The sequence below is a fragment of the Monodelphis domestica genome, chromosome 2, assembly GCF_027887165.1.
Source record: "Monodelphis domestica isolate mMonDom1 chromosome 2, mMonDom1.pri, whole genome shotgun sequence".
NCBI classification, from domain to species: Eukaryota; Metazoa; Chordata; class Mammalia; order Didelphimorphia; family Didelphidae; genus Monodelphis; species Monodelphis domestica.
In genome coordinates this window covers 416,425,767-416,497,855 of record NC_077228.1, presented here as the reverse complement: position 1 = coordinate 416,497,855, position 72,089 = coordinate 416,425,767, and positions in this window count along the sequence as shown.

The window sequence follows — 72,089 nt, the reverse complement described above, 5'->3', positions numbered from 1 at the left end:
CCTAGTGGACCTTGATATCTTTTTTTTTAATATCTCCTCAATACCATATGGTATCTCCATGTTTTGAGCACAAACTTGGGTTACTCATATCCTTTAAGGTGTAAAGACAAGAGAAGCTATTAATTTTATTGCCTTAAATGTTTTAAAATAAATCATACCTTGTGAGCAGTAATATTTAGGAGGAAGGACATAGAAGTACTCCCTTTCAGAGGGGAAGAGAGGGCTATCCTCATGGGCCCTTCTCCTAGCTGTCTTCCAGGTAGGCATCAAATTCTCCTTTTGGGAAATGTACTCAAGATTCCAGATATATCTTTCCATGTTTCAATTAGCTAAATTTAGACAACTCATATTGAAAAAGACATCTTCTCTCTCTCTCTCTCTCTCTCTCTCTCTCTCTCTCTCTCTCTCTCTCTCTCTCTCTCTCTCTCTCTCTCTCTCTCTCTCTCTCTCTCTTTCACACACACACACACACCCACACATTATACATGTTATCTGTAATATTTATTGTGAGAGATGGGGAGGATATGAAAAAATGGGGGATAAATGGGAGGTTTGTAATAGGGTATAGAGGAGTTTAAGGGAGAGAGGGAGTATTGCTCAGTGAGGCAAAGGAGAGAGATACCCCCTGCCGAGAGGAAGCAGTAGGGGTCCGATAAGGACTGTTTGTCCTTGAATGACTGAACTGATGTTCAGCTCCCTCTATGCCCCAGAAAAGATAGTCCACTTATTTGACTGCAAATTCAAATAATATAAAGTTTAGTAACCAGTTGGGATTGGAGTTTTTCCTCAGCTACAGAGCTGAGGCCAGGCCTCATAGGCTGGTGGCAGGTTTCTCCCACTCCTGTCTACTCTATATCAGTCCTTGCTTTTGTCTAATTCAAAATCTTAGCAGTAGACAGAAAGCAAACAAAAACAGTTCTAACCTTCAGAAGCCTGTGTCTTCTGGCTGAACAGAGTAGAGGTACTCCATTCCAGACTGGGCTGAATGAGCTCCTCCCTCCTCCAACACCAGGAAGGAAGTAAAGCCTGGCAGGAAGGAAGTGCTAGTCACAAGACCCAACTGCCACTCCCGGCAGGAAGGAAGTGCTTGTCACAAGACCCAGCTGCCACTCCCAGTTGCCCCTTCCCCCACCAACTGTCAGTCTTGTTTCCTTTCCACATATCACACATAAATAACTCAATTTAAGATAAAAAAAAAACTTGACATCATGTTCCAGAAAGCAAATCAATTTTGGAAGGTATAAGTACCATATATGATTTGCTCTGTAAATCTTAATACATCATTTTAATATGAGGTATTTTCATTATTATTATTTTATATTTTTGGAGATCTCTAAACCAATATAAATTACATGTCAAGTAAGATTCACTAGCGCATACTCTCTCCCTTGTCCTTTTGATCATTGCAAAATTTGAACAAAATCAGATATTTTTTTATTCAAATACATGTTTTCAGGATCAAATCTTTATTTGCTAATTCTTGAAGCTTCAGGTTTCATAATACCTGCTGAGTAATGAATTACAATGGCTAGTTTTTCCCTTAGGAGTGTATTGATAGCACAGGATTAAAACACATTGCTTTAACACTGATTGATTTTAATTAAACCTTACCACAAAACAAATGTCATTTGTGTTGTATAATTGCTTAAAAGGGAGTTAGAATGAATCCTTTTGTAATTTTTGGTAGTGGTGATAATGAGTTAACTCTCAAGGTACTATACAATATAAAAAATACTTGATAAAAGGTAATGTGGTTTAAGGGATATAATACTAGACCATGAGACAATAAGACCTAGGTTCAGATCGGTCATCTGAACTTTGATATTACCATGGATAAATAACTTAAGTTCAATGAGTCTCTCATGACACCCTAGGACATAATTTATTGCCATAAATGAGTAGTCATATTTATTGGTGTAGGGAGTTTCCTCACCAGGAGTGACATACTTACTATGTCACATTCATATATACTAAACCAGTTTCTATGATAATAATAATCTTTTTAAGAGCTACACTAATTATTTCCAATAATTATATATATATATATATATATATATATACATATATATATATGGTGACCAAAGATATTATTAAACCCTTTAGTATCTGTAATTTCTTTCAGTGTTTTATGAAAAATGAAAGGAAAGGAAAAAGAGGAAAGGAAGGGAAATGCTTAAAATACCACCAGACTTTGCCATCTGCCTTTCCACTGTGCCTTCCAGACTGAGTAAATTCCCATAACTGTGTTCCATTGAATAAAGTTTTTAGAAAAATCAAGGTACTGGGGGCAGCTAGGTAACACAGTAGATAGAGCACCAGGATTGGATTTGGGGAGTATCTGGCTCAAATTTAACCTCAGATACTTCTTACTTGTAAGACCCTGGGCAAGTCACTTAGCCTTGATTACTCAGCCCTTGTCATTCTTCTGTCTTAAAATTGATACTAAGATAGAAGGTGAGAGTTGTGTGTTTGTTTTTAAATTAAGGTACTTATCTATTTTCCATTTCCTTTTTTTTCTCCAAAAATCTTCAAGGATCTGTATTTTATTAGCAAATTCAGATCACAATTTTTTATAACAATAGATGGTCATACTTGTAATCAAATACAATTAGAATTGAGTAATAGGCCAAAAAGAAAAACAAAAACAAAGCATTGCCTGGCAGGCTATCATTCAAAGCTCAACCTTTCTGAATTGGACTAGACCAGTCTTTCAATGGCCATCACAACTCTATCACTGGGCTTTTGTTCTAAGCCTTGAAAGCTTAGTTGACTGCCATGTACTATCTCCTGAGTAACCAAATACCTCTACCTATTAATCAGACATTATAGTTGAATGTTTATGAAATATCTCACTCTGTTTTAAACACAAATTAATTAGTATCTTGTTGCCAGTTGGATAAGTGTCCAATAACCAAGCAATAGTTTTCTATATATTGGTTTATTTGTTTTCTAAATTCTTGTTTGACATAGTTCTATTCTAAATTGTTTCAACAGAAAAGATTGTTAGATTGCCACATACCAGAAGTTATCTATCTAAAGCCACAATATTAAATATGTTAGTATCTGAATGTATATTTATTCTTTATTGTGGAAGTTAGTAATTTGGGTCCAGACTATAATTATTCTTTTTTTTTCTATTCAAAGTGACCTTCATAAAATGACATCTTATGATGGCATATTATTTTAGCTGGAATTATTTCTGTTGACCTTAACTTGATGAAAAATAAAAAAATCAATTTTTCATCTTGTTAAAATACTATGTATCTGTCAAAAGATAGAGCAACCCTAAATAACTTGTCTATATTACTAGATCATTATTTTATAGCATAAAAGTGAAGTTTTCACTTACACATGCATACCATTTCTTAGATTCTTTGTGAGTAACAGATTTAAAACCAGAGGGTTCATAAGTCATAAACCCAATTTCATTTTATAGACAAAGATCCATAGAGGTTGAGTAACGAGTAAGAACCCACAGATACTAAGTGATCACACCAGGATTTTTACCCAGATTCCTTGATTCCTAATCCAGAATCTTTCCACCACCATTGTGCCTCCCTTATCAAGTTCTTTATGTAATTTCTCTAATTCTTCATTTTCAGCCAAAGATTTTGGTATATAAATTACAAATATTTTCATCTGGGTCATTTTGGTTTTGTTTATCACATGTACTGCAAGGTGAAATTATTATGCATGGCATAAAAGAATGCTTCTTTTTGCCCTTGGATGTATGACAAAACCAAATTCATTAACTCCTTTATTTGCTCCTCCAGAGTGGAATTTTGAGCCCACCTTCTATTTGAGCTACAACTTTACTCTGCCTTCAGATTACCATCATGGAAAGAATGTCAAAATGAATGCCACCTATTTTCTACAACTAATACATTCATTGTTCACTGGATAAAGTTCATATATTTTGTGTTAATTTCACATATTTGTGTAATTTATTAAGTGTTTACTGTGGGATTCTTAACAAACTTTTCCCCTGTATCCCATCATTATAACTGCAAACAAAAGATGTGAGGGTAAAAAAATGATTGCCATGACTAGAGATTTCAGCAATCCACTATGCTTCATACTGATGATGAACTTATGGATATTTAATTCTTAAACCCTGAGATTTAGAGCTGGAAGAGACTTCAGATGCCACTTAGTTGAGGTAAATTGTTTTATAGATGTGAAATATATTCCAGAGAAGTTGTGCTAAGAAGATACGGAGTACCCAAGGAGAGTAAGGTCGTAAACAGTAGAGCTGAGATTCAAACCCAGAATTTCTAAATTTAATCCTTTCTCTAATGTCCTTTCTACATTACCACACTGGTTAGTTGATCTTCGGAAAACAGATAAAATATGTCATCAAGAAGGTGTTTGAAGTCTTTCTAGTTTGATACAATCTGAAATAACCTACATTTCATGGACAAAACCCTTGGCAATTGAGGGTTGCCTCCATCTCACAATGACTTACTGAAATAGAAATTCTGTGGAATAGTAATAACTCATAATCTTGTAATGCTTTAATGTTTACAATTTATATTTTGTGCTCTGTAAGGCAGATTATGCTACTGTTGTTATTCCTGTTTTATGGATGAGGAAACTGAGAGTCAGAGATGTTTAATAACCTGCACGTGATCACCAAGCTATGTGGAAGGGATATGAATCAGATCTGTTAGAAAAGCAGCATGCTCTTATAGAGATGTATTTGGAGTAGGGAAGATTCGGGTAGACCAGGATTCAAGTCTCACTTCTGACTCTTATTAGCTTTGTTGCCATTAGTAAGTCATTTAACCTCCATGAGACTCATTTAAAAAATAAATATCATCCAAGATGATCTTTATCATTCTTCTTGCCTCTAAATACATGATTCTATGACTCTTTAAATATTTGGCCAACTCTTTTTCCACTCGAAAATTTATTATTTTAATTATATGAGTGTATACATCCCACAAGACATTAAGGGTAGCATTCATGTTTGATTTCATCTTTGTCCTTACATTAGCACCTATTATATGACGAGCATCATAGGTTCTTCATAAATGACCATGAAATTTTCATTTGAGCCTGTTTCACATGTAATAAACTGCTGATGTTCATTTTTGCCAAGAACTCTATTTCTGGTAAAGGGATTAGTTCATTATTTTAACAGTCCCACTGATATTTCTCTACCTCCCATCTATCTATGTACTATTATCAGGTTTCTTTGATGTCTCAGTGTTCTGTTGAAATAATAGCAGAACATTGTGATCTGTCTGGCATCATGGGGTGCATCGGAGATGTATTGGGCTTGATGTGCCTGGAATGCTAAGAAATACTAAAGCAATTCAAATGATTCACTTTTTGTTATCTTTACATTTCCAGTTCTGGTTCATCAGCCAATTTTTATATCCCAATTTGGGAAGTTAGGGGGAGTTGTCTTGCAGAGCTGAGGGTTATGTTTATCATCTGATTGTCTTGCCACATCAGAAAACAATGTCGTGCATGCAAGCCTGTGAGAGAAATCTTTATTAAAATAATCATGTTGAGCTGCAGCCAACAATCTATTTATGTACTGTGCTAGAAACTGGGCCTGAGGATGACTCACTTCCAGTTATTCCATGAAATGCATTTAGAACAAAGGTCTGTATTCACTGACAGTCTGAGATATAATCACTAATTCAAACTCATAATATGCCAAGAACAGTCACAGGCCCAAGAACAATGATTCTGTGAATAATAACAATATTTTAAAATGACCAATCATGTACTGTAGGTTCATTGAAAAATATGTAATATTATCTGGACTAGTTTTCTTCTAGATATATCTAAAATGTGATTTATTCCCCTCATCTGCTAGTATAAAGAGGGGTAATTTGATCTGATGTGGCCCAATGCCATGCAAAGAAGAAATGTGCCAATAATCTAAGTTCATTCCATCTATTTGACAGATACATAGTATTTAAACCAGATGAAAAATCAACATGTTTATTTTTCATCAAGTTAAGGTCAGCAGAAATATTTCCATGTAAAGTAATATGCTGTCTTCAGATACCATCTTGTGAAGTTCAATTTGAATAGAAAAAAAAAAATCATAGTCTGATCCCAAATCACCCTCAACTGCCTAATTCTTGCATTCAGGTATCAACACAAATTTAATTTTGTGGTTTTAAATAAACATTTATTGGGATTTAGTCAATCTTACATTAATGTACCAAAATATTTAATAACATGACTACATAGATAAATGGTAGGATGGGAAATATTTTCTGTTGAATTAATTTTGGATATAAATATGTTTCCAAATAGACAGGAATTTAGAAGACAAACAAATCAATATATAAAAAACAAATGTTTGGTTATTTGACATTTGTAAAATGGACAATAAAATAATCTTTAATTTGTTTTAGGAGAGAGTAAGGGAATCCCTATAAGGTGAAAAATTTATTTATTCATTAAATGTGAGCAAGGGGTGGGGTTTGTAAATAATGGACTAGAAAATGTTTCAGATTTAAGAAAAGGAAGAAGACAGGATACTTACTGCATAGTCAGCTGATTTAGAAATTACTTTGTATCTGATAGGATGACTAAGATAATGCTGATGCTGATGCTGAAGCTGGCTCACATTCATATCATATTTAATGTTCCATAAAGTATTTTTATGTAGAGGAGTAGGTTTGGACATGAACACATTATAACATGAATATGAATTTAACTATGGATCAGCAATTTACATCATATGATATAGTTTATAATACTTGATTATTGAGAGTTTGGAGCAAAATTCACAATGCTATAATAGAATAGAAAAGAAAGATGAGGTTAGAGGTAAGAAAATAGACAAAGTTAAGAAACTTATCTTAATGATCATTATTCTTTTAAAAAAGTTTATCAGTTCTAAAGTAAGTGTGATGATCCTTGAGAGAAGAGAGATAACCCTGGTAGCCAAGGGCAAAAATAATTTGGAATACAAATTTATTTGTAAAATATTGTGTGAGAATATGTCATAATATAATGAAAGGACTTCTACAAAACTGTATAATAAATAGTTAAGAGACTATGAATCCCTAGAAAGCTCAGAATTAGCATGAATTAAACCAGCTAAACCAGTGGCAGATGATGGCATGAATATAGCACTGGACCTGGACTCAGGATGATCTGTATTCAAATCAGGTCTTAGAAACTTATTATCTCTGTGATGCTGGAAAAATAAATTACCTTCTATTTGGATGTTTTTTTTTTTAAATTGTGGATAAATGGGCACCCATGAGGTCCACTGAGGAAAGAAGTCACGTGTGCCTGAGATTGCTGATAAGGTCCCCAGTCTCTCACACAAAGGAAAAGAAAGAAAGAGAAAAATTTTAATGATTACTTTTCTTCTTTTTCCTTTTTTCTTTTTTGTGAGGCAATAATATTACTAGCTTCCCTCTTTCCTCATTTCTTCCCCCAAATAATTTTGAAACATATTGAAAAATTAATATTAGTAAAAGCAATATGAGAAATATACATTGCTGAATAAAACAAATTTTCCAGTCTGACCATGTGCAAAAACTATATATTATTTAAGACCCTGAATGTATCATCTTTGTTAGAATATGCATAGCATGCATCACCACCATAATTTCTCTGAACTAGTGATAACATTTCACTGATAAAGAGCTACTAAATTATAAAAACATGCTCTTATTATTCTCTATTATTATTTTACAAATTATTTTCCTGGTTTTGACAACTTCCCTTTGCATCAAGTTCAAAAAATCTTCATCAATTTTTCTGGTATCATTCTTTTCATTTTTGTGATTAGACATTAATATTCCATTATATTTATGTCCCTTAATTTGTTCATTTATACCTTAATTGGTGAATATTCTATTTCTTTGCAATAACCAAAAATCTGATATAAATATTTGGGAAACTTTGTCCCTCTGATTTTTCAAGACTTTGCAGTTTTAACTTCCGGTTAAGATGGCGGCTTAGAGAAAGCTGAAGTTCAGATCTCCGGAAAACCCTTCCCGACCGATCTCAAACTAGAAGCTCCTAAGGCGCCCGAAATTCAAAACGATCAACAGCACAGACCCTGGGAACCCTCCTCCTGGACCTGGACCCGGTTCAAAAGGTACGGCTCCCCTTAAAAGCCAGAACCCGAGATACCTCGGACCTCAGGGGTAGGAGCGCAGAGTCCAAGGCTCCCGGAAGCGGCAGCCGCGCCGGGCTCAGAGAGCAGGGTCTGAGGAACAACAACCCTCAGGGTCTTCTACCCAAGTCCCAGTCCGGGTGAAAGTTACTGCATGGGGCCTCTGCTGCAAAGAGCCGGTAGGTCCGGGTGAAAGTTACTGCCTGGGGCCTCCCCTGCAGAGAGCTGGTCAAAACAACAGCAACCCTCAGGGCGGGCAAGACAGCCTCACGGGCTGGATCCTGCTATCCAAGTCTCAGTAAAAGTCTGTGCTCTCGGAGCTTGGGGAAGAGGCAGCCCATCCCCCCGCAGGCCGACGAAACAGCCTCACGGCCAGGGATTCTGAAGGCAACTTCCGGAAATCGAGCCAGGGGGAGAGTGTGGCCTCGTGGTCTGACCCTTCCATTCCAGTTCCAGTGAGGCATATTCAGTTTAACCCAGGGAACGCTCATAGAACCAACATCTGCCCAGGACTAAAGCCTCTGATCACCAGACAAAGACAAGAAAAGCCAATCCTCCACGTTCAGAGATGACAAACTCCACAGAAGCACAGAAGCCCCAAAATACCAAGAAAAATAAGAAGAAAGGGGCGACTCTGGACACATTCTATGGAGCCAAAATACAAAATACAGAGCAGATAGAAGAAGATATACAAGAAAATTCTCCAAAATCTTCCAAAGGAAATAGAAACTCTCCACAAACCCATGAAGAATTTGAATCAGAAAGGACCAAAAAGATGGAAGCCCTCTGGGAGGAAAAGTGGGAAATGATGCAAAAGAAATTCACGCATCTACAAAACCAGTTTGACCAAACTGTAAAAGAAAACCAGGCTTTAAAGCAAGAACTAATAAAGCAAAGCCAAAACACCAAGAAATTAGAAGAGAACATAAAATATCTCACCGACAAGGTGATAGATCTGGAAAACAGGGGGAGAAGAGAAAATTTAAGAATAATTGGACTCCCAGAAAAGCCAGAAATAAACACCAAACTGGACATGGTGATACAAGATATAATCAAAGAAAATTGCCCAGAGATTCTAGAACAAGGGGGCAATACATCCACTGACAGAGCTCACAGAACACCTTCTACACTAAACCCCCAAAAGACAACTCCCAGGAATGTAATTGCCAAATTCCAAAGCTATCAAACAAAAGAAAAAATCCTACAGGAAGCCAGAAAAAGACAATTTAGATATAAAGGAATGCCAATCAGGGTCACACAAGACCTTGCAAGTTCTACGCTGAATGATCGTAAGGCATGGAACATGATCTTCAGAAAGGCAAGAGAGCTGGGTCTCCAACCAAGAATCAGCTACCCAGCAAAACTGACTATACACTTCCAAGGGAAAGTATGGGCATTCAACAAAATAGAAGACTTCCAACTTTTTGCAAAGAAAAGACCAGAGCTCTGTGGAAAGTTTGATACCGAAAATCAAAGAGCAAGGAATACCTGAAAAGGTAAATATTAAGGAAAGGGGAAAAATGTTATCTTCTTTTACTCAAACTCTCTTCTATAAGGACTACATTTATATCAACCTATGTATACTAATATGTGGGGAAAATGTAATGTATAAATAGGGGGTAAAGAAAGACCAAATAGAATAATGGTTCTCACACAAAGATTCACAGGGGAAGGGGAGGGGAAGAAAACTCCTATAAGAAGGAGAGGAAGAGAGGGGGGGGGTTACTTAAACCTCAATCTCAGGGAAATCAACTCTGAGAGGGAAAAACATCCAGATCCATTGGGATCTTGAATTCTATCTTACCCAACAAGGGTAAGGAGAAGGGAAAACCAAGGGGGGGAGGGGGAGAGGGAGAACAAAAAGGGAGGGAAAGAGAGGGGGGGAGGGGGAGGGAACAAAAAGGGAGGGACTAAAAAGGGAAACATCAAGGGAGGGGACAAGGGGGACTGATTCAAAGTAAATCACTGGACTAAAAGGTAGAGCCGAAGAAGAAAAGGTTAGAATTAGGGAAGGCAATCAAAATGCCAGGGAGTCCACAAATGACAATCATAACTTTGAACGTGAATGGGATGAACTCACCCATAAAACGTAGACGAATAGCTGAATGGATTAGAATCCAAAACCCTACCATATGTTGTCTTCAAGAAACACACATGAGGCGGGTTGACACCCACAAGGTCAGAATTAAAGGATGGAGTAAGACCTTCTGGGCCTCAACTGATAGAAAGAAGGCAGGAGTGGTAATCATGATATCTGATAAAGCCAATGCAACATGATGGTCTACTTAAAGAATCCTAGAGATTCAACCAAAAAGCTAATTGAAATAATCAACAACTTTAGCAAAGTTGCAGGATACAAAATAAACCCACATAAATCATCAGCTTTTCTATATATCTCCAACACAGCTCAGCAGCAAGAACTAGAAAGAGAAATTCCATTCAAAATCACCTTAGACAAAATAAAATACCTAGGAATCTATCTCCCAAGACAAACACAGGAACTATATGAACACAACTACAAAACACTCGCCACACAACTAAAACTAGACTTGAACAATTGGAAAAACATTAACTGCTCATGGATAGGACGAGCCAATATAATAAAAATGACCATCCTACCCAAACTTATTTATCTATTTAGTGCCATACCCATTGAACTACCAAAATACTTCTTCACTGATTTAGAAAAAACCATAACAAAGTTCATTTGGAAGAACAAAAGATCAAGGATATCCAGGGAAATAATGAAAAAAAACACATATGATGGGGGCCTTGCAATCCCAGACCTCAAACTATATTACAAAGCAGCAGTCATCAAAACAATTTGGTACTGGCTAAGAAACAGAAAGGAAGATCAGTGGAATAGACTGGGGGAAAACGACCTCAGCAAGACAGTATACGATAAACCCAAAGATCCCAGCTTTTGGGACAAAAATCCACTATTCGATAAAAACTGCTGCGAAAATTGGAAGACAGTGTGGGAGAGACTAGGAATAGATCAACACCTCACACCCTACACCAAGATAAATTCAAAATGGGTGAGTGACTTAAACATAAAGAAGGAAACCATAAGTAAATTGGGTAAACACAGAATAGTATACATGTCAGACCTTTGGGAGGGGAAAGGCTTTAAAACCAAGCAAGATATAGAAAGAATCACAAAATGTAAAATAAATAATTTTGACTACATCAAACTAAAAAGCTTTTGTACAAACAAAACCAATATAACTAAAATCAGAAGGGAAACAACAAATTGGGAAAAAATCTTCATAGAAACCTCTGACAAAGGTTTAATTACTCATATTTATAATGAGCTAAATCAATTGTACAAAAAATCAAGCCATTCTCCAATTGATAAATGGGCAAGGGAAATGGATAGGCAGTTTTCAGATAAAGAAATCAAAACTATTAACAAGCACATGAAGAAGTGTTCTACATCTCTTATAATCAGAGAGATGCAAATCAAAACAACTCTGAGGTATCACCTCACACCTAGCAGATTGGCTAACATAACAGCAAAGGAAAGTAATGAATGCTGGAGGGGATGTGGCAAAGTAGGGACATTAATTCATTGCTGGTGGAGTTGTGAACTGATCCAACCATTCTGGAGGGCAATTTGAAACTATGCCCAAAGGGCGACAAAAGAATATCTACCCTTTGACCCAGCCATAGCACTGCTGGGTCTGTACCCCAAAGAGATAATGGACACAAAGACTTGTACAAAAATATTCATAGCTGCGCTCTTTGTGGTGGCCCAAAACTGGAAAACGAGGGGATGCCCATCAATTGGGGAATGGCTGAACAAACTGTGGTATATGTTGGTGATGGAATACTATTGTGCTCAAAGGAATAATAAAGTGGAGAAGTTCCATGGAGACTGGAACAACCTCCAGGAAGTGATGCAGAGCGAGAGGAGCAGAACCAGGAGAACATTGTACACAGAGACTAATACACTGTGGTATAATCGAACGTAATGGACTTCTACATTAGGGGCGGTGTAATGTCCCTGAACAACTTTCAGGGATCCAGGAGAAAAAAAAACACCATTCATAAGCAAAGGATAAACTATGGGAGTGGAAACACCGAGAAAAAGCAACTGCCTGAATACAGAGGTTGAGGGGACATGACAGAGGATAGACTTTAAATGAACACTCTAATGCAAATACTATCAACAAAGCAATGGGTTCAAATCAAGAAAACATCTAATGCCCAGTGGACTTACGCGTCGGCTATGGGGGGTGGGGGGGAGGAAAAGAAAATGATCTATGTCTTTAACGAATAATGCTTGGAAATGATCAAATAAAATATATTAAAAAAAAAAGACTTTGCAGTTTTAGTTTGGGAATTATACTGTTAGATATACACACACTTTTTAATGAGTTTGGAGATATAGTTCTAAATTTTTTTCAGAAATGCTGAATTAAATCACAGTTTCACCAACAGTGAATTAGTCTTCTTATTTTCCTAAAACCACTCCAATATTTACCATTTTCTTTTTTTGTTATTTTTTACCAGTCTGATGATTTTCTGGTGGAATATTAGGGTTTTTTAATTTGAAGTTTTCTTGTTTTATTTGAAGCAATTCTAAACGATTATTCATAGATAAGAATTCATTTGAGAACAGTGATGCTTTGACCATTTATCTACTGAGTAATGATTAATTTTCTCATATATTTGAATTGATTCCTTATTTATTCTTACATATTACACATACCTTTATTAGATAAACCTTCTGTACAGATTTCCAACTAACTTATTCTTATTTTAACTACATTAGTTTTGCGCAAACTATTTCTGCAAACTATTTTTAGTTTTATGTAATCAAAACTGTGAACTTTATCTTCTATGATCATTACTCTTTTTTATCCCGAACTTTTCTCCTATTCATAGTTGCAAAAGAGGTCTTTCCTTTATCTTTTAATTAGTTAATTAATTAGTCTAAGGCATGAACTTTCAGATTTAAGTTAAAAATCCATTTGAAGTTGATTATGATATAGTGTGTGAAACTTCGGATTCAAACACAATTTTGAAAGACTTTTATACTTTTTCTAGCATTTTTACATTAGTAGATGAGTTATTTTGTTTTATCCAATAGTAAGCCACTTTATTGATTTGCTTTTATATACTGTTTATTGTTCCACTGATCAATTTATTTTTTAACTGGTAACAATTTCTCTTTTATCTCTTCCTGCTAGGATATGATGTAACTGATCACATGTATGCATATTTTATATCATTTACCTTTGCTAATGTTATTATTTCAATAATTTTAGTTGTTTCTATAGGATTCTCTAGATAAGCTGCTATATCAATTGCCTAAAAGTTATAGTTATGTTTCATCTTTGCCAATGCTTATTCCCTCAATTATTTTTTCTTTGTTCTATAGATAACATATATAGAAATATATAGGAAAAAAACCTGTTTTTTGTTTTGCTTTATCACTATATTACTGCAATGGCCCCTAGCCTTACTCTCTTATATCCACATTATTGCTTGTTGATTTTTGAGAGACACTATTTGCTATACTACCTTGGAAAGGTATGTTTAATCCTGTATGTTCAATATCTTTAACAGAGAGAAATTTTGGATTTTGGAGTGTGGTATAATGAATAAGCAAATTCTGCTATAGTCAAGAGGATCTTGGTTCAAGTTTCACCTATGACACAGATTGACTACATGACTCTGAGCAGTCACCATATTTTAGTACTCTGCGCAATTCTCTGAAACTGTAATGCACAGAGAAAATGCCAATCCAAATAAGAAGGGAGAGTTTTCTCACAAAGTATCTTCCAATAGCAATGAAAATTACTGATTTGGTCTCTACCCATTTTTCATGAAATGATAGATAGATGATATAAATGGATTTATTAGTAAAATCTATCATTTTTTTAGATTTATTCATACATATAACTACCCTGGATGGCTAAAACTATGAATAAAAGCAAATGCCTGTTGACTCCATGTTGTTTGTCTTTCATTTTTGAAGATTGAATAGTGATATCAAGAATGATACTTTGACTTGTGCATAAACTAGATTTAAATTAGGTAAAATTTCACAATTTGTCAGCTTCACTATCCCTTCCAGAGTGACTGAAGTCCAGTGGCAAAAAATCTGTATTTTATTGGATTTGTTTGTAGAAAACTTTTTGCAAAATTTTAAATAATATGCTTTTTTTTCTTCAGCAATACTCAGTAGTCAGTAACTTTTCCCCTAACAATAATTCTAATAGGTAGTTTTTCCTCTTGCTTTTATCATTAGTTTGTTATGTGAACTTTGATTTCCAGGTCATATGCCCATTTGGGTCTTTTTTTATTATGAGGTTTGAAATATTGGTTTAAATATAATTTCTTATGAATTGCCCCGAATTTTCTAGCAACTTTTGCTTTTAAATAATGAGTCTGTATTTCAGTAGCTGGAATCTTGTATATAAAATATGAGGATACCAATCACATTTCCTTCTGTATATTGAATAGCTAATTTCTTATTTGATCAATCACTATTTTTAATGAGTTCAAATTATTTTGAGAATTACTGCATCATTGTACAGTTTGAAATCTGATGTTGCTATGTTCTCTTTGTTCCTATTTCTTTTAATTATTTCCCTTGTTAACTCCAAAGAAATTTCTATTTTATATTTTAGTTTTATAAAGTAATCACTCAGTAGTTTGATTGGTATGAAATTGAATTAGTTAATAAATTAATTTAGGTAAAATTGTCATTTTTATTACACTGAGTCATACTAACAATGAACAATTTCCCCAATTATTTAGAACTGTATTTCTATGAACAGTGATTTATAATTCTATTTATATAGTTATTGTGTGTATAATGGAAGGTCAAGTCCCAAATATTTTATATATTCCCTAATAATTTTAAATAAAACTTTTTTTCTTTTTAAGTATTCTTTTTTTCTTTTATTTCTATTATATATAAGTGCTGATGATTTTATGGATTTATTGTTTCCATATCCTGAAGTTATACTGAAGTTATCATTTCATATTATTTTTACTTGGCTCTTTGAGGTACTTTAAGAAAACCATTAAATAAATTTAATGATAGTTCTGGGTTTCAGATATGCACTATTTACCATTTTCATAAGAGGAAATTTATTATAGCTGTGTTTCCTTATGCTTTTTATACAAATTATTTATTTTATTTTAAAAAAAGATTTTTCTTTATCTGTTGATATAATTTTGTTTTTAAATTTTTGTTATAAATATGATTTTTCAGTTTATCATTTACATAAAATTATACTAAGCATCCATTCTTGGTATAAATCCAATCTGTTTTTAGTATTTAAATTTTATATGTTTTTTAAGCTGTTTAGATAATTTTCATTAAATTATAAAATTATTTTAAATTTTAACAGATTTAATTTAATGATATGATTTATATTTTTCTTTTATTGGTTTTATTCTGTATCAAGACTATTTTGACCTAGATGGAATAAGTTTGAACTCTCCATTTGCTATTTATTGCAATTTGCATAGTATTGTAATTAATCATTCTTTTAAGATTTGATAGAATTTACTTGTAAAAGCATTTGGTCTTAGATTTTTCCTTTTTTAGAAGTTAACTTATTTTAATGCACTAAAAATGGATTGTTCAAATGTTCCATTTTTTATTTCTGTTAATTCAGGTTTTATATATTTTATATGTACATTTGTTTCACTTTTTATATTTATATATGATTGGGCAAAATAGGCTAATAAAACATTTTATTTTTCTAAACTTGTGAATTTGTGTCTATCCTATTTGATAAGAATAATTTGTCCTCTTTATTATTTTTAATGAAATTCATTAAAAGATTATATTGGATTTAAGAAAACAATATATTTTTGTTATTTTGATGTATTATTGCTGTTATCAGTTTTGAAAATATTTTCCTTGATTTCCAGGGGTTTTTTTGTTTGTTTGTTTGCTTGTATGTTTATTTAAGAGTTTAAAATGTGTTGGCTGTTTCAAACCTGCATTTGAAAATCATTGATACAGCCTTCTCTTCTTCGTTAATAGAATTTTTTACAGATATACATTTCCCCCAAAAGGACTCTTTTAATCACAAACCCAAAAGTTTGGTATGTTGTCTTGTCATTGGAATTATCTTTAATTAAATTATCTTTTATTTTATGATTTGTTCTTTGACTCATAAATTCTTTAGGATTAATTTATCAATTCTACCTATGACTATTAATACATTTTAATGGCCTTTTTCTTAATATATATTTATTGCACTGTGATTAGAAAAGAATGCTTAAATTATTTATGCTTTTCTGCTTTTTTATGTTCTAATTAGTACTTTTATGTTCTATTACATGATTAATTTTTTCAAAGGTGATATAAATTCTCTGTAAAAAGGCAATGTAGTCATAATATAAAATTTCTTCATATATAATTGCATTTTGAGCACATGTAATTTGATATTTTCCTTAAAATGCATCTCTAATATTCATCAGTAGTTTTATTTCTCTACTTAATCTATGGGGAACAAATATAATATTTGTACAAGGGAATAATTTCCTTGTATTTCCTTTTTCTTATATATAAAATAGTTTACATGGTATAAATATCTATTTTTTGAGCTTTTGATTACATCTACATTGTAGATGTATTAGAACCTGGGATATTAGTTTGCCTTTGAAAGCTCATTTACTTATTGTTCAATATCATTTTTAGATGCTTTTTAAAAATCTATTTCTGGTCCTTTGATTTAGTATTTTGTAATATCCATTCATTTCACTTGAGCTATTTTCTTGTCATATAATAAGATAAAATAATTTCTTATATTAAACCTTCAGTTGTAAATTATCTTTTTCATTTTTAGATATTGATCTTTTAGTTTTCTTGTTATAATCAAGCTAGCTACCCATTTTTGCCAGTTATTATTTTTTATAAAAATTCAGTTTTACATATGAATTCCTTTTTTTCTTTAAAATTTATAATTTTTTTGTTTTGTTTTTCAGAATTTCTTACTGGATATTATGTTGGCTTCTGAGTTTTCTCCCAGGCTTATTCCAAGGTGCTTTATAGGATACATACACATTTATGTGTGTATTTGTTTAGGTGTGTGTAAACATAATATTTATCTATGGTATTATGATCAATAGAGTATATGATTAATATTTCTTCTTTTTGGAATTTTGTCTTTATGCTTTAACACATAATAACTTTATGAAGATATGTGTAGCTAAGATAGCTATAAATACCTATGTGTTCCAATTTGGTGATTTCTGAAGATCTAATAAATTTAATTTTTCTGATATAACTGACTATTACTATTAGTTTATTATTATTTTCTTCCTCCTCCTCTTCCTCCACTTCTTTTGTTTAAATTTGTTTAAGTCTTTGAGGAGTATATTGAGGTCTCCCAGTATTTTATTTTTAGTATCCATTTGTTCCAATAAGTAGTTTGAATTTTTTCTTAAATTACTTATATTTTATGCCACTTGGTGCACGTATATCAAGTAATGGCTTTGATACATTATATTTACTTTCTTTAAATAGAGTGAGTTTCACTAGTTATATTTTAAATTATGTCGCTATTTATTCATGCCTTTCTGAGATCATAATTACTATCCCTGCTTTTCTGAATACATTTGAAGCACAATAAACTCAATCAAACCTCAACTTCTAATTTTAAGTCGATGTTAATCTTTCTATTTCAACTTTATTTCTTATGAACAGTATTTTAATGTATTCTGCTACTTCTTCCATTTTATACATAAATCCATCCCATTCACATTCACCCTCTCATAAGATCACACACACACAAAAAAAGACCACCCCAAAGCTTATTTTCAAACCTTAAAATCTTTAAGGTACTGAGATACTTATATATCTTCTCCATTTATAATGTGAGGACTTAGTCATCATATAGCCAGAACTGCCTGGTTGCTGGTCTGACCCTTTCTCTATCTAGCTCAAGGGTATTTATTTGCCTTCATAGTTTCCTCCTAACTCTCAGTTTGCTTTTTGAAATTTCTACTCAATTCTGGTCTTTTCTTCAGAAATGTCTTGAGGGGCAATTGGGTTTCTCAGTGGAGTGAGAGCCAGGCCTAGAGATGGGAGGTCCTAGATTCAAATCTGGTCTCAGACATTTCCCAGATGTGTGACCTTGGGCAAGTCACTTAACCCCCATTGCCTAGCCCTTACCACTCTTCAGCCTTGGAACCAATATATACAGTATTGACTCCAAGACTGAAAGTAAGGGATTAAAAAAAAAGAAATTTCCTAATTTTTTTTTTATTTTCCCCTATAGGATTATGTTGTTTATGGAGTAAGTTGTCCTTATTCATAAGCATTTACCATTTAAAATATTTTTAAAATATTTTACAAGGTCTTTTTTTTATTTTGTAGATATCAAGTCCTATTTGCTGCTCTTCTTTGAAAACTGGTGTTTCAAGAACTTTACCTTTGACTTAGAAATCCTAGCTTTTGGCTATGATGCTTATCAGAGTTGTCATTTTGTTTTTATTTTAGGAAGTAATAATTTAATTCTTTTACTTTTTTGTGAAATATGTTAATCTGAATTTCTTTTGGGGTTAATAATTTTCAATTAATATGATTATCCTTAGGCTATTTTTTCCTAGTCATTTTTCTACATTACTTGTTTTTGCTAATATATGTATACATATATATATATATATATACATATATATATATGTCATAGTTTCTTAATTTTTCCATTATCTAACTACTTCTTGAGTCATGGAGCCACTGATTTCTTTTTATCCTATTATAAATTTGAAAGTTTAATCCTTGAATATTACCATCATCCATTCCAAAGTACTAATTCTCCTATTCATTATGTGCTTGCTTCCTAACTTATCCCATACTTCCTTATATCTTTATTTCATTCCTTCTAGGTATTTATGTAATCCTTTTGAATACATTATTTTTTCTAGTAAATATTTATATGTGAATGGACTTTTCACTTGTTCTGGGTTTATTTCTTGGTTTTGTCTCAGGAAATCATATCACTTCATTGTATTTAGCATTTTTCCTGTTTATTCACACTATATGTTTGTGTCAAACTTGCTTCCTCATATACTTTTCGATGTTGTGGAAATATGCTCTGTTGACTTTTTGCATAGTCCCCAATCTAAAGTTTGAGTATTATCTAATCAGAAGTTTTTAAAATATTCTGATGGCAGGCTTTCTTCAAGATTCAAAGTCCTTTATTTCCAAGGTACTGCTCTGACCTTTTCTTCTTTTTTGTCTCCTGATATGGCTCAACCAAGAATATTCTGTACACTAGATATATATGTATGCATATATGTATGTATATGTATATGTTGTCTCCCCTCATAGAATATAAACTACTTGAGAAGGATGACTAAATTTTAGCCTCTCTATCCTCTTTGCCTAGCACATTATGAGTGATTAATATGTCTATCTAGTTATATATTAAATGTATGATATATGTGTAAATATAGATTAACCCATAAACATGTTTTCTCCTATATGCATGTATCTTGGGAAAGCACTGAAAAGTAAAAATGAGCTGAATCCAGAATAATACAAAGGAAAAACTGGGCTAGAATGCATTTTGAATATTTTTTCATTGGCTTCAATAATTCAAAATTGAATTCTTATGATGCAAAAATGTATATTTTACACATAAATATTCTTCTAGTTTTGTAGCTACACATTACAGATTACCAGGATCTCCTAAAAATAAAAATTGTCATTGACAAAAAAGACAATGAAAAAAAAGGGTGCCTGGCAGGATCAGGCTTCTGCATATTACAAAGATTTCCTGTGCACGAAGTGGCTTAAAGGAAGATATATCACTCAGGAAACATATAATTAGAAAAGAAGGTAGGCAAGTAATGTAGCCCAAGTTAGTATTAACATATGTAAAGTCAGAGTACTGACCAGTACTCACCCAATACAGTGAAGATGAAGGATAAGAAGGTAAGTGGAATACCTACATGAGTACCTTAAATATTTTATATAGGCTCCTTTGGGAAATTTTATCTTAGGAAATGAAGATGAATTGCCCTATGGAAAGGCATGAGTGCCTGGTTATGTGGGACAATATGAAGATTAATCACATGAAGTAGAACAAAATTAAAATTTTGAAGTGCTATTATTATTGGCCAATAAGGACAAATGATAGGTCGATATTAAGTGCTATATGAAATCTGAAGAGGGAAAGAGGTCATCTGACTGTATGATCTCATTGAATTCAAAAAGGAAGATCAGAATATCTCAATAATATTTTCTCTTATGAATTCTGTTTCATGTGTAACATGTTATCCAATGATAATGGTGCATCTTGAATTAATGTGAGGGAAGAAGGATAGTTTAAATTATCCATGTGTTCATTACACAAGTAGCACAAAAGTGTGCCTTAAATGTAGCTTCAAATGGAACTTCAAACTGAAGTTAAATAGGGTGGTGATAGAATTATGGTCCTTGGACATGCATTAGAAATGAGAGAATGTAAACAGTCTTTTACATTTATATTCTCCATATCTAATCCATGATAGATGTTTATTATTTATTAATATTTAATGAGCTGATTAATAACAGAGACCACTCTTGCAATTTCTTCAGAAATCTGGGAGATAACCACACTTTCCAATTCTTTAATGTGCTTATAAAACACAAACCTTTCTACCCTTATTGTAATTATATTGTGTCCTGATGAAAGAACAAACTAGACTGGGAATTAAGAGACCACTCTCTTCCTCTGTATTTTTGGGGAAAATGACTTAATTTCTTTGGCCTTTGTTTTCTCTGTAAAATGAAGGGATTGGTTTAGTTGAATTCTAATTTCCCTATCCAAATCTGAAGTGAAGAATTATATTTATGCATATGGGAGGTGTGAATTTCAAAACTATTCCACCCTAATCAGACCATTGTTTAGAAGATCTGATTTAGCTATTTCCTGATGAATAACAATAGAGATACTTGGAATAACGGAATCAGGTCTTGGAAACCCACATTCTCCACCCTACTCAGTGTAACAAGATTAGGAAGGGGTACATCAAACTCAAGATTTAATGTTTTAAGAAAATGGCCTTCAATAGACATGTGCAAAAAAAAAGGACAGACCTCTGGGCGGTCCTAAGTCAAGCTTGAGCCACCATTGGCACATGTGAGATGCAGGAAGTGAGGTAGAGAACAGCCTCTGGAGTTCTTAGGACTTCCTGTGAGGAGGGCTAGATTGCAGTTTGATCCTGGAACTTGAGGTTGGAAGAGCCCTTCAGACTGCTTTCCTTCAGATTGGTCATGTGAGTGATAAGGACTGACCCTTTTCCCCGCCTTGGCTCTCCAAGACCTTAATGCCAGCATTGGCTCAGCCTGAGCCAGAGTGGTTCTGAGTTAACCTCCTTTCCTTTTCTCCCTCTTTCCTTCTCTCCCTCTTTCCTTCTCTCCCTTTCTCTCTCTCTCCCTCTAATGTTTTCTTCCTCCTGTTGTAATTAAATCACCATAAAAATTTGGCAGCTGACTTGGGTATTTTATTATTTGGGATTTCCCGAGGCCACCATTTAAATTTAGATTTTTTTTTTCACTGCCAACTATAATTTTACAGAGGTAAAATTACAGAGGTTACAGAGGTAGTATTAAAGGTGGGGATGGAGTTGTGTGTGTGTAAAATGAAGATGCTATGACTTTTGCATAATTTACCCTTTGTTAAAAAACTACTATAGTAATTTTTCAGTGATGGCAGCCTTACTACCTTATGTGCCAATAACTTTGTGCTTGTTTCTTACATATTATTTATTTTCATTTCTATGACTCTTTATTTTGGACAATGTCAACTTTTCTTACATTTTTTGGAAGATCACATTTATCTTTTTAAATAAAGTAAATTCATTTGTGTTAGGAAAAAAATCTATCCATGCTTAAGGATGCTCATTAATGAGTTTGGAACTTGGGAGAGATATTTGGTTGTGGAATTTTTATCTCTTATTGGACCTATCTATATGATAATAATTAAAAGAAACCCATAGATGAGATAAATTTGGCAAACTCTACAACTATGACATAATATCTGTCAAATGATAGTTGTATGCTCTAAAGAACACATTTGAATTAATGTCCTTCCATAGAGATGATGGAAAAACATTTGTTAGTCAATGCAGAGACATACTCTATGTCATTAAGAAGTGGTTATCCACTAATCTAAAGGAAGTCTGCAATCTATGGATATAGAAACTCAATAAAATTCTTGTTAACATTAGCCTCTAGCAACCTGGTATCAATCACAAATCTATTTTTAGCATTATGTGTTGTAAGCTGTCAATAACATTATATTAATTGATATATATGTATATATTAATATATATTTATATGCATATATATATTTAATTTAACAATCAATTATTAGGCACCTACTTTATTTTCTATCCCACAAACATATATAAAGCTTCTATAATAAGCCAAGAATTATCCTAGGTTTTAGGGATACAAAGATACAAACAAAACATTTACAATCTATAAGTACACAGTTAAGATAACACAAAATAAATTTTAGGAGAGAATGAGTACTAAGAACTCAAAAAATCAACAAATAAATATAATGGTGGATTAAGAGAACTGATAATCCATTAGACTTAATTAAGTATTCTGTTTTCCCATAGGTAAAAACCCTTTCAGATGGGCAAGATCTCTAAGTCATTCTTACCAGGTTGCAAGATGAAATAACAACTTCCATTCTATATGATAGACATTCCTTCAAATATTTTATTGGTTTTTTTTCTTTCTTTTGGTGGAAATTAAAATATGTCCCTGAAGTTCTCAAGACCAGTGAGCTTTTTGTGGCTTGTGTTTGAAATTTCAAAAATGCTTCCTTGTATTTGAACAACACCAAATTATCCTGTCCTGTTTTGCTATCTCAGCTAAGATAAATCAGAGAAATTTCCTCAGTGACCTCCAGAGTGATCTTGTAAAGCAAATCAAATACCACATTCTTGCAGTAGGTGTCATGGAGAATGTAAAAAAGAAAACAGGACTGATAAGAAACTGAAAACAATACTCATTTCTGCATCTCTTTTTCCAAGCACTTTATCACCTTAGCCAGTTCATACTCCCAAGGCACCTGCTTGCTCCTGGTCAATCCTGCTTTCCATCCATTGTACCCATTGGATTGGAAGAAAGACAAAGTATTCTTCTCAAGGTATTACTTTGATCTTGGCATACTTGTGCGTGTAGACTTAAAAAAAAGTGCTTCTCAACTCAGAACTCAATGATATGTATTTTAATACTATTCTTATCTATTAGTACTTATTTCTATTGTTCTTTAACAAAATCAACTCTTACTAGCAACAGCAGTTAGTGAGCATCTCCTTCAAAAGGCTGCTTTGAGAACTTTTTTTTTCCAAACATAGCATTAGCCTCCTAACTTCCCCTTTCATATTCCATGTGATTTAATGCACATTTCATTGAATATAGACCTCCATCAGCAGAACCAATCCAGAAGCAGAGACTGAACTTCAGCTGGGATTTGTTGCAATGTGATATGATATTATGCTAAGCAAACAAAACTAAAAAATGAAGGAAAACTAATGGAAATGACTATTCCAAAGAACTGGAGGAAATTGGTAGTATATTATTACATAGAGAGAGGGTCCAAGATCTCAAAAAAATCCAGTATAGAAGATCAACAAAATAATAATCAATCCCTGATTTGTAACATTTTCCAATTGATGGCCTAAATTAGTAGGGAGAATGGAGCAGATATAAGCAATACTGGAGAGATGGCAAAGACTTTAGTGACTGAAATAATAGGCAAAGGAATAGAGAGCAAGAAGTTGAGGAGTACTGAGGTTGCGAAACTTGGCAACAAAAATAATCACACTACTCTTAACAGAAATGGGGGAGTTCTGACAAGGCAGGGGGAGTTTTTCAGGAAATATATTTCATTCTGGTTTGGAAATGTTGGGTTTGTGATACCTTTGGGACATTACATTTGAAAATTCCATCAAAAACTTGCTTGTATGGAAATGGAGTTTATGAGAAAGGTTTGGGATAAATCTTTTGGTTTAGAATTCACCTGCATAACAATGTTGATTGGACCAATGGAAAATAATGAGTTTTTTCAAGAGAAAGCTGAGAAGATAAAAGGAAGAAAAAAGGAAGACATAGGGTAAATATTTAGATGGTATTCACAGGAGGCAGGACATTAGTGATGATTTAATAAATAATGGAAAAAGAGTTGTCAGGCAGTTAGAAGGAGAAGCAGGAGAGAAAAGTGCCACAAAAACACACTGAAAAGAGACTATGCCAACAAAGGTTGCCAAAAACATCCATGACCCTAAGAAATAAATTAGTATGAAAACTAAAAATAAAGCCTGCTGATACAGAATTTAAAATTACATTGGAACATTGAAGAGAGTAGCTTAAAACTTTGAGGAAACAGGAGAGAGAAGATAGAAGCAAAAGCATAGATAGGTTTTTTTAGAGATGCTAGAAAAAGATTTCAAGTACAAAATACAATATAGATATAGGCTTTCTTTGATAGGCAGTGTAGCATAATGGATAGAATGCTAGACTTGATATCAGGAAGATGACGGATTGGCCCTGGCATTCAGAAGACCTTACTGAAATTTTAGTTCTTCGTTGTAATCTATGTCTTCCTTAACAATCCACTTAATTTCTCTGTGCCTCAATTCTCTGTGGAATAGTTGTAATTATAAACGTTATAGGGTTATTCGGGATTAAATAATGTAGATAACATCTTTTACAAACTATTTATGAATGTGAATTATAATTTTCCATAAAATAAAAGAGTTCTGCTAGGTCATCATTTTTTCATCTCTAATTCATTTTATTTTTTTATTATAATAAGTTTTTATTTTATCAAGATTATATCTCAGTAATTTTTCAACATTCATTTTCTAATATTTTGTAATCTATGTTCTCTCTCTCTCTGTCTCTCTCTCTCTCTCTCCTTCCCTAAGATATAGGTTGTATATATATCATCATATAATACTTATTTCCATCTTTGCCATGTAGTAAAAAAAACTAAATCATCTTTAAGACCCCTTCCAGAACATCCATTCCATGACTTTTTAAAGACATTTATGTCATAAATATGAAGTTTAGTGTTAAAAGTAACTTGGAAGCCATCATGTCAAAACCCTTCATTTTATAAGTGGGGAAACTAAACCCCAACGAGGCTGTGGCTCTCAAAATCATCTAGGTAATAAATAGCAACAAGGGTATTAAAAGTACTGTTCTCTGTTTCCAGAGTCAGTATACCCCTTTACTCTGGCACATCCAGTGTCAATCTAAGTTTCCTTTCATTTCTGTTTCTAATGATTCATTGATATACAGGCATGTTCAGCTTATCAATCATATAACAAATACACTGAGATGCTCTGGAGCATCTGGTAATCAAACTTAGATCACAACATTTGCCTTTATTATTACATATATTTCTTACTTTATTAGTAAAAGACACAGTCCTACAATGAAATCAATGAAAATATGCTCCCTCTTAACAGTAAAGTAGTTCTTTATTTGAAATAAATTACTTCTGCTAGGCAGATCATTTGGATCCTGAGAAAAGGTAATACACATCAAATGAGCATAACCTTCACTAGAGCTAAAGTGAGACATTCTGTATGCCTTTTACCTACTGATTTGCATCTCTGTACCTCGGTTTCTTCATTATAAAATAGGATTAATGATATTAACATACATTAGAGAGGTCTATTATGAAAAAAATTGACATATTTCATGGATGCTATAGAAACATTGGCCTCTAAGAACCCTGGGTTTTCTTTTAAAGCTGTCGAGGTGAATATATCCTTCATTGTCTCATTGAAACTCAACTTTCAGTATTGTCTGAAACACTTAGACCACTTCACCTATATCATTAGATGAGGATCTCTCAAATTTCATAAGTGTTCAGGAATTATTTTGTTGTTGCTGGTGCTGCTGCTGCTGCTATTTACTTATTAAAGGCTCATAATTGATGGGGCCTATAAGATAGAGAGAACAATGAATAATGTCATTTGCAATTGGACAACGCTTATAGAATTGAATTCCTTTCATCTGAGTGCTTTGTCTAGTCCATCTCATTCTGGCAGCTTTGAACAGGAACTTGAATGATTCCTCCTTCTTTCTGTTCTTTGTTAAAATGATTTGTATGCTTACTTCCTACACATCACTTGATAAATGCACCCCACATTGACCTATTATAATCTGTTTTGTGTTTCCTTAGACACACTTCATTTTTTTTTCATTTTCAGTTTCAGGTTGATTTTAGTGTTCTTAAATGTGAAATCCTGATAATGGTAAGTTGTATGCATAGAGCTGGTAGAGGCTATGTAAACATGGACCCTGCAGTCTTCCCAGTGTCACTCAAGTCTAACCTGATATCACCTCTTGTCCTTGGCTTCCCCTTGAAAAGACTGCCATTCCCATCATATTACATATGAATGTTGAGTGTTTTGACCACATACACAAATGTTCTGATGCTGAGGTCTAGTGCTGATACTACAAAATACATTTTCCTTGTAACAATTTAGATTAGTGCTCATCCTTTAGTTAATTCACTATATACAAAATAGCATAGGATACATGGGAGGGGCAACTCTCTGAAGTCATTAAGAATTAGATAGTGATAAAAAGTCATCAATAATTAGTATTAATAGTTGTCTATTTAAACCTGTTGGGGCGGTATTGTCCTAGAAAACTGGCAAAATCATAAAACCATAGAGATAAAAGTGGTAAATTTTGACATTTTTATATTAGATATCAGGTGACTGAAATATAAAACATACAAGTGATTGTCTAATCAGAGAGTGAAAAAATAGTGAGAACAAGAGCATACATCTTCCAGATGAATGTTCATTCTAACATCCTAGGTTTTTCCTCAGTCTAATGTTATATTTGTGAACCTTAGCAAGCAGAGAACAGTGGGAAAGAAGAAAGGAGTTAGAAAAGAAGGATGGCCTCCTGGTCATTGCCAGACTCCTTGTATTAAATAAATATAATGCAACATAAAACATAAATAAATTGGATCAATATAATCACAAAGATTATAATTTTGTCATCTCTTTGAGATGATAGGCTCTAAATTGAATAAGGTGATATGACACTAGACAGAATCCTTAAGACTTCCTAGCAGAGAATTTCAAAGTTAGAAGGGATCCTGTGTAGATATTTGTTCAATTCATACCCCAAATGTATTTCCTCTAAAGTGTATCCCCCAATTTTTCTTGGCTTAAGGGGTACAAAATGGTGAATTCACCATGTTTTAGAGCAATCCATTCTGCTTCAGAAAACATATATTAGGAAAGTTGTTTTTTCTTTGTTTTGTTGCTGCTGCTATTGTTGCTTTTCTCACCCTTCTTTATCGCAGGTCTACCTTTCCAGTTGTAAGTCCATATATTTTTCCTTTGGGAATACCATTTGAAGCTTTCTATTCATTTTTAGTGGTAGCTGGAAAATCATGAGCAACCCTCATTGTGGCTCCTCTGCACTTGATTTTTTTTCTTTCTTTCTGGATACTGGGAAGAATTGTCCTTTCAGTTGGAAGCTCTGGATTTTCCATACAAATTTCCTGGGAGATACCATTTTGTGGACTTCTTTCAGCAACTCTTTATCATTTCACTCTATTCTTTTATTCTAATGAATCTGGGCGATTTTCTTTCATAACTCCTTAGAATATATTCTTTGAGTTCTTTATTGCAATGACTTTCTGGTAGCCTAATGATTCTTAATCTATTCCTCCTTGATTTATTTTTCAAGGCAGTTGACTAAAAAATGTTTTTTCCTATAGTTATCATTTGCCGTTTAGTCCATTCTAATTTTAAGGGCTTTATTACATAAGGTTTTATGTTTTTCCTAAACTGCTAATTCTCCCTTTCAAGTGTTTCTTTCATTATCATTATTTCTTTTCTAATTCCTTCTTTAGTGTTTTACTTCATTTATAAAATCATTTTAACCTCTTTTCCCAATTAAACCCTTGCTTCTTTTTTTCCAACTTAAATTTTATCTAACCTGTGTGTTTTGTTCAGACTTTAATTGTAAATATTTGGGAATCATCCCTTTTCCCTCTAATATGTGTCTTGGATATCATTGTGAATCTAATAGAGTTTTATGATCATCTTTTTTATGCATTTTTCCAGTTTTCCTTCCTGAATTGGGACTTTATGTTAGGGACCAAGCTTCATATCTTCCTAGAAGGAATGTCTGGGACTTTCTTAGATCTATTTTATTTTCTTTTGAATACTGTTCCTTCTTCCTTCAGTTATTAAGTGTTATGTTCAAGGATATTTTGGGCAGTTGAAGCTTTAATATATTTAAAACTTTTTTTTTATTCTAGCAATGTCTGATTACTACCTACCTGGGATAGCTTTGCATAATTTCCTCCTTTACCCTTAATTTCCCACCACCTTTTTCAGATTTGAGTTTGGGTCTGATGAACACAACAGTGGGTCACCTCCATTTGAAGTAATAATAGACTTTCTAGCACTACCCACTCTCTGCTAGACTTCTTTTTCTAAGACTCCTACCTAGTTTAACAAGTGTAAATTTTAAATTAAGTCATGAGCTAAATATAAAACCCTGCCCCAGGGTCAGCATGTTGCTTTTGTCTGTTTCAGTTCCTGTTTCAGTCCTATGGCCACCCTTACCCTGCTGAGCTACCCCTAGAGTAGGTAAGCCTCTAATAAAACAACTATTATTTTTCCTATTTTACAGATTTTAAAAAATTGAGGTACCAAAAAGGTAAGGGACTTGATTATAGTCACATAGTTAATAGATCAGAGATAGGATTTTCTTGACTTCAAGTTCAATACTCTTTCCATTATGTCATACAACTTCAAATTTATTAAATGCCTAGACACTAAAGTACTCCCAAGTCATGACAATAGTTCTTTTGAAAGAGATCTAGGGGCTTTAATGTACTGCCAAGCTGAAAATAAATCAAGGATATTATATAGATGCCAAGATGATTAATTTAATTTTAGAGTCCATTTAAGAGAGAATTGGCATCAAGGATTAGAGGTGATAGTCCCACTGCACTCTCCAGTGGCTGATCACATCTGGAGTATTGTGTTGGGCAAATTCATCACAAACTTAAAGGACCATGGTAGGGAATATATGTGGACAAAATTGAAAACATAGAAACAATAGATGGAATCAGTATCTTTTTCTCTTTTTCAGATATTATTCCAATAAAGATCACTAATAGTACTGACAAATGCTAGAATGACTACTTGTTGGGTATAATGGAGAGGGGATTCTTTACATTTGTGGATAGATTCAAATATTCCTTCTACTACTGAAAGTCTCTATTCCAGAGGGAAAAAATTGGAGATGATCAAATTTCCCTCAATAACCTATGAAGTCAGTTTGAAAATCCATTTCTTTAACCTAAAAGATTCCTAGAGAATCCCCACACTAGTCCATTATATGGCAAGTTTTCAGATAAAGATATTTATCACTCATTGTGGTGACAGGTAGACTTTATTCTCTGTGCTTGTTTAGTTAGAGATATAAGTCTTATGGGAGAAGTAATGGCTGCTACAATGTCACAATTGAGTGTGTGTGTGTTTGTGTATGTGTGAATATGAGTACTACATTTATAATAAGCAGGCAACTAAAAGATTCTTGAATAGTCAGTGTGATGATTAATGCCACCTCTATCCTTGGCTATTTTGTCCATCTAAGTCAAAAAGAAGAAGAACTGAAGGCAACAATGTATAAAAGAAGATATAATACTTTCAATAAGTGATTTTAGTGTGATAAATAATAGAGGCAATGCAGATCTATAATATGGAGAACAAAAATGCATTTTAGGGGTGTTGGCTTTATTTGGCTCAAGTCTTCTCTTATAAACAATAGTGGATTTTTTCCCTTTTTTTTCTTTTCTTTCCTTTTTCAGGACAACCAAGAAGGACACAAAATACAAACAATCACAAGTTTTGTTTGTCTGTTTTGTTTTGCTTTTAGGGAAAAAAGTTATTACTGAATGATCAACTCAATAGTATAGACTCTATAATACACATTTCTCAATGACACCTTGAAATAAAAGGTTACCAGAGTCATAAAAGTCCCTATTACATAAATCTCAAGGTAGCCTTCCCAAAATATCAATTGTTCTTTGTTATTGTTTGCTTTGTTATTACTTCTTATATTGTTAATTTTATTTTATTAATTGTAATGTTTATTACTATTTTTGACAATTGACTTCTCCTATATACTTGGCTTTTCTCAGTAGAGCCAATTTTCTGTGGACTGTATATGTCCTGTGGAACCATTTCCATTTTATTTCCACCTATCCCTCAAGTTAGATATGAATACATGGGCAGGTATTGGACAATAGCTTGAATTAAATCTTCATGAAGTAGGTGCATCTGTGGAAATAGATCCATATTTTCATTGATACTTGTCTCTTCTACAGGTTTATTTTTAAGGATCCAAACAGGGGCCTATGAGTTTGTGGTAAACTCTACTTCATGTCCTCTATGAAACTCAACTCTTCCAAGTAATTAGGACAATAATCAAGTAACAACTTCATTCAAATTTCTCTCATTTTTAAAAAGATCACACATAAATTTGAAGTAGCTCATAAAGAACTAGTGTGAAAATACATTGGGGTCTAGAAAGGAAAATCTTCCCACAGGAAAAAAAAAAACTTTTATGAGCATTCTTTTTAAAATATTTTTTTAAGTTGGAATTTACCCAACATGAATATGAACATTTCTATATACCACAAAGAGAAGGAAAAGAGGATTGTATGTGAAACCATGAATCTCATTTCATACAGCTTTTATTATTTTTAAAAAGTATACCCCACATTTTGCAATTTCTGAAAGTATCTTTTTTTCTCTGGGTTGATCTCTGAACTTACTTTTAAAATGTTCTATTCAATTTCTTTAAATGCTTAATTGAAAATTTTCTTTCTCCCTTGTCCTTGGCATCACTGTCCCTAAGTATATTTCTCTTTTCCCCATTAAAAAAAAGAAACAGAAAACCTCCCCTTATGGAGTTAGCACAGCAAAATATAATCCAAATATCAATGATATCCCCATCTCTCCAACAACTGCTATTTTCTTTTTAGGCAGTCATTTTTGTCAATCTAGTAGGAGTGAGAAGAAAACTCACAATTTTCTCAATTTGCATTTCTCGTAATATTGGTGATTTGAGGCATTTTATAGAGTAGTTAACTTCTATTTCTTCTCTTGAGAATTTACTGTTAATATTTTGACTATCATTGGAAAGAGTACTTGTTGCTCATCTATTTGAATGTTCTCTCTAAATAGTGAGGTAGTTTAATATTGTGATAAGTAAGCTGGCCTCAAAACTGAAAAAGATCTAGCTTCAACTCTCTCCTCTAGTGAGTATTGGGCCTAAAGGGCATATGTATATTTTATTAAGCTAAATACAAGCTCTTTGAGAACTGTTTTCTCTTTGTCTTCATGTCCCCAGTGTCCACCACAGTTCTTGATATTTGATAAGTACTTAACAAATATTGTTATTTCAATAATTGATCTTCACTACACTTATGCTGGAATCCATTCTATCTTAGTTGATTCTGCATAGGCTAGTGCTCTATTAAAAAAGCAGCTGAGAACAAAATCGTTTTATAGCAATGAAGTTACAGAAATGAGTAGATGAGTATTTCCTATGTAATTTGTAAATATATTATTCTATTTAAAGGTAAAAATAATGAACATTTATATCAATGTTATTCAAAGAAGATAACTATGAAAATGGTTGTCTTTAGGTGGTTTTATACTTTATATTAGCTCCAATACATTATACTTCTCATATAGTAAAAAAAAAAAAAAGCTATATCTCAAAACAGAAAGGTTTAGAGAGCATACAGGTGATTTTATAGGTAATAAAGAGGGGTCCAAAGAGGTAGGCTTGATCAAAGTCATATATTGTCCAAAGTAAGAACTTTGCACAGTTCTGGCTTATGTAAACTACATTTCTTTCTTAGGCATCCATAGTGATGTGTACACAAACACATGCAAAGAATCACAATCTAATTGCTAGTTGGGAAGGCATCCAGTACATTGTAATAGTACCATGGCCAGTTTGAGAAACATTTCCAGGATTTCTTTTTATCCTCATCCAGATTCTAACTCTAGCCTTACCATTTTGTATTAAATACTTAATTCTCAACCTCTGCAGGTGTGATTAGGGACATTAGCACAAAAGGAATGGGGGACATAGTCTGCTCAATGACGTCATTTTTATTTGCCTTTCAAATAGTGTTCATTTGAGTTAATCAGTGCAACTGATTCTTACCTCTGGAATCCTTGGCAGGGTTACTGAGCCAGCAACTGCAAGCAAAGTAGCATTATTCAAAATTCCAGTCCTAGTTTGACTGCAATATACTGACAGGCCAAGCTCAATGCAGCAATAATCACATATAACCTTTTTGAAAAACAGATCTTAAATCCAAGGTGATACATGCATGTATGGTCAGGAGATTGAGCAGGTGGGGAGTGAAGGGGATTCTAGAATGGAACAGAATAAATTCTAGCATAATCATAGTATGTGGTTCTAGGTAAACTGAAAAGAATTCTGGAGATTGCTGATGGGGAGAGATGAAAATAATGCTAGTTTAAGAAGACTCACCAAATTACAACAAAACAGTGAAACATCGGCACCAAACATGGGTCTTAAATATAAAGTGACAAAACATTTTTAATGGCTGAGAATGAAAGTATTTAAAGAGGGAGGCTATGGGGTATGATAGGAAAAAAAATGCTGAATTTAGAGACAGGAGACATGAATTCTAATCCTAGTCCTAACAGGCAAATCACTTAATCTATCTGCATCTTAGTTTCCCTATCTGCAAAATGAAGGAAAAGGCTGGATTCACGACCTTTAAATCTATGATTTGGTACAAAATCTATGATCCTATGAAGCAGCACTTTTCAAAGCTAGTATTCCTCTCAATTTGTCAATTTCCTAAATGTTGAATGTGATCTCTTTAAAACATGGGGACACATGAAAGGGCAATACAAAAAAGCTGCCAATTTAGCAGGATATACAATTAAATAATCTTTTTTTATTCAAAATATTTCATTTTGGTTTAGGAAAAATATAGTATTTTAACAGCATTATTACTGGCCCTTCTCTTTTCTGCTCTAGGGCAGAGGTTTCTGCATTATCTCAATTATGCTGAAAGGATTGGCAAGGAGAGCATCATATTTAACCACCATTATAAACTGAAAGCATAGGACTCTGTGTAGCCAAATGCATCTGTCCATTGATTTTGCTATCAGAGCTCAGTTATCTAAGAATAGTGTCACTGATTGGTTGTATGGGTTTGTATGCAGATAGATAGATAGATAGATAGATAGATAGATAGATAGATAGACAGATGGATAGATTGCACATATGTATATGTATACATGTTTATACATGTATCTTTATATAATATTATCCTTTATAGACAGATCATTCAGCTGATAGTGTTGCTATGGACACATATAAGTGCAAATAGAGACAAAACAGTCTTTTTCCCACTAAGTAACCACTCAGCTGAGCATCTGTGGTTACTTTGGGCTGATTTGTTATTATTTACTTCTCCAGCTCTATGCCTCAGGGTTTTTGCAATGTTTTCCTCAGATTGAGTACTCAATTTTGGATTGTCACACTTATCCTATCTGATTCTCAGCAGCCTAAGCCACATTGTTTCAAGTTATACTTCACTGTGCTCCTACAAAGGATTGTTTGTTTGTTTGGGGTTGTTATTGTAGTTGTTTTTCCCTGTGCTCTTTGAGGTTGCCCCTAGTTAGATATGGAACAATTGCTTGTCCATCTACCTTTCCTATCCTTCATCAATCCCAGTTATCACAGTTGCAATGGGGCTGTAGAAGCTGAGAACTCCCGCCCTGCTAGTACTTAAATTACTGGTGATCTAATCTTATCAATTGATATGACCTGTGAGTTGTTAATGTCACTTATGAAATTGATACAGAAAGTGGAATGTGATCTCTGTAACAGGATCAGGGCTTCCCACTTACGTATCTTTTGGATAGTTCCATACTATTGGGAATCTTTATTTTGGTGTCTATTTTGATCCAACTTTCATACCAGAAAGCCTCTAGTCTTGTGACCTCAAACTCAAATTCCATACTGATGAGGTTTTCCTGGGGCTCATCTATTTATATTATTATAATTATCTAAATCTTGGTTCTCTCCATTATAACTTCATAATTTCTGACCTATTTACCTGTTCATCAAAGATATTAAGCCTTCCCTAAACTATTCCTGCCTTTTTTCCTTAATAAATGAACTTCTCATAACATTTTGTCATGCAACTATATCATACAGTTTCTGTGAGATTTATATTACTTGGGTTTATCCTCTAAGTGGACTATGAGTATTTGAATATCCTATCATCTTCTTCAAATAGGAACAGAACATTCATTTATTAGCTTTTCATTCAGTCATTTTTCATTCTTGTCTATTTGTGAGCCCATTTGGGGTATTTTTTGGCAAAGACACTGGAGCAGTTTGCGATTTCCTTCTCCAGCTCATTTTATAGATGAGGAAACTGAGGAAAGTAGGGTGAAGAGATTTGTTCAGGGTAAGTGTCTGAGGCCAGATATGAATTCAACAAGAAAAGCCTTCTTTACTTTAGGCCAGACACTCTATCTTCTACGCTACTTAGCTGCCCTATGACTTATAAAGATATATTCCAGTCTTGGCATTTCTTATGAGCCTACTATAAGGGCCAGGCACTGCACTAAGTCCTTGACAATGTTATATCTTTTGATCCTCACAACAGTCATACTTAGGGGTTAATTGCTATTATCCCCATTTTGAAATAGAGGAAAATGAGTCAAAAGAGGTGAATGGCTTAGAGTCAGATAGAAAGTGTCTGAGGCAGTATTTGAACTAAGGCCCTTCAGACTCCAGTCCCAACCTCTATGGAGTGCTCCACCCAGGTGACCCAACACCTCACGTGAGGTCTTTGTATATAATAACCCCTTAATAAATATTTTTGAATGAATTAATTTTCATTAATTTATAAAAGATCCATTCATTCAAACTCTTATTAAGTTGTTAGATGAATCAGAAAAAAAGAACTACATAATATGCTTTGGGGAGGGATTGCTTTTCCTACCTACTGTCTAGCTGCTTATACATTTATGGCCAAAGGATGCAATTCCCTGTTCTATGATTTATCTTTCAATATTGAGTTGAAATACTTAGTTTAAAGCAAACTCATTTAGTGGAATATTTGAATCAGAGATTTAAATTAGAGTATTTCCATAATATATGGCACAATCTCCTCATATACATATGTATACATATAATATAAAACTTTTAAAATACTACTACTAATAAAAATATAAAATAGCTATCAAGGCTTAAAGCTACACTATGAATTTTGGGACATGACATAGTTTGTCTATGTTCATATTGTTATTTGTCTTTCCACATATTCCTCTCCAAATAGTTACTTCAGGGGAGTTTTCATCTATATTCTCATATCCTAGCATAGTGTCTGGCCTATGCTAGATCCTTAATAACTTCTTGTATACTGTGATAGATTTGGAGACAAAAGATCTGAGTTCAAATACTAACTCTGCCATTTACAACCTGTGTGATTTTGGGAAACATTTAAAAAATTTCATTTGATCTCAGTAGTTTCATCTATAAAATGATGCTGGACTAAATAATCTCTAAGGTACTTTCAAGCTTTAAATGCTAATACCCTGTGAATTGAACATGGAAGCTAACTACATATTTTGTGATACCAAAGTGTATACTCTAAAGAAATGGTGCAAATGTAGCTTTTTTTTGGAGACTCACACCTTATAGGGCAACTCGATTTGCAGGCTACACAGCATAATTTGACACTGTGTACAACTCCATTACCAGATTACCCAGGTGACATAGCATCATTAATAGCCCCTGTGAAGGTTGGTCACACCTTTTAACTTTTGAATATCATTATAGCACATCATCTGTCCTTGAATTTCGTGACCCAGTTAAATCAATGACTAATTAAAGCCAGGCAGTCACTAAATGATCAAATGATCCATAGGCATGGCTGCAGATAAACCCTTCCTTGGTTTTACTCATGCTAGAAATAAATGGAATGTATGACAAAATTGAAAGGGGCTAGATTAGGAGTCAGAGGATCTGAGTTCAAACTCCCATTCTGCATTTACTACATATATGATCTTGGGCAAATTTTGCAATCTTCCTAAGCCTCAGTTTCCTCACATGCAAAATAAAGGGTTAGACTAGTTAACCTCTGAGATTCTTTTCAGCTAAATTTCTATGATTGTATGAATAGTCAGTAGGACATTTATTTCAGTGCCTATTGTTTCTGGTTCCTTCCTGACCATTGATTCTGTTATGCTCATCAGTTTAGATAAAAGTAATTGGAACAATATTCTAAGATTTTCCATTCCTTTCCATTCCCTCTGCCTTGATCCGGAAAGTTCCTCATATGTTGACCTTAGGGAAAAATAAACTCATCTTACTATTGCATGCATCAAAAAAGAGGGCATGTTATAAAAAAAAATGACAGGTAGTAAGGGAGACATAACTTATTGGTCTCAGGTATCACATTCCTGTTAGTGCCCGACCTTATTGCATTCACCTTCTTTAAACCTAGAGAATATTAAGGAGAGTCAGATTGCTCCACTATTGGTGAATTGCTGAAAAGCAAGAAAGTAATGTTTTCCATTCTGCTGGATAAATCATACAGAAAAATTAAGACATTGAGGGAAGGCTCAATAATAGATTATAGGATCATAGAATATTGCTAGGAATGACCTTAGTGATTATGTAGTCTAAACTCTTCATTTAAAAAAGAATAAATCATGGGAGAAAAGATTCAAAATACATATGCAAGTAAATTATGAAGACAATAGTGATCACCTTTCTTTCTTCCCCGCTATGGAGAGAGCAAGAGTAATGGAATAAAGCACAAAGAAGTACTCAAATAATAAGGATGAATTTTTTGAAGCACATTCATCAGGTCAGCCAACAAGCATTTATTAATAATTAGGTACTTCGCTAAATCATGTAAATACAAAAGAAGAACAAAGAACACATATATTAATGGGGAAGGAGTATATTAAAAATTAGGTGCATACAATATAAGGTATATACATATGTCAAGCAGATGAAAGAGGTATTTTGAGGATGGAAAGACCTCCTGATGTAGATGCAATTTGAGCTGAGTCTTGAAGGAAGTCAGGAACACTAAAAAGGTGGAAGTGAGAGAAGAGAATGGTCTAAGCTAGAAAGACAGTTATTGCAAAAGTACGGAAACAAGAGACAAATATCCTGTTTGAGGAACTGAAAGTATACCACTGCCGGTGGAGCATAGAAGAGACTCAAAGACTTCTAGGAGGTTAGAAGGTCCAGGTGATAAAGAGGTTTAAAAGCCAAACAAAGGAGTTTATACTTGGTCATGAAGGCAATGGGGAGCATCTTGAGAAAGGGAGTGCATGGTCAGTCCTAAGCTTTAGAAAAATCAAATTATCAGAGAAGCAGCAACTCCAGTTTATTCCACCAGCTACATCAGAGATGAAGGCAGGGCACCCTGGGCCAGCATGTGGCTGCCCCTGTAACAGGTTTGGGGTAGACTGAGTCAGTCTTGACAAAGGCTTCTGCCAGGTGAGGCTCCTGGTCCCAGAGGTCTCCCCGATCCCTAATTCCTTCTTCATGGAACTCTCTGACCCATTTGACCACTGGGCAGAGACAGTGTATAGGTGTCCAATATCTGAGTTGCAGAAGTTCAGAGCCAAGCTGAAGCAGTATATAACTTGACACATCGCGAGGGTGACTTTGTAGCATGAGAACAGGCTGAGGGGCTAGACCTGCCCCCTCATGAGCTCAGGTGCTAGATGGAGTGCTGAGATGTGTCCACTGAGACATCTATGATGGGCTGAATGACCCTGAGCACCATAAGAAGTGGGATAGCAATGTGACTGAGACCTTTGACATTGACCCACTGGACTGTGAATTAGTAATAGAAAATAGGCTGAGTGAGAACACCAAGGTTTGGAGGCATGAATGAAAAGAACATTGCTGTGGAGAACATCTGGAAGAGTTGAGAAGCATGGTCTGAGGTGGGATAATAAGAATAATATAATATAATATAATATAATATAACATAACATAACATAACATAACATAACATAACATAACATAATATATTGCATAAGATATTCGTGATATATATGATATAATATTATATATATTACATGATATAATCAGACATGTCATGATATAATATATGATGTAATGTCATGATGAGATATTATATCAGATCATATTATAATAGGCCTTTTGATTTTGTACTTAATCACTAGTTAGGAAAATATGCTAAAAGGTTTCTCTGTCTGAAGATCTCTTTTTACTGCTGGTGTCTGGTTAAAAACTACAGATTTTCTGAGCCCTTCCATTTGTGTTTTGCCTTCTGCCTTGTGTCTGAAGCCTTCCTGATTTCAATCCACTTCCTTGTTCTGATTTGACATCTAATTTTCAGACTGAACTTTAGAGTATTTATCTAAGTCCAACCTGTTCTTATACTTATCTCAACCTCTTACCCTCATATTTCTGCCTTTTTAAAAATATTGGTCCTGGTCCTGGAATCCCACACTGATTTTATTATTATCAGGGTTCTAGCATTAACAATAAAATTGTTTCTGGATGCAGGTTATCCATAAAGTATAAAGTATTTCAGCAAAGTCTTTTTCACAGTATGTTGAAGCTCTAACAAAAGAGTATTGACTTCTTTATAGCCAAAGACCACTAAATTTTGAAAATGCACCTACATCATATTTTATACTTTTGTCAATTATGTTTTGTATTTTTTGACAATCAGTTATACTGAGACTGTCACACAAAATCTCCATGGCTTTCCAGACCAAAAGTCTCCCTTCTAGCCACTAGTCCTCTGTATGAATTATCTTCTTCCATTAGAATGTAAGCTCCTTAAGGACAGAGATCCTTGCTTTTCATATTTGTACAAGGTGTATTTCTAAGTGCATTTCTAAGACTTTTGGGTTGCCCTTTACATGCAGCATTTAAAGAAGTATTTCGTGCCTAGTAAGGATTTAATAAAAAGTGTTTTCATTCCTTTCATTTGTATATCTTTTACACTGCAATCCATATTTATTCATATAATTTTTAGACAAATAAAGTATACATCTAGGTGTAGTTTATCCCTATTTTTCAAATGAAAACAACTGAGGCTAAAAGAGGTTATCCTCTGTCCAAGGTCACATAGTGAATGAATTAGTGGCAAAGCCAGAAGTAGACTTCTAAATTTACTCATTGCTTGTCTAGAGCCCTGTCCACTGCTCAATGTGGCCTCCCTTACTCAGCTGGTCTTAATTTCTCAGTGCCTAACTTACCACCAGGAAGCAATTTAGGCCCTGGGGAGAATGAACAGCTGCACAAGATGAAACAGATAAGGTAAGTGCTTAGAGATTCCACTTGTTTACTTGCTCTTTGTGATAGCATGGAATATCTTAGCCTAGTCCTTACTCTGTTCATGGATTAATGAGAAGTCAATGATCAACTTTAAATAGCAGTGTTCATTTACTTTATGCTTGGCAAACATTTGTTGAAAGGCTGTACTTTGATTTCCTCAAATGCAGGAAATACGTGTGTTTTCTGTTTTGTTTTTAACACAAAGTGGGTGGCTGAGGAGGATTAATATGAAGCCAGAGTCAGTGCAGAAAAAAATGGAATTCCCCCCTTCTTGAGCTAATGGTAAAAGCCTTGTCCACTTCATATTTAAATATATAGAAAGATTAAGCACAGTGTCCTATTTTTCTACAATGAATCTTAGAATGTCATGGCAGAAGAAATCTGAGAAAAATGTAGCTTTTCTGGATGTTAAGGATATGGAAACTGAGGTCAGATAGGGAATATGACAATGAGATTGATAAATATAGTTATACATATACCCACATACCTTGGGGAAACTGAATCAGGATCTGAGTGTGTATTTATATGTGTGTATATTTATATGTATATATAAAGGTGTATATATATATATATATATAGTGTATACATAAATCACCATTATTATCATTTTCATTGCATTATTATGATTTTCAGGCCAGAATATATATCTAACACATATACGAATTACTCAATATTATTTTTGTGTTTGCTAGACTACTCATTAAGGCATAGTGGCCAAGGCTTCAGGGTACAAGTCACAAATGACTCAGACATTAGTAAAGCATAGGCAAACACAAAGCTAAATCGCCCATGTAATCTGGAGATAGGATAAAACCTTAAGGTGGGAGGAATGAGAGTATTCATCAAAGTTCCAGTAGTCAAAGAGAATAGTCTGGGCATCAGCAGCATAGTCAGGGACTGATATAGGCAATTAAATGAGCAATGTTTTCTGAAACCAAAGTTCAATACACTGAAAAAGTCATTGAGAACACCTTTAAGATAATAGGCATAGAATTTTCCAAGTTACTTCATGCTAATTTAACCCAGATTTCTAGTCAAATCTGAGGCATATGATGTGTACATAATAGTATTACTAATAGATTGAAAGAATGTTGATAAAATTTTATATGAAGGGTAGACTTACAGCCAATTGGTGTAAGACCTTTTGAAAGAGAACATGTCTTTTTGGAGAACATGTCCAATATTTTCTTGAAGAATAGTTTCTCTCCTTAGAGACTGGAAAATTTTCTTTGGATAGTTTCAGGTCTTTCTCTTAGTTTGATCCGAGATGTGGTCATCTCAATCACAGCAAAGTTTATACAGAATTGGCATATTATAATATGTGCATAATATCTAGTTTGATGTTTGGAATGATAAAATTAGTTACTATTTGCTACTTGAGATTGTCTTTTGTGTAACTAGTGTCTTGTGAGAAGAGAGGTGGGCATGTAGGAAATGGGAGGGAATAAATATTGATTAATGGTCAGGCTCTGTGCTAAGCACATTACAAGTGTTATCATTTGATTTTCATAACCACCCTGTGAAGAAGATGTTATCATTATCCCTTTTTTTTATTTACATTGGAAGAAAATGAGGCAGGAAGAGGTTAAGTGACTTGTCCAGGTAAGTGAGCATAGAGCTAGGGTCTAAGATTGGATTTGAACTCAAGTCTTCTGGACTAGCTCCCTATTCACTGTGAAAATTAGTGAAATAAGAAGTGGTCAAGTTGTGGCATAAAAACTTAGATTTACTCACCTTACTTATACTAAGGGTTAGAGGACAGGGAAGTAGGTTTTGTTTTCAAGTCTTAAACATCATAATATTCCTAGGGATCAGTTGGATTCCAGAAGTATCTACCCATTTCCCAGTATGAGATGTTTCTTCATTTATAGAACCAATGTAAACATAAGTAATCTAAAGCACTCACTTTGTTACTTTTTATTTTTCAATGAAGAATTTTTTACTCCCCCACCTATTTTTCAATAAAATATGAGTGAAATCAAAATCCTTGTTTAAAAATGTATAGTCAAGTAAAACAAAGTATATATACCATGAACATTCTAAGATTCATTGTATAAAAATAGGACACTGTGCTTAATCTTTCTATATATTTAAATATGAAGTGGACAAGGCTTTTACCATTAGCTCAAGTAAAACATTGCCCACATGCAAAATATGTGCTTCATTATTCATAATGAGTATCTCATTTCTCTGTCAAAAGGTGGCTACCATGGTCTTTAAACTGATCAGAATTTTTTAATTTTAGGAAAATGTCCTTATAATGTTTTGTTATTATATAAACTATTACCCTGGTTCTGTTTATTTCATTTTAGTCAGATCATATATATCTTCTTTAGTTTCTTTGAAACCCATTGCTTTCATCATTTCCTATTGAGTATTCCATTACATTCCTATATGATATTTTTCAGGCATTTCCCTAATTTTGAATTTCTTTGCTCCTACAAAATAAAAGAGATGCTATAATTATATAAGTCTTGTATGCATACATAAAATACATACTATATACGTATATATATACAAATAGAATATATGTATATGTGCATCTATATATGTATATATGTGGGTATACATGAGTATACACATATACATACACATATAGTTCCTTTTCTCTTTCTTTGATCTCTTTCTGATTTAATTCTAGTAGTGGCATTTCTAGATTAAAAGAAAATGCATACCTTTGAAACTTTTAGTGTTCAATTTACATGGTTACATTCTACACTGTGGTATCCCTGAGTATTTCCTCACCTTTTTTTTCAAATTACATTTTAAAAGGTCTCTCACTTTTAGTACTGTAAAAAAGACCTCTATACTTTAGATGAAACGGAAAGCCTACAAAGAAGGATATCTCAGAGCCTTACCTAAGTCAAGACAAAACAAAATCGTATTTGGTGACTTGTCTAATCTTTAAAGGTTCTATTGCCCTTAAAGTTTTCTCAAAACCAGAAAAATTTGTGGTCAGAATTTCCTTCCAAATTTCAGTCTTTTTAGTCATGTCTGACTGTTTGTGATCCCATTTGGGATTTTATTGGAAAGATAATGGAGTGATTTGCAACTCCCTTTGGCAGATCATTTCATAGATGAAGAAATTGAGGCAAATAGGGTTAAGTGACTTGCCCAGTATCACACAGAGAGGTCTTTAGGCAGAGTTGAACTCAGAAAGGTTAGTCTTCCTCATTTTGGGGCCAGTACTCTCTCCAGTGTGTCACCTAGATACTACATATCTATATCTATACATAAATAGGCATATATGCCATATTAGCCCAAACATAGTGTGTCTTTTTTCCCCAATATGTACCTTTGAAAGTCACATTTGCACTATATTCAAGCACTTACAGCTTTGAAACCATAAGTTGTGTATTGTGCGCCTCAGCCTAAAAAGCAGGTCTATCTTCTGGGGCAGTTGGGAAATGCTGACCAAACACCTGTTTGTTCTGATATACCATCAAATGTCACCATTAATACTGAAGGTGCCAAATCAGGGTTGATTAAAACTACTGGAAATGAGAAAACTAGAATGACAGTGAAGCCTGCAGTCCAGCTGACAAGCGAAAACTGACCCTTATGTAATTTTAAGGCAAAAAACATTACTTAAAGAAAAGTTACCATCAGGAGTGATCATTTGTGTACAGGAAAAGGGATGGATGAATGAAGAACTTGTGTTAGATTGGTTGAATGTGATCTGGGCTAAGCGTCCCAGGGAGTTACTTCATCAGATAGGAATACTCATACTCGATGGCCTCACTGAAAATGTGAAGAAGAAAATTGCTGAAATGAGCATGGACCTAGTTGTTATTCTGGGAGGAATGACATCACAATTACAAGTGTTAGACCTAGTCATTAATAAGCCATTCAAAGGTCATTTGAGGAAAGAATATACTGAGTGGATAGTGGCCAGAAAACATGAACTGACTCCATCAGGAAAAATAAAGAAACCTGTGGTCTTTAAAATAATAAAGATGATAATAATAAAAATAAAGAAACTGTATTAGGGAACAGGATCAAAACTGCTTGGGACAAAATCTCCACTGAGTCCATTGTGCTTGTATTTTTAAAATGTTGCCTATCAAACAGTATGGATGGTAGTGAAGATGGTGTTTTGTGGGAAAAAGATGACTTGAATGATGTTTCCATTTCTGGAGATGAGGAAATAGAAGAGTAAGGAGAACATGATTAAATATTGGAAGACAGTTTTTCGCAAGTATCTCTAAAAGCAACACATATTTAATAAAAGTGTTGGACCTTGAAAACACTTTGAATATAAAGTGTCTGCATCATCCACAAGTTAAGAGAAAGTTGTAATTTAAAAGGAATAAATAAAATGGGTGCTTCTTCTTTCTGAGTTACCCTTCAAAATATTTGGGGTCACACTATATTCAGAATTGTATTATTATCGAGTTAATATGGTAACATTTCTATCCCTAAAACTATAGAAAATAAAAACATATATTATTGTGAGTTTCAAAATGTTGTGTGTGTGGGGTGGGGGGGAACTGCATCCCCCAGCATGCCTCAGGAGTCCCTCCTACTTCCTGGTGTGGGATTGGCCTTGAATGGACCAATCCCATGCTGGGGTCAGGACCATGCTCTTATGTCCTGGTGTGGGATTAGTCCTGAATGGACCAATCCTATGGTAGGGAGAGACCACGCCCTCACACTTCCGGGAACAGGATTGGACTACATAAGGATCAATCCCATACCAAGAAGGGCTTGCTCTTTTATGAATGAGGGTGGTGACTAGAGTGAGGAGAAGTGAAAGTGGTGAGTTATTTCAGCTTGGGGAAACTCTGGTTGCTTTTTTTTTTTAATAAAGCTTTAGAAAGATCAGAATGAGATAGGGGTTTTCTTTTCAGCTTTTTCCTCAATATATAATATAAGCTTATAATTTAATTAGTATGAAGAACTCCCCATATGGAAACTCTGTGAATGGAGATCTGCAATTCTTCTACAACTTAGCTTGGGCACTTAGAGGCCAGGCAACTTAGCCAGGGTCATGCAGTTCATACATATCAGAGGCATATCTGAAACCCAAATTTTCCTATCTCCAAGGCCAGTTGTTAATTCATTCCATCATGATGCTTCCGGACAACTTATATAGATTACTTGAAGTTCTTTGTTTTCCAAATGAGATTGTGTCTTGATTAGAGTTACTTATGTCCATGAATGCATGAGAATCTTTTAATTTATGCCACTATGATGGACTTTCACAAAGCTTTCATTTTACCCTGCCAAGGTCAGCCAAAAATGTCAGGCTGAAAATTTTTAATTAAGGCATAAGTCAATGAACTGGGCAATATATAACCTTTACAATGGAAGTGTAAAAACGCCTTAATGAAAAGAATCCTTTATTGTTCATCCATATTGTAGACATTACCCAATGTTTCATCTGCAACGATAAACTCTTAGAATATATACTTGCTAATCAGCTTATTGTTGCCATTTTAATAGCCAGATTGGGCTCACTATGAGATTAAATTAATTGAGTATGAAGAAATCACTAGCTAATTTCAAGAAATGCCAAACTGCTTATGATGTGACAGGTTACATTGTCGTATGAAGATAAAGTATAAGCCAGCTATTTGGGAAATTTCATTAACTCTTTTAGGTCATAGAAGAAACATTTAATGCATTATCTTAATTGATTATGTTTTTCCATGCTTTCCTTTTAAAAACAATGCAAAATTAAGGTTCCTGTCATTTTTTGTCTTTATAAACCCATCTGATCAATTCCTATGTACAGTGTAATTTGGGTGATGCAGTGAACAGATTTCTGGACCTGAAGTCAGGAAGACTTATCTTTCTGAGTACACATCTGCCCTCAGACATTCCTAACGGTATGATCCTAGGAAAGTCACTTAACTTAGTTTCCCTTAGTTTCCTTATCTGTAAAATGAGCTAGAGAAGAAAATAGGAGACCACTCTATAATCTTTTTCAAGAAAACCCCAATTGAGGTCACCAAGAGTTAGATCCAACCGAAACAACTCAATAACAGTAAATGTATAATTTCTAAAAGTTCTTATTTAATTCTGGCCTACCTTAATTTTTACCTTGTAGTTTCAATTTTTCCACTTCTGTCAGTACTAAGCTGGACATTCTTAAAAACAAGTGACATTTTAATTCAGAGGTGAGAGAGAAAATAAATCTGTGATATAAGCTGTGTGATAAGTTCATATAGCTCCCAAAGTACCTTGCAATTAATCTGCAGGACATCCATTATTAAAACTTAAGATCATTAGCACAGGAAACTTGGCAAGGACATAGTACTAAGTTCTAAACATTGGTTTCTGATGTCACTTCAGAAAAGGAGCTGAAATTCTCCCAGGATAGCATAGTATGTATTGTCTAGAGAATTTGAAATGAATCTCAAGTTAGTTCAGAACGTGGCTAATAAAGATTAGGGACATATCTAAAAACATATGGATTGTTTCTATGTACTTTTGAAACTTCTCACTTTTAATTAAATCAGTGATATCTTTATATTATTGCAATCCTTTCAGATTGTTTTAAATACATAGAAAGCATGCTTATTTTCACATAGTAAATTCAGAATAGCTTCATATTGAGTGAAAAATTATATATCAAATTATTTCTCCATTAACTGCCAGTAGAATTTGAAATGTGATTCCATCATTTTTTTAACTATAACAACATAATAATTCAGTCTTAACAATCCTTAGATTAACTCCAAGGACCATCATGCCTCTGTCAGTACATAGTATAATTCTTCCATAAAATCCATGCCAAGTTAATCAAATGAACAATTAATCTACATGATCTTTGTACTCTGATTAAAAGTAATCATATATGACAATGAAACACAATTAATTCACCTTTGATTAGAAGAGGTGGTATAATTTTACAGAATGAAATTAAACTGATAGTCAGGAACCTGGGTTCTAGTCCAAGCTCATATATTTGCAGAGTGAGGAAGCTAATAACATTCTGAGCCATATAATTATAGAATCTTATGATTAGAAAGCACCTTAGAAATCTATTCCAGGGGCAGCTAGTTAGCTCAGTGGATTGAGAGCCAGGCCTGTAGATGGGGGGGTCCTAGGTTCAAATCTGGCCACAGCCACTTCCTAGCTGTGTGACCCTGGGCAAGTCACTTGACCCCCATTGACTAGCCATTACCACTCTTCTACTCTTTTGCCTTGGAGCCAATACACAGTATTGACTCCAAGACGGAAGGTAAGGGTTAAAAAAAAAAAGAAATATATTCCAAACTCTAAACATTTTAGGAATTTCTTCTAGAGCATCACTTACAGATAGTCATCTAATCTCTTATTTACTGCTTCCAGTGATTGGGAAACTCAGTATTCCTAAAATAGCCCATTCTGGTTTTTTTTTTTTAATTCCAAAAATTGAGGATATGTTCTTTCTAATATTACCAATGATTTCTTCATTTCTAAATTCAATTCTTTTTTCTTGGTCTTCAATCTCCTTTCCCTCTATACTTTCTACTATTGTTGACCACTCTTTTCTCCTGCACACACTCTCTTCCTTTGACATGTGACACTACTTTCTCCTGGTGCCCAGTCAATCTCTGTGACCACTCTCCATTTTTCTATGGTATATATTCCTTCACCTCCTGCTCCCTAGATGTGGATATTATCTAGAGTACTATATTTTCTACCCTCTCTACTCTATCTCTTTTAAAGTAATCATAAGATTCCATTGGTTCAAATATCTTTTCAATTATAATACCTAAATCTTTATATCATCCTAGGTCCCCTCTCAAATTCCAACCACATGTAATCAGTTGTTTGCTGGTAGTTTCTCCTGAATTCTCTATAGGCATTTCAAGCTCAATGTCTCCAAAAAGAATTTTAAAAAAATATTTTAACCTAAAACTACCTCTCTTACAAATGTCCTTATTTCTGTAGAAAGCAACATTATCATCCAAGTCACTCAGATTTATAATTTAAGAATAATACTTGAGAAAACCAAACAGGTAGCTTATGGGGAAGATCAAATTTATTATTAAATACCTCCTATGTACAAATTATCTTGTTTGGTCATCATCACCACAACCCTGGCAATAAGTACTATTGATAGTCTCATTTTACAGCTGTGGAAATTGGGGCAGGCAAGGGTGAGTGACTTGCCCAGAGTAACAAAGATAGTTCCTAAGGCTAGATTTAAACTCAAATCTTCCTAATTTCATGCCCAGTTCTTCATTCTTTACATAACTTACATGTGAAGGTGGGAAGAGAATCAAGAGAGAAGGGTAGAAGGACAGAATATTCATGAAGATGTTCTTTAACATTATCAGCATTGTGACATGTTATAGAGAGGGTAAGAAGAATTTAAAAACTAGTCATTGGACATCAGGATTTTTTCCCTGGTAATTTTGGAAAGAATAGTTTCTTTTGAGTGATAAGATTGTAAGCCAGATTTTAAAGAGTATAGGAATTGAAAGAGAGGAAGGAAACAAAAAATGTAGACAAATTTGTTAAGACTGAAGAGGGGTAATAATGGAGAAGAAAGGAGAGGACCAGATTAGGGACAAATATAGAGCATTTGATTTTGGCAAAGAAAAGGGACTCCTCAGAGATTGGAGAAAAAGATGAGGGGGAGGATGATTTAAGAAATTTTGAGAGAAAGGAAGGAAGGAAACCTCTTGGTAAACAGCATCAATTTTCTTAGTACAGTAAAAAGAGTAGTCTTCTTTGGAAGAATAGGGAAGGAAAATTTTAAAAAGTAGAGAAAAGAATATCTGAAATAGGTTGTATAGGAGGTCAGTCAGAGAATCTATTTCAGGTAAGGGAGTGGGAAAATAAAATAACTAATCCTTCAGTGAGGAACCAGCTAATTTAGAGAACAAATTCATTTTACCCAGTCCTTATAATTGTGTTACTTTATCTAGATTTTTCTTGTAACACAGAGCACACACAAGAGGCAGTTAGCAGGATTAATTAAGGAATAGTGCTTGGAAAGAGAAAAGTTGGGAAAGATACTGACATCTCTTTCCATTAGTATTTCTCCCTGACACTGTTGCTAAAATAAAAATAGCCCTGACAATATCACTCTTCTGTTCAGAAATTTTCTGTGGCTCACTATTATATGTAGGATAAAATAGAAGAGAGTATTTTTTAAGGTCCTCCATCATCTAAGGCTTACCTTAGATTGTAATCTAAGGTATCTTAGATTCTATTCTTATTTTACCATATTCCTACGCATGAACTCTATGTTCTAGCAAAACTGGACTGCTAGGCGTTCTCAGATCCTGATGCTCCACCTTCAACCCTCTTATTTTGCATAAGCTTTCCACCATGGATGTAATACATCATCTCCATGTCTCAGAATCCACGTCTTTTTTGAAGGCTCAAGATGCATTATATCTCTGTCATGAACCCTTCCCTGATTCCTCCAAGTATTAGCGGGTCACTTTTTCCTGAGTTTTCCTGGCATATATATGTATATGTATATATATATATATATATAATATGTAAAATATAGGGTCATTGAGGGCAAGAAGTCTTTTAATAGTGTTTTTCTATTCTCAGTATCCAACACAGTGCCAAATTCCAAAACCATCTTTGCCTTCTCATAATTCTTGTTCATGTTCTCCTAGAAAGACTTGATAGAGGATCTACATACCTAAATCACTTGATATTCTATATTGTGACTAAATTGTGGGTAAGGTAGAAAGAAGGAAAATAAGTTCACAAAGTATTACAAGTGATGAAATTCATTACCAGAAACAGAAGAATGTGACTCCCTGGCTCTTTATATCCCTTCTAGTACTTCATACTCACAGTTCATACTATGAGATTCATATTCTAATTAAGGATCCAGACCTCTGGGGCTCTGATTCTATTTATTATTATTTTTGTTTGGTATATTCATAGAGACTAAGTGAAAGGAGAAGTTTAGGGACAGTCAATCAGTGAGTGACTTGGGTTGCATTCTTCATCAATTACAAGGATGCTATGTTTTGGGAAATTTGCTAACATTACATATCTGGATTAACTGAAGTTTTCTAAACTAATTGTCATCAGGAGGGTCCTACATTCCTTATCTAAACGAAACTGGCTAAATAAGTTACTGAGGGTATAAGAAATTCCCAGGAATTAAATCAGGTAAGTTAGTAGTCAAAGAGAGTAATCTCTGTCAGTTAGGGAAGAGAAATAAGTCAATCCTCACATGTGTGTAGTGATAGAGCACAAAGGTTGTCCATCACTTATCCCTCACTCCTGGCAAGTCATATTTCCCAATCATGCCTTTCTCTAATGGCATCTTTTTATACTGCTTTTGCAAGACAGTTTCTCATTATTAATATGTTACAACCTATGGATGCCCACAGTATACTGGTTGACTTTGCTTTAGGACATTCTCAGTCTTAATTTATAGAGACGCTAGTATTTTATTTGTTCTTCATCTTTCTTTATCCCCCCATTCATAGTACATTTCCTGGTATATAGTAGATCATAAATGTGTATTGACTTTGAGTTTTGTTTTATTAAATCAAGAACTTTTCATAAGTTGTTAATCTTATAATATGCCTATCAAATGTATTCTTTTAAAAACATGTTTTTATGTTTAATCTTTTCAAATGATGCTTTTTGGAGGATCCACTATTTCAACCAATTGATTCTGTCGTTAATGCTCCTTTAAATTTTGTGTCAGGGGATTAAAAGGATGATTGCACAGAGAGAAGAGAGATGTAGAATGGGTTTCCTGAGTAGATGCAAAAAAACAACCAAACAAACAAACAAAAAACTATTACAGTGGAGGGGAGGGTAAAGGTGATGAGGAGTAGTGCCTAAATCTTACTCTTATTGGAATTGACTCAGAGAAGAAATGACAACCACATTCAGTTGAACATAAAAATCTATCCAAACCTTTAGACAAGTAGGAGGGGAATAAGAAAAAGGAGGAAAGGTACAATAGAAGTTAGTGTTAAGTGGGGAAAGAGGTTAAAAACAACACACTTGTGAGAAGGGACAGAGTGAAAGTAATGAGAAAGTAGAATAAAAAAGGAAATAAAATGGAGGAAAATGCACAGTAATCATAACTGTGAATATAAATGGGTTGAACTCACCCATAAAATGGAAATGGATAGCAGAGTAGATTAAAAACCACAATCCTATGCTATGCTGTTTATAAGAAATACATTTAAAACAGGGAGACACAGAGAGAGAACAGAAAAGGAGTTGGAGTAGAATTTATTATGCACCAGCTAATATTTTCTTTTAATTAACGGAAGTAGCAATCATTATCTCAAACAAAATTAAATAAAAAATAAATCTAATTAAAGAGGTAAGGAAGCAAATTATGTTTTGATAAAATGTGCCATAGACAATGAAGTAATATTAGTCCTAAACATGTTAAACAAATTAAGAAGAAATTAAATGAGATAGAGATAGATAGTAGTATAAAACTTTACTAGTGGGGGTGGGTGGGCTCAGCTTTCCCCTATCAGGACTAAGTAAATCTAACATAAAAATGAATTAGAAGGAACTGAATGAAATTTTAGAAAATTTAGATCTAATGGATGTCTAGAGAAAACTGAATGGAATAGAAAGGAATCTAAATTCTCAACAATATATAGAAAGTACACAAAACTAGACCATGTATTAGAGCATAAAATACCCACATTTAAATGCAGAAAAGCATAAATAATAAATAGATCCTTTTTGAGATTGCAATGCAATAAAAATCACAATTAAAAAAGTAGTCATTAAGGAGCCATGGAAAGAAAATTAAAAATGAATTGGTAACTAATTTAATCTGAAAAAAGGAATGTCAAAGAATAAAGCATAAAAACTATAAATTTCATTAAAGAGAATGACAACAATGAGACAACATATCAACATTTATGAGATACAGCCAAAGTGATACTTAGGGGAAATTTTATATCTCCAAATGTTAAATCAATAAAAAGGGATGAGGGTAAATGAATGAATTGGGCATGCAACTTAAAAATTTAGGAAAAAAAATTAAAAATCTGCAAAGACCAAATTGGAAGTCTTGAATATCAAAGGAGAAATTAATAAAATTTAAAGAAAACCAATGAACTAATAAGTAATACTCAGAACTAGTTTTATGAAAAAACAACAACAAATAAATAGAAATGTGGTTACTTTGATTTTAAAAAAGGAAAGAAGAAAAGTCAAGTCATCAGTAGTGAAAATGAAACGGGTGAATTCATCACCAATAAAGAGGAAGTTAAAGCAAGTATTAGAAACTCTTGTGTCAAACTTTATGCCAGTAAATATGACAAGCTAAATGAAATAAATGAATATATACAAAAATATAAATCACTCAGATGAACAAAAGAGGAAATAGATGATAGGAGAGATAAAAATAAATATAAATTAAAACAGAGCCAAGCCTCAGACTAAATGTTGGGAATTTCCCAAAATGGCACTTAGAGAATCTATGATACAACCCCTAGTATTCATTTATCATAAACATTCTGAAATCTCAGAGGAGGAAAACATGTGGAGCAGAGAGATCATAACAGAGTATGAGACAGAAAGACAAACGGATGGATGGATAGAGAGATAGATACATAGATAGATGATAGATACTACACCTTTGATTTCTTTGGAGTAAGGAACTTCAAAGTGAGGAAACTCCTTTAAGTAATGCAGTATAACCTATACCTTCTCAGTAGCTAACCACTAAGAAATGATTTGCCCAAGGTCACATAGATAGAAGGGTAGCTAAGTGGTACAGTGGAGAGTGCCTGTTTTGGAGTCAAGAGAAACTGAATTTAAATCTTGCCTTAAACACTAACTGTGTGACCCTGGGCAAGTCACTTAATCTTTTTTCTTCCAGTTTCCTATCTGTAAAATGATGTGGAAAAGGAAATGGCAAACCATTCCACTATTTCCAATTCTAATAAATCTTCCAAAATGAAATGAATTTGATTTAACATTACTTTTTCCTGGTGATCACACAGTTGCTTCTAATAATAACTGCTTTCCTTTTCTAATTATCTATTTGCTCAAAAAACCATCTTGGGGAATGAGGAGAGGTAGCAGGGAGGAATGGAGGGAACATGGATTGCAAAATGTCAGGAAAAAATTATTGAAAATTGGGAAAGACAATCAATCAACAACTGCTTATTATATGCCAGACAATACAAAGAAAGAAAAAAATGCATTCCTGCACTCAAGGAGCTAACATTCTTAGATTGCAAACAAAATGAAAACAATTATAAACTTATAAGACATTCATAGTCTTATAAGTCTTATTCATGGAGGTAATCCTAGAGGAAAGGGGTAGCTATGGAAGGGATTAGGAAAGGACACTTGCAGAAAGAAGAATTTGAATTGTCTTGAAGGATTCCAGGGAACTCAGAAAGCAAAGGTAAGGAAGATGAACCATTCTAGCCATTGCTTATAGACCCTAACTATTAACCAAAGGGGTTAAGCATCAGGGAAAGCAATTCTCTTTTGCCTAATAGACTAAATAAAAGCTTGCCTAGTATAAATGAGAAGCCTGCCCTTACAACTCTAACGCATAGAAGATCTCAAAAGTCAGATGAAAATATTTGGATACAATGTGCTTGATATGGAGTAGATTATAGAGCAAGGAACTGTTGTGATAGAGAGGGGAGAGAGAGATACTATAGTCAGGATAATCACAGAGACTGTTTTCAGTTTTCAAAATGAAAGATCAAGAAATAATCTAAGATATTAACAATTGGAATGGAAAGGAAGGAATAAATTCAAGATATTGTGAAAGAAGAAATGACAAATTTTGACAACATATCAAGCTCAAGGAAGTCTTTGTATGCCATTTTGCTTCAGTGGCTATGTTGAAACATTTTATCTTCAGGAAAAAAAACAAAAACAAAAAACAACTATATGCCCGTAGAGAAAATGTTTCTCACTCTGTAGGATACTGAGCTCAAAACAGCAGAATAATGATTCAGAGACTGGCAGGCAATTTAGTGCCCTTCTCACTTTCTCTCACATATTGCCACACCATTATCATGAGAAAATTATCAGTTTGAGTTTTTCAAATAGATGATTTGCATTTTCTTACATTCATATTATTGTATCATCATAATTAACTATTTTACTTTAAGTTTAAAATGTATTTAAAGCATTGCAAATGATTTTATATTTCATGACTGTTTTCATACCACTTAATTCTACAGTGTTTATCACAGTAAAAGGGGATCTAAGGTATAGAATTTCACCTTATTCTCCACCTTGTAGAAATGGATTATTACATATCAAGAAATAATGTACAAAGAGAAATGAACCTAATTTTTCTCAATTTTTATTTCAATGTTGCTATCCTGAACTGAAACAAACAAACATTTAAAGCATTTTTCAACTTTATGTGATTATGGCCACTGTTTGTCATTCAGTCAACAAATATTTATTATGTGCATGTAATTAGAAGAATATGCCACTATTCTAATGCTGGTTATTGAGGATGTAAAAGAAAAATTGGGTCCCAAACCTCCAAAAGCTCATATTCTAATTGTCATTGTCAATTTCAAAGAACTAGTGGTTCAGAACTACTGTCACGGAGAATAATGTGATTAATGTAAAATATTTAAGGCAACTACTGATTAAAACATTAATTCTAGTCATTATAATAATCATCTCAATATATTATTTAATACGTAGGGCAATTGGAGGTATCAGATGATAGACACTACATAGTGAACCCAGAACCCAGAAGTCACAGGATGGTAAAGAAGCATTTCATGATGTGAGGAGCTAAAGAATTTGGAGAAATTGCTTACTCTCAAGATTTCTGAAAATGAAAGATATTTCATACATTACTTTGAAAGACTATGCATTGTATCATTATGACACTAAAGCCTCGTAACATAGGGCATGAGGATTGATGACTAGTATGATAAAATGTATGTAGTTTTTTACATGTGTTTTAACTTTACTGAAAATTGTACTTAAAAATGCAACAAAATACTGAAATGAGAACAGGCAATGAGTAATTAGAAAATAACCATTCACATTAATTTGGAGAGATTTTGCCACCTTGTTTCATTTGCTTTCTCTCTTTCTTCCTGTGACTCCCTTCTTCCATTAGTTATTTCCCCTCGATAATATTCATTTTAAGGAATGTCCCTGACAAACAATCTTTTATTTTCCCAACTTTACTCCTCTGCCCCTCTGAACCATCCCTTTTTAGCTTTCTTTTTTTATCTTTCTTCATTAGAATGTAAGCTCCTAGAGGTTAACGATTCTTTTTCTGTTTGCTTATATTTGGATCCCCAGAGCTTATCATAATGCCTGACAGATATTTTGCAAATGCATATTGATTTGATTTGACTTCAGATAACATAATAACTTCATATTATGCTTTCAGATTTACAAATTGTTTTACTCACAATATCCCTATAAGATATGTAGTGCACATATTATTGACCCCATTTTGCAGAATTGGAAACTAAGGTTCTGGAAGGGTTAAATGATTTTTCCATAGTCACATAGCCATATTACCCAAATTTGCTGATGTCAAATGAACCATTCAATCATTTAGGCTGCACTGCTTTAAAAAAAAATTACAGGGAAAAAAACCCATTAGTTGTAAAGATATCTACAGTTTGAATAACTGTGGCAGATCTTAAGCTATTTCTTCCACGCCATCCAGTTAATGAATAAATGAGATTGTGAATCTAACATAAAACTTCCAGTTGGACACTCAGACTACTTTGCTAACCACAGGCCTAAATTCCCTAGCTATTTATACCATTTGTTTACTTTTTGCATTTCCTTCTCTAGGACAGGGACTTTCTGCTTCTAGTCAGTTTCACTCCTGATTTTGGCGCATAAGTAAAGTTTCCAGTACTTCTGGAAAATGTTAAATCTAACAAATTCCTTTCAAAGAAATGGTGGGAACATTTCTCCTGGGATTCAGTTATCCTAAGGACAGTGTTGGCAATGATGGGAACCCCAAGAGAGGCACCAGTAACAAAAGAGCACAGTCATCAACAATATTACCTATTTAAAAAAATATTACCTATTAAAAAAAAAACAGTTATCAAGAACATAAAATACCTCCTTTTATCTCTCCTGGAAAAACATTAAAGACTGGTGGTGCTGGGCTATTGATTCTTTACATAGCTCTGCCTTCTGAAGCAGCATTCCCTGGGTTCTGCCAATATAACATCAAACTTATGGACCAATATTACATCTTTTTGCTCTAATTTCCTTACCTTTGAGTCAACAGTTCTTTTATGATTTAGTATATCTGAATTCATTTCAAGCCTATACTATTGGAAGAAGGAAAGTGGAAGGAAACTGAGAAATCATTAAGTACTTATACTGTACCAGGCATTGTGCTAAGTGTTTTGCAGATGGTATCTATTTAATTTTCCCAACAGCATTGTGAAATAGGTGCTATTGTTATTGCCATTTTACAGGTGAGCACACTGAGGCAAATAGAGATGATGACTTACCCAGAATCACATAGCTACTCAGCAGCTGAGGGCAGATTTGAACTCATATCTTCCCAACTTTAGTCCTGGTACTCTCTTTACTGTGTAAACCAGTTACGAATTTTATATGAAAACTTAGATTCTTTCCAAAAACATCTCACTTAAAAAGAAGTGATATTTGATATAGAAGAGGATCCACTGTATTTGGACTACTTTATGTTACTGATGTTTTGAGGAAGAGTTGGGGGACTAGATGTGAGAAAGCATTCAGGGGATGAAGTGGATAGGGCACTGGGCCTGAATTTAAGAAGATGGTTTCAAATTCTAAATCACATACTTTCTAACTCTGTACCCCTGAGCATTTCTATAAATGATAGTACCTACCTTCCAGGATTATTGGGGGGTAAAATGAAATATTTATAATGCACTTTGCAAACTTTAAAGCACTATAAAAATAGTAACTATTATTATGTTAAAAGAAGTTTATTAGGGGCAGTTAGGAAGCCAGTGGATAGAGTGTCAGGCGTGGAGATGAGAGGTTCTGGGTTCAAATCTGGCCTCAGACATTTCCTAGCTATGTGACACTGGGCAAATCACCTAATCTCAAATGTCTAGCCCTTACCACTCTTCTGCCTTGGAACTGATTTTCTAGGTCAGAAAGTAAGGGTTTTTTAGAAAATATTATCTCCTAGTATCTCTAATTATAAACATATTAATTTTATTTGAGTGAATCATTGGTAGAGATATGAAATCTGGATATTCAAGCCAACCCAATACTTTTAAGTACCTACTTCTTGGGCACAAAAGGAAAATATGAAAAAAAAAAGTCTCTGCCCTCAAGGAGCTTTCATTCTTTTGGGGTTCTAAATACCAGACTAGTAACAGGCTACAGCATTAAAACAACTAGGTATTATGTTGTTTTATCTTCTACATTTAGACAATATCCCAGCTTGGCACAATATTATTGAATCTTTATATTCTTATTTGATATTTTAGTTTCCCTTCCTATATTTCTTGTATATTTACTAACCATAACATCTGTGACTTTATCCAAGTTATTGTCTAGGGGGATGAGTTGACAGCAATCAGGCTCTAACATTTTTCTTGAAAATTACATGAAAATTCTTATTAATAACAAATAATTTGTTCCTCCAAAACCTAAATGAGCTGGAGCCTCTTGAGGAGTAACTAATTTTTTGTAGGAACTTTGGACTTCATTCTACTCTGCCTGAAGGGAAGCAGAAGAATTACCATGGGGATTTGATTTACCAGGGGTTCTAAAGAGCTGAAGTGATCTCATATTCTTTCCCTCCCTGGAAAAAGTTTGCATTCTAGAATAATCTGATAGGCATAAAACTAATTCATTTTATTTAATGTTGTTATGAGAATCACTATTATGTAATTAAGTAATGGTAAGATGCTCAACTAACCTGGAAAAAACCTGGTTGTGTCATTAAAAAGACAGAGAAAAAGAGAGAGAGCAACAGAGAAAGAGCTGTTTTATATATATATATATATATATATATATATATATATATATATATATATATATATATCCATATACATTGATGCATGCATATACCTAGTTATATATCTATAGATATGCATCTATGCCGGCCTATTTGAGTTTACAAAAGTGGATATAAATAGATTAATTAACTTATTTGGTAATGAATGGGAAAATACCACCATTTATATATAGACACACACACACACACATCTTGGCTATTTCATTCTTCTTCCCACTTCGGTGTTAGTAGCACTCATTCTAGTAGTACTGATTGCTACATTCATTTAGCAGAATCCTAAAAGTTATCAAAAAAAAATGCCATAAAGGGAAATTCTGGAATCTTTAATTATTGTAGTAGAAGATTTCACATGGGCATATTTTGACTACATCTACTTGTGTGGAAACATAGTGGTTTAAATTAAGAATATTTTCAACATATGCCAATCTAGGAAGAAATGTAGTTTCAGGATAATGTTAAAAAAATGCTTATCATTTTATAAATGGAACTTCAATTGAATGAAGAAAAAAACTATAAAATGTTATGATATAGAAATTTCATATTTTACTTCTGATTATTCTTTTGTCATTAGCTTTGATAGCCCACATGTAAATTATCCTTGAAATTTTTCATATTTATAAAATTTATAAGTAGATGATATGTCATTCAAAATATTTCTAGATGTAGTATGTATCCTCCCAGCTAAAAGGCATAATACATATAGCATCAGATATGGAGTTAAGAAGATCCAAATACAAATCTGGCTCAGGCTCTGTGACTCTAGGCAAATCACTTAACTTTTCTATGCCTCAGTTTCCCGATCTTTAAAATAAAAAAATAATAATAATAGCATCTAATTATCATGGTTTTTGTTGTAAGGATGAAATGACATAATAATTATAAAGAACGTAGGGCAGTGCCTGGTATAAGATAAGTTCTATATCAATGTAAGCTATTATTATATTTCTTCACTGTAAATTGTACAAATGAGAGACAATCTGCTCAAAGAAATGTGGATTCATGTTTACTTACTGTTTCATCTCTATCTTACTCAAAATGGATTGTTCCCTTCCCTATACATTTAATGCCTTTGTTCCCAATTCTTTAACATTTTATCAATGGCAACTATGTATGTATGCATGTACATATGGGAATATATACTATGTAAATCATAATGTACTCTGAGGGCAGGGATCTCCACAAGTAAAATTTATAATGAAACTACTGGGAAACTGAAGAAATGAATAAGAAAAGACTTTTAATGCAATATAGAAATGTTATGAATTAAGTAAATATCATGAGAAATCTACATGCGACAATTGCATAACAACTATGATAAGAACCTCCAAATAGTCAACAAGCACCTTCTGTGTGTCAGGTCTCATGATAAATAATTGAATGAAAAATAGAATGTTAATCATTCATCAATTCCCAGTATCAGTATGAAATTGTCATGAAAGAACTGAAGAAGAAAAGGAATAGTGGGATTAGAGCTTAATGAAAAATACTAACATATTCAATGACTTTTTTAAAAGATAAAAATAAGACAAGTTTTGATTTTCAAAAAAAGTACCCTAGAAGGGGCAACTGGGTAGCTCATTGGATTGAGAGCCAGTCCTAGAGATGGGAGGTCCTGGGTTCAAATCTGGCCTCAGCCACTTCCCAGCTGTGTGACCCTGGGCATGTCACATGACCCCCATTGCCTAGCCCTTACCACTCTTCTGCCTTGGAGCCAATACACAGTATTGACTCCAAGAAGGAAGGTAAGGGTTTAAAAAAAAAAGTACCCTAGAAAGATAATTAATAGGATGAAAGTGGGTGCCATAAGTGAGTGTCATCTAAATTGAGATGAGAGTAGAAGTAATGATCTAAAAAAATCAAGCCTTTATTTGTGATGGAGCACATAAATAAGGTAATAGAAATAAAATTTGAACTAAGTAAAGTGGGCTACAATTGAGGGAAAGGGGTGGGTATCTGGAACAGATGTTAGGGTGAAAGTCAATTAAAGTCAAGTAAACTAATAACTATGGGTCAGGCTAACAGAAAAAACAAATTGGAGAAAGAATAACTGATTTGAACTTAAGCCAGGAAGGAAACTGTGAAGAGAGAAGAATGGAATGTTATAAATTCCAAACAATAAAACATGAAGATGCCTAATGCTGATTTTGTTTTTAAGTTAGTTTTCTTTTCATTTATTTTATGATAAAAAAGAAAAAAATAAAATTAATATTTACCAAGTTTTTAAGATGGGGAAAAGAAACAACTATAAGCATGACTGTAAAATAATTTTCTTATAAAATACATGAGTACAGAAGACTAAATTGGAAGACAACAGACACCTCAAAAATGCCTAGTCATTTCTGTATACAGAAAGGATAGTATAATATAATTAAAACTATTAAGAATGAAGACCACAAGGTAATTTGAAAGACCATTGATTTTATTCAATAAGGCAAAAAAGTCAGAATAAAAAAAATTAACTTCTCACTAAACTTAATCAAATAAAAGTGAATAAAAATGAATGAATAAAATCTTTAATGGGAACTTAGAGAGTTGAGTAAAAAATCTTTTCTAATATTATATGAATTGAAATTAAATAAATGCAAATACATACTAAACAAACATTGAAATTTATGTTTGTTCAATTTTTACTATAGTATAGTCTATTATCTCAGACACAACAATAGTAAAAATAGTTCCAGTCTAAAGTAAATGAAACTGTATTAAACATACAAGATAAATCATCTGGAAACAGAAAATACTGTCTTGTAAGCCAAAATTAATCAGCTTGCAAATGAGGCAAAGGAGATGAAAGATGACCTCCAAAGAAAATCAGACCAGAAGGAGAAGGAAGACCAAAAAGCCAGGGATAAAATCCAGTCTTTAAAAACCAGAATACAACAATTAGAAGCACACAATCTCATGAGGCAGCAGGAAACAATAAAACAAAATGAAAAGAATGAAAAAAATGAGGAAAGTATGAAACACCTTATTCACAAAACAGAAGATTTAGAAAATTGTTCCAGGAGAGACAACTCATTGGCCTACCAGAAGACCATGACAAAAGAAAAAGACTAGAAATCATACTACATGAAATTATCCAAGAAACTGCCCCAACATTCTAGAACAAGAGGGAAAAGTGGAGATTGAATGAATCCACAGAACACCTCATGTACTTAATCCCCACCTGACAACACCCAGGTATGTTATAGTCAAATTCAAGAACTATCAGACCAAAGAAAAAATATTACAAGCTGCTAAGAAGAAGTCATTCAGATACCATGGAAGTACAGTGAAGATAACACAGGATCAGGCTGAATCTACACTGAAGGACCAAAGGACATGGAAATATGATATTTCAGAAATCAAGGGAACTAGGTCCATAACCAAGAATCAACTACACAGCAAAACTTAATATATTCTTACAGGGGGAAATATAGTAATCTAATAAAATAGAATCATTCCAAGTATTTGTAAAGAAAAGACCAGGCATGAACAGAAAATTCGATGCTGAAACAGAACTCAAATGAATCATCAAAAGGTAATTAAGAAAGGTGGAAAAAACAAAAATAAAAAAAGCTTTTTTTTAAGAGATCCAATAAGTTAATATGATATGTATCCCTATAAGAAAAGAGGACATTGGTAAATCTTAAAAATTGTTATTATCACCTGGATAGAATTATACTTAGAGGGAACAGTGGCAAAATGTATAGGATGAAATGCCAAGATATAAATATATATGTATGCATATATATGTATATATGCATATATATACATATATATGTATAACTAGAGTTAAAAAGAGGTTAATACTAAGAAAAATGGGGAAAAAAACAAAATGGGGTGAATTTATATGTCACAAAGAAGCACATGGAGGGAGGGGGGAAACATCAATACACTGGAAGGGTAAAAAGGTTGGAGATAGGAAATACTCAACTCTTATGTGCATTAAAATTGACTCAGAGGGAAGAACAATCAAATAAATTGGGCCAGATAATTGATTTGTACCCTATAGGGAAGCAGAAGGGTAACAAACAGTCTAGTGGGGAGGAAGCAATACAAGGGGGAGGGTAGTTTAAAAAGACTGTAAAGAAAATAAGAGGGGAATAAAAAGAGAGGTGGATAGAAAGGGAAGTAAAATAATGGTGGGAATTAGGGGGACTGATTAAAAACAAAACAGTGGTGAAGAAGGAAATAGTGAAAAAAAGACAGAGCAGGACTAGGAGTGGAAATCAAAATGCTAGGAAACAGCTGGTAATCATTACTCTAAATGTGAATGGAATGAACTCACCCATAAAATGCAAGTGAATAGCAGAGTTTTTAGTAACAAAAACCCTACCATATGCTGTCTACAAGAAATACACATGAAGAAGGTGGACAAATATAGGGTAAAAGTAAGAGGGTGGAACCAAATCTATTGGGCATCAACTGATTTAAAAAAAAAGGGGGCAGGATTCTCAACCATGATATCTGACGAAGCCAAAGTAAAAACAGACCTAGTCAAAAGAGAGAGCAAAGGTAATTACATCATGATAAAAGGCATCATAGACAATGAGGAAACATCAGTACTCAACATATACGCACCAAATGGCATAGCATCCACATTTCTAAAGGAGAAATTAGTGGAACTCAAGAATGGTCAATCTAATTAAGAAAAGGAAAGAAGAAAACCAAATCGACAGTATCCAAGATGAAAAGGGAGACCTTGCCTCTAATGAAGAGGAAATTAAGGCAATCATTAAAAATTATTATGGCCAATTATATGGCATAAATATTGAAATCTAGGTGGTATGGATGAATATTTACAAAAATATAAATTGCCTAGGTGAACTGAAGAAAAAATGGAATACCTAAACAACCCCAAATCAGAAAAAGAAATTGAACAAGTCATCAAAGAACTCCCTAAGAAAAAATCCCCAGGTTCAGATGGATTCACAAATGAATTCTATCAAACATTCAAAGAACAACCAATTCCAATATTATACAAACTATTTGACAGAATAAGCAAAGAAGGAATTCTACCAAATTCCTTTTATAACACAAATATGGTATTGATTCCAAAGCCAGGCAGGCCAAAAACAGAGAAAGAAAACTACAGATGAGTCTCCTTAATGAATATAGATACAAAAATATCAAATAGGATACTAGCAAAAAGACTCCAGCAAGTGATTATGAGGGTTATTCACTATATCCAGGTAGGATTTATACCATGAATGCAAGGGTGGTTCAATATTAGGAAAACTATCCACATAATTGACCATATTAACAAGCAAACCAGCAAAAATCACATGATTATCTAAATAGATGCAGAAAAAGCCCTTGACAAAAATACAACACTCATTCCTATTGAAAACACTAGAAAGCATAATAATAGAACGGCCTTTCCTAAAAATAATAAACAATATAGATCTAAAACCATCAGCAAACATCATCTGCAATGGGGATAAACTAGAAGCCTACCCAATAAGATTAGGAGTGAAATAAGGATATCCATTATCATCTCTATTATTTAACATTATACTAGAAACACTAGCAGTAGCAATTATAGAAGAAAAAGAAATTGAAAGTATTCAAATAGGCAATGAGGGGACCAAGTTATCACTCTTTGCAAATGATATGATGATGTACTTAAAGAATCCTAGATACTCAACTAAAAAGCTAGTCAAAAAAAATCAACAACTTTAGCAAAGTTGCTGGATATAAAATAAACTCACATAAGTCATAAGCATGTCTATATATTTCCAACACATCTCAGCAGCAAGATTTAGAAATTACATATAAAATCACCCTTGACAATATAAAATACTTAGGAATCTATCTGCCAAGACAAAAGCAGGAACTATATGAATACAACTACAAAACACTCTCCACACAATTAAAACTAGATCTAAACAATTGGAAAAATATTGACTGTTCATAGGTAGGAAGAGATAACATAATAAAAATGACAATCCTATCCAAATTAATTTACTTATACAGTGCCATACACATTGCACTACCAAAAAACATTTTTACTGAACTAGAAAACCCATAACAATGTTCATTTGGAAGATCAAACAATCAAGGATATCCAGAGAAATCATGAAAAAAAAATGAGAAGGAAGGTGGCCTTGCAGATCTCGACCTATAATATAAAGCAGTGATCATCAAAACAATTTGGTACTGGTTAAGAGACAGAAAGGAGGATCAGTGGAATAACAGTGGTAGTCCCTCAGTGACCGAGAATGACTATTGTCTTTGGGCATTATCATCTATTGATGTACCCTCATGTGGCTTTGAAGTCCAAAGCCTGAGGCACAAAGTTTGTGGCACATGGGGCATGGAACACCAGTTGTTATGAGAAGTGCAGTTGTGGCCTGGTGTCGGCATCCACGCGCAACAGCAAGACGTCGACATCACTCATCTTCAAAGGTGGTGGTGGCATGGTTAATGTGGGTTCGCCAGCTGCTTCTGACAGAGGCAGCAAGTTCTAGTTGCTTTGGTGCAATGCCAGCCCACTTCAAGTTGGACTTTAGCTGATCCTTGTATCTTTTCTTTGGTCGGCCTTGTTTCCTGAGTCCAGCTAACAGTTCACCATAGAATACCTGTCTTGGTATTCGCTGTGGATCCATGCGGATGATGTGTCCAGACCATCGTAGCTGGCTTTTGAGGACCATTACTTTGATGCTGGTGGAGTTGGTTCTGTCGAGGACTTCCTAGTTGGTGATACGGTCCTGCCATTGGATCCTCATGATTGACCGGAGAGAGCATTGGTGGAATTGCTCCAACTCCTTCATGTGCTTCCGGTACAGTGTCCATGTCTCACAACTGTATAGGAGCGAGCTGAGGACCACTGCGTTATACACTTTGAGCTTCATCGCAGTGCTTACACCTCTGTGTGGGAGGACTTTGCAGTGCAGCCTCCCAAGTCTCTGACTGGCCTTTTGGATCCTGGCATTAATCTCGTGGTTTAGGGACCCATCGTTGGCAATGGTGCTGCCCAGGTACTTGAAAGTGTTGACGTTAGAAAGCTGCATGCCGTCGATTGTAATGCATGGCTGGTTCGTTGGCCCCCCTGGTGCAGGTTGGAACAGCACCTCAGTTTTGCTGAGGCTGATAGTCAGGCCAAACAGTTTTGTTGCGGTGGAGAACCTGTCCACAATGGTTTGAAGATGATTTTCTTGGTGGGCCATGAGAGCACAGTCATCTGCAAAAAGAGCTTCCAGGATGATTCTCTCTGTTGTCTTTGTTTTTGCAGTCAGGTGGCGAAGGGCAAATAGTGAGCCATCCAGTCGGTATTTGATATAGACCCCCAGGTCTAGATTCAGCACAGCATGTCGTAATACTTGGATGAAAAACAGGTTGAATAGTACCAGAGCAAGAACACAGCCTTATTTCACGCCATTGGAGATGTTGAAGGGATCAGAAGTCTCTCCACCAGATAGGACTTCCCCTGTCATGTCGACATGAAAGAGCAGAATAAGTTTGACAAATTTTGCTGGGCAACTGAACTTGCTGAGTATCACCCACAATGCATCCCTGTTCACTGTGTCAAACGCCTTTTTCAGGTCTATGAAGACAATGTAGAGACTTAGGTTCTGCTCAAGGCATTTTTCCTGCATTTGCCTCACCGTAAAGACCATGTTGATGGTGCTGCAATCTGGTTGGAAGCCACATTGTGATTCAGGCAGGTTCTGCTCTGAAACAGATGACAGGAGTCTGTTGAGTATAACACGGGCGAGGATCTTTCCAGTAGTGGAGAGTAGTGAGATGTGTCTGTAGTTGTCACAGGCTGCTCGTGAGCCTTTGTTCTTGTATAGGGCTATGATGGATGCATCTCTGAGTTCTGGGGGCATGTCTTCCTCTTCCCATATGCTGGTGAGCACTATGTGGAATGCCTGGAGTGCCTTTCCATTTAAGGCCTTGCACACCTCGGTTGTGATCCCATCTTTACCGGGTGCCTTACCTGCACTCATTTGTTGAATGGCTTTTCAGACTTCCTCTATTGAAGGAGGGACATCAAGTTGTTCAATGGTGCAGTTTTGGGGGATCTGGTCAAGGGTGCTTTGGTCAACTGAAGAGGGTCAGTTGAGAAGCTGACTGAAGTGTTCTTTCCACCTATTGCTGATGCCTTTTTTGTCTTTTATGAGAGTGTCACTGTCAGAGGATAGCAAGGGAGTGGTGGTGGGTTTTAATGGCCCATAGACAGTCTTGAGGGCACTGAAAAATTGTTTGTAGTTTTTTATATCAGCAAAATGCTGGATTTCTTCTGCCTTTTTTTCCCACCATCGGTCTTGCATCTTCCTGATCTCACACTGCGCTGTGGCTTGGAGAGACTTGAATCTGTCCTTTTTAGGAGCAGAGTTTGGGTTATTTTACCACTCCATAAAAGCTTTGTTCTTTTTGCTTAATAGGTCTTCAATAGCAATGTTGTTCTCGTTTAACCAGTCCTGGTGGTTGCTTTGTTTGGAGCCCAGTACTGCCTTTGATGTTTCCTTCACTGCATCTCTGAACTGGTTCCATTTCTCGGTTGAGCTTCCAGTGAGTGGTCCCTTGGCAGACAGCTTGTTGTCCAGGCAGGACTGGAATGTTTGCAAATAAGATGGATCTCTAAGACGATTCACGTTGTAAAATGCGTGAACTGTCTGGGCGTGTTTTGGATGGTGAGGCGCAATGTGCATTTGAACAGTAGCTCTAACCAATGGGTGGTCTGTCCAGCATTCAGCTCCTCTCATGGCTCTGGTGATCTTTATATCCTGGATGTCTCGCCGGCATAGAATGATGTAGTCAATGAGATGCCACTGTTTTGATCATGGATGCATCCACATTGTTTTATATTTGTTCGCCATTCAGTGGAATAGACTTGGGGTAAATAACCTCAGTAAGACAGTCTATGATAAGGCCAAAGTTCCCAGGCTTCTGGGACCAAAATCCACTATTTGATAAAAACTGCTGGGAAAATTGGAAGACAATATGGGAGAGACTAGGTTTGGATAGACATCTCACACCTGTAATATTTATTGGGAAAGATAGGGAGGATATGAAGAACAGGGGGAAGGTTTGTAGCAAAGTATGGAGAAGTTTAAGGGAGAGAGGGAATATTGTTTGGTGAGGCAAAGGAGAGAGATACCGCCTGCCTAGAGGAAGCAGCAGGGGTCCAATAAGGACTGTTTGTCCTTGAATGACTGAACTGATATTCAGCTCTTTCTATGCCTCAGAAAAGATAGTCTACTTATCTGACTGTGAATTCAAATAAAATAAAGTTTAATAACCAGTTTGGATTGGAGAGGTATCAGGAAAGAGGGATGAGGGATGTCCCTAAATAAGGTTGGATTCTTCCTCAGCTTGGAGCTAAGGCCAGGCCTCACAGGCTGGTAGAAGGTTTCTCCCACTCCCATTCTCTGCACTAGTTTTGTCAATTTTAGAATCTTAGCAGTAGACAGAAAGCACCAAGAACGTCTGACCTTCAGAGCTGATTGGGCCTGTGTCTTAGGGCTGAAATGAGAAGAGGCACACCACTCCAGACTGGGCTGAACAAATCCAGCACCAGGAAGGAAGTCCATCCAGCAGGAAGGAAGTGCTAGTCACAAGACCCAATTGCCACTCCCAGTTGCCCCTTCCCCCACAAACTGCCAGTCTTGACAATTTCTTTTCTCTTGATATTCACACTATTGCTTCTTCCAACACAGTGGCAGAAAGTTCAGAACTTATTTCTAGTTTCCTTTCCACACACCCTACACCAAGATAAACTCAGAATGGGTGAATGACTTGAACATAAAGAAGGAAACTATAAGTAAATTAGGTGAAAACAGAATAGTATACATGTCTGATCTTTAGGAAAGGAAATATTTTAAAACCAAGCAAGAGCTAGAAAAAATCACAAAATACAAAATAAATAATTTTGATTACATCAAAATAAAAAGGTTTTGTACAAACAAAACCAATGCAACCAAAATTAGAAGAGAAGCAACAAATTGGGAAACAATCTTCATAACAAAAACCTCTGACAAAGGTTTAATTACTCAAATTTATAAAGAGCTAAATCAATTGTACAAAAAATCAAGCCATTCTCCAATTGATAAATGGGCAAGGAACATGAATAGGCATTTTTCAGTTAAAGAAATCTAAACTATTAAAAAGCGCATGAAAAACTGTTGTAAATCTCTTATCATCATAGAGATGCAAATCAAAACAACTCTGATGTATCACCTCACACCTAGCAGACTGGCTAAAATGACAGCAATAAAAAGTAGTGAATACTGGAGGGGATGTGGCAAAACCGGGATATTAATGCATTGCTGATAGAGTTGTGAATTGATCCAACCATTCAAGGTGCTAAAAGACAGTCTACCCTTTAATAAAGACATGGCAATGCTGGGTTTGTACCCCAAAGAGATAATAAAGGAAATGACTTGTACAAGAATATTCATAGCTGTGCTCTTTGTGGTGACAAAAAATTAGAAAATGAGGGGATGTCCTTTAATTGGGGAATGACATTGTGGTATATGTTGCTGAGGGAATAATATTGTGCTTAAAGGAATAATAAAGTGGAGGGATTCAATGTGAACTGGAATGACCTCCAAGAATTGATGCAGAGTGAGAGGAGCAGAACCAGGAGAACATTGTACCCAGGGACTGATACACTGTGGTACAATGGAATGTAGTGGACTTCTCCATTAGTGGTAATGAAGTGATCCTGAACAACTTGAGGTATCTACAAGAAAGAACACTATTCATATTCAGAGGAAAAACTGTGGGAGTAGAAACACAGAAGAAAAACAACTACTTGATTACATGGGTTAAGGGGATATGATTGGGGGTGAAGACTCTAAATGAACAAACATGGAAATAGGTTCTGATCGAGGACACATGTAAAAGTGGAATTACGTGTTGGCTATGGGAAGGGTGGGGGGAGGAAAAGGAAGGAAAGAATAGATTCTTGTAACCATGGAATAATATTCTAAATTGATTAAAAATATCAATTAATTATTTAATTTTTAAGTAAAGAAATGCAAAGGACTCACAAAAAGTCAAAGAAAAGATTTGGAAATCAACAACAAAAATGGTGCTGTTATCTGAAATAGTATATGGAAAATTGTTTTAGCAATCAAATTAACAAAGAGATTCTTTATTCAATTAGGTAAAATAATGAAGATCAAAGAATCCATAAACAAATACAGAAAATGCATGAGTATTTGAATATCCTATAAATGCATCCAGTTTCCTGATAAATCTGTATACTTGATATAATTCTCCTTATAATAATATTAACAACATAATAATAAAAATTACATGGTTAAATGAATGGTCAAATAAAACATTAGAAAATAAAGCATAACAAAGTAAGAAAAGACATAGAAATAATTGTTTACTCCTCAATATAACAAAAAGTTTTTGTTTAAAATGTGGAGCAAGAATTATTTTTAACGGAGAATACTGGAAGCTTTCCAAATAAGATCATGAGGAAAGCAAGGAGGCCCATAGGAGCAACTTTTATTAATAAAGGTATTAGAAATGTTGACTCTAACAACACTGGGAGAAATAAAATGAAAGAATGAACAAAGTTGTAGAGACAAAAAAAATTTACGTTTGCAGTTTTGATGTTTGATTTAAAAAAAAAAACCTTAGAGAATCAATTAAAAACTAATTGAGAAAGTTAATAGCTTTAGTAAAGTAACAAGGTAAAACATTTCTATAAAAATCATACTTTCTAGATATTACTAATGAAACCAAAATGAAAGAGAGGCAAAGTAACAACTAACACACTTAACCACAAATGCATTAAAAATCTGTGAATTAACCTACCAAGATACAGGGATTATACAAATACAACTGCAAAACAAATTTTTTACTGAAATACAAGAAGGTATAATTAGAATTATATTAAATTTTCATGCTCTAGTGATGCCAATATGATAAAAATTATGCTGCTATCTGAAATACTATATGGAATAAGAGATATATTAATCAAATTAACCAAGGATATTTTTTAATTCAATTAGACAAAAGTACAAGGTTTGTTTGTTGTAATGAAGATCAGTTATAGCAAATGAAAGAGGGAGAGTGTCTTGTCACTACTTGATAAACTATAATACTAATTAGTAATTATTGTAATTATTTGTTATGGAAAATTAGAAGAGAGAAATACACTAGATAAGTAAGAAGTGCATGTGAATATCAATAACATAATCTACTTTGAAAGGGATATTCAATTTATCAGTAATTATTGGAAAACCAGAAAACATTTTGGGAAAAAAATCTTTGTTAGCATTTCAAATTCTGCTCAATATTAAATTCAAATTGGATAAACATCCAATATTATTAAAAATTCATAGCATAAAAACTAGGAAATAGAAGGGTATAATTTTTACAATTGTGATTTATGGTAAATTCATAATCGTATAAAGGTTTGAATACATCATAAAAGACAAAATAGGCAACATTGATTTCATAAAGTGGTGAAATTTTTATACAAATAAAATCAATGCAGCTAGAAATATTGTATTCTGGGGGAAAACTCTTTGTACTAAATATTTCTAGGTGGAATTATTATCAACCAACTTACTTACAATATTGAATTATTTACCCACGGAAAAGTGCTAAAAACTTAAAAAGAAAAAAATGAAAACTATTTATAGCTACCTAAAGTAGTTAATACTAATCAGAGAAATGAAAATATAAATACATCCAAAGTTTAAATAACACCCATAAAAATATCTCACAGATCTGAAAAGATAAGGAAAACTCATTGTTGCAGTGGTCTATGAGAAGATATGCCAACTCACTAGTCCTAGAATAAGAATTGGTTTGATCATTTTGAAAATCAATATGTAAATATTCAAGAAATTACTAAAATATCCCTACCTTTTGACCTTTGCATTCTATTACAAATATAATCCAAGGAATATATTAACAGCAAAAAAGAGCTATATGTACAAAAACATTATCAGGTCTTTTATAACAAAAACACAGAAGTAACTTTTATCTGATGATTAGGAAATGCATGAATTAATTATGCAATATGTGTGTAATGGAATATTGATGTGTCATAAGGAATTGTAAATATAGAGATTTCAAATAAACTTGAGAATACTTGGAAAAAATGATACAGAATAAAGAGAGACAACAGTAATAAACCCAATGAAAGTCATCATGGAGCATTGGCAAAAAACCCAGAACAAATATAATGGTCCAAGTTAGTGGTATAATGTCAAAGTTAAAGGACATCTTTTTTCCTTTTAGTTAATAATTAATAAAGTGTTACATAGATACTCACTAAACATCCCTTTAATAATACATTCTAGAATTTTGCCAGGAATTGAAGTCAAGCTCACAAGCTTTGAAGCATGTTATATATTTAGAGTAAATGACCTTTTGCTGTCTTCTCCCTTAACATTTCTTTTTATGGATTTTCCTATAATGAAACATGCTTAACATTACAACTCATAAGAAATCTTCACAAATCCATGTCCAGCAATTAGAGAAAACAGAAGTAAAATGAGTTGTAGATTTACCTTTTTTTCCATTGTTGATTTTCATCTGTCCTCCTTTAAGTACCAATCTTATTGTCTTTTTTATTTTTTTTTTTCACTTTAAAATAAAATAAAATACAGCAACAAAACAAAAATCTTTGTTGTTCTGAGGTTTCCATTACTTTCTACTTTAGGCTTTCTTTTGGAGCTTTAGCTCTCCTGACACTACTCTTACATTCTCTGTTTTATATTCATCCTGTTACCCAAATTTGTTTCTATCTTCTATATGTCCTTTTTTATCTGTTTCATAATTAGTTTTCTATGTGTTTAACATGTAAACAATTATTTACTCCAACTCCTTCATTTTATATATGAGGAAACCTAAACTGAAAACTGATTTGATTTGTCCCAAATCAAAATAGTATTAAATAGGAGAACCAGAAGTCAAACCAAGATACTTGATATATCTCATCTCTAAACATTAATTTCTTTTAAAAATATAGACTTTGGACTTCCGGGTAATCATGGCTGCAATCTAGACGCTGCACGCTTTCTCTCCCCAGCACCGAACGAAATAGACTACATCAAAGGAGCATAAAATCACCTTTGGAGGAACAGAAGGACTCCCCAGTACCCCACAGAGGCAAAGGTACGTGGGGCTTGAACATTTCCACACTAAAATAAGAAGGAAAAGCTTGCACAGAAAAGTGAACTGAGCCGCCCTTCCCCCACCCCACCTCCCCCACTAAACCAGAGTGAGCTACCTGAGCGCTCACCGGGACAGTGAGTGAGTGGGGAGCGTCTCTGTCTGGGGGGGCACTCCAGGGTCCTTGGGATCTGGGGACTGTCAGGAAAAAACGTCTCAGGGCGCTTTCACTGGAGAACCTGGACTTGGGGCGGGCTGCGCTGAACAACGCGCGCTGATTATCTGGGCGGAGCTGAATACCTGGGCTCCGAGGCTGGGAAGAACTAGTCTGAAGCAACCTAAATTCACAGAAAAACCACTCTTATAACCCAGACCCCAGACCAAAAAGGAAAGGGAAATAAAACCACCAAAGGGATGGCTCACATGGCCCAAAATCAAGCCTCCAGGAAGAAAGGGAAAAAAGTGACTATTGAAAACTTTTATGGTGGAAGTACCCAAGGAAAAGAGGAGAATGAGGAGGAAATCCAAAAAAATTCAGAACACGCCTCCCAAAATGGAAACTATCAACAAGCTCTGGAAGATCTCAAACTGGAACTTATCCA